Genomic DNA, 72,089 nt, shown 5'->3' with positions numbered 1-72,089 from the left:
CACATCCAGAAGGCGACCAGCCGAAGAATTTCACATGCTGAACAGATTAGGTAATTATACATTGCAAAGTACGGGAGCAGTGTGCGTGAATGCGAAATTATTCAGTCAGTGTAGAAGAAAGAATTCCAGTGTTTTATCATCAGGTTTAATGTTGCGACTGTTCTCGTCGCCCTCTTCTCATTTTGTTACATATAATGTTGACTGTGCTATTTCATTTATCTCTGTAAAAAGAGTAAGATCATGTTTAAATGCAATTTTTATAATACACAAAAATATCTGAAAGCAGACGGGTAGTGTGTTTTATTTTCTCTTTCCTTTGTGCATTTACCATTACAGTGCTGATGATGTGGGGAGATGTTTAGACAGTTCAATTGTCATTTTTAAGGTAGCCAAAAATAAGACTTGGCTGCAGCTGTGTGCACGATTTCATTCAGTATGAGCAATTATAAGTAACTGTGTGTGAAATAGCCTGCTGAAGGTAAATGAGTCAGCAGAAATAGAGACCCGGGACATAGTTCACTATTGTATATAAAATAGTGAGTGTTGTACCACATGTGAGCTCGCTGTTGTAAATAATTCAGTGAGAATTGCCCATGGTGGCACACTAAAAATGAAAATGTGGTATTTCTGAAATGTAGGCCTGAGGTCTCTCTAGTGATCACACGAACAATCTAAACAAAAATAAGGGGTTCTGGATATTGGGGCCAAAAATAAAACAAAGGAATTATGCTCACCAAACATACCACCAACCACGCATACCAACCACGCATGTCTGTGTACTGAAATAATGCCTATTCACCGTGTTATTATTATACCTAACCTAATCTGAGTACAAGTAGTGATTGTTGCTAAATTATTTTGGCGATAAGAAAATACTGCCAGGCCCCAAATCTACACAAAATACCCAACATATTTATGGTGCGTTGGCCGGGAAAGTGATCATAGAGCACCTACTGGGCGTGGCAAGCGTGTCTCACACTGCCATCTGTACATTAAAGGGAACCCATTTCATAATAGCAGTGTGCCACTAAAAACGAATTTCAGAATGTCACAAAGGGAAACCACATTCTCAGTCTTAGTGCAATATTTAGAGGCAAAGTTGTTTGCACATGGGACGTGGTCATCGAACAGTACCTCAGAATGGCATGACCGCATTCAGGGTGAGGTGCAGAAAGAAAAACTAGACAATATTTTTGCAGAAGGCAGCATAATTCAGGTCTGCCTTACAAGATTATTGAATGCAGGCGATAAAAGTGCAGAGAAAGACTGTTTAATACAGCTATGCGCCAAAATATGGTTTATTTTGAATAGGTCCCTGCGAATGCAAGAAAATGATACCCAGCTAATTAACAGGTTGAAGACTGATTTAGATGGGGCAAGTAAAAAAGAGGATATGTTAAGAACAGAATTAGAAGGATTTCAGAAAGACATGCAATTAAAATGCAGAGATTTTGATATTCAGTTGTCCAAAAGCAAGAAACAATTTGAAGACAGTGAACAAGAATTGGTACACTTAAAAGCCTTAGTGGATCACATTAGACAGGATAAAAATGAGATTGTTTCAGAAATGCAGATTTTACAAAAAGAACATTTTGAAAAAGAAAGTGATCTCCAAGGTGCAGAGCAAGACATGGTTAAAATGATTCAAGAAAGAGACAAGAGAAACAAAGAATTCAATGAATGCCAAATGCAAATGTGCGACATGCAGGAGGTAATAAATAAAATGAATGATGAAAACAACTATCTGCAAAATGAAGCACACAGGCTCCTTAAAAAGTGCAAAGACTTAGAACAGCAAATGTGCATTCCCAGGTCCCAGGAGAGGCGGCAGGGTACTACATTCAATGGAGTGGAGGTGAATTCTAGTTCTGCCCAAAGAGCTAGTGCTCCAGTGACTGGGCCGGTGACTGAACTTGGTTGCAGCGCCCTTGGGGGATACATACACCTGGAACCAGGATTGAGTCACCAAGTAGTGCAATTCCATGCATTGCAACAAGTAGCCCCATAAAAATAATGAAATCTATTAAAGCTCTGATCAAACCATTCAAAAAAGGAGGGGAATGCTCCATTGAGGATCACTTAGAAGCGGTTCATGACATTTTTAAAGCACTCCAGATACCTAAGGAACAGTACAGACAATATTTTCATTTAACTTTAGATGCTCCGATGGCCAGCATCATAAGGGGATTAAATGAACAGCAGAATATGACATGGGTGGAGTTTGAAAAAGAAATTAGGCGTCATTTTTCTCCTTTTCAGTCATTGCAGGAGGCAAAGAAAGTCGCTTACGCAATCACTGCTCGGCCTAACACATCCCCTCTCCAATTTTTACAGGCTTAAAAAGGGCATTTTCTCGCTTTGATGTATCTTTTGACCCCAATTCCAATGAGTTTAAAACTACCTACTTCTATGGGCTACAGAAAGACATCATATCACAATTGGTCCGTGAATTTGACCGTGACAAGTCCCTTGAATGGATTGTACATCAAAGCACAAAACTATATGAGGTACTCTATGGTCAGGGTAGAGAAAGTGATAACATGAAAGATACTAGACCTAAATCTAAAGAACCCTCAGCAACAGTGATGGAAATCAGGTCAGCCAAAATGTCCCTTGAGTCTGCTCAAAGTCCAGGTAAAAATAATTCGGCACCTGAACAAAGGGTTAATCAACAAAGGTCATCACACTCTGCACCAATGTTTCAATCACATGATCCAAGTAATAGGGAGATCTACATCAGTCCTAGGTATTTAGGAGATAGTCCCCGGGCAGGCTATCGGCCTGATATGTCAGGTATGAACTATAATCAGAGACAAAATCAAGATCAAAGAAATTATGGTCCCTACCAGACATTGGGGACACAGAGCAAATTTGATCCCAACACCATGATATATGGTAATCAGGATAGAACCCGATATGTGGATCGATTTGCTGATAATGGGAATCAACATAGGGGTCAGTACCCACAACATGAGAGACAGGACATGAGACAGAACATGAATTACACTCCATGTCAGTACAATGATTCCCCACCAGGGGACTACAACCAAAGGATGGGTGCACCCCGCTCCCCTCCACAAATGAATTAAGAGTTCAGGAACCATCCCAATAGAAATCACTCACCTGAGAGGTATCAGAATAGATCCAATCAGGGGGAAAACAACCAATATCGACCTAAGCCACAGAAAGAGGATTCTAGAGAGATGGAAAGGTTCCAGTGCCTCGAGGCACAAGTGAAAATGTTAGCTGAGCAAATAGGGAAGCTCTATACAGCGCAAAAACAACTATCCAAAGAGGGGGCTGATGGCCATAGCAATGACCGGGGGCGTCTGAAAAGTGACTATGTATTTATGATACCTGCGGTGCCAAAAAGACAGATTGCTCTAATGTAATTTTGCATAATGACTCTGAGATGCCTAATGATGTAAAAGTGAAAGCACCAATGAATGGACATGTAACAGAAAGTGCAAATGATTCTAAAAAAGAGGTACGGTTTAACCTAGAGCTAAATCAAACATTGAAGGTTTGTGCAAATGAAAATGAAACATCTGAAATTCCAAAAGAACAAAGGGACAGATTTAAGAAAAATGACTCATGCATGGGGAATACCAGTAAACAGGAAGTAAGTGGGGATGCTATGATTTCTTCCCTGGGCAGTCAAAACAATGACCTAACACAGGCAGAAAAAGGAAATACTCCAAAGGAGGGTACATGCCAATCACCTGAAGAATTCTTTGAGCCACATATTTTTGAAGAGGCTGAAAGGGCTGGTGCCACACCAAGGGGGTAATTCATAGAATTCAGCGCACAAGTGGCGCACGCGGCTGGCGCACAGTGTGCGCGTGCGAATCCCTGCGCCAGCCGCGTGCGCCAACCACATTTCCGCGCACAGCGTATTCATGGATTCCAGCCACCAAAACCAGCCGTGGCGCACAGTGGCGCAGCGACCTTGCAGCAGCGCCAGTTACGCCCCCAAGAACGCCTTCCGCGCAGGGAAAAGCCATCAAAATCCCCAATCCAGCGCAAAGGGCTGCGCTAACCCTGTACCAGCACGGCAAGCGGGCTACGTGTATTTCAGGGGTTCGCGTGAAGTTTCTCACGCGATCGGGCCTGGGGGAGCATGCTACGTGTATTTCAGGGGTTCGCGTGAACTCTTTCACGCGATCGGGCCTGGGGGAGCGTGCTACGTGTATTTCAGGGGTTCGCGTGAACTTTTTCACGCGATCGGGCCTGGGGGAGCGGGCTACGTGTATTTCAGGGGTTCGCGTGAAGTTTCTCACGCGATCGGGCCTGGGGGAGCGGGCTACGTGTATTTCAGGGGTTCGCGTGAAGTTTCTCACGCGATCGGGCCTGGGGGAGCGGGCTACGTGTATTTCAGGGGTTCGCGTGAAGTTACTCACGCGATCGGGCCTGGGGGAGCGGGCTACGTGTATTTCAGGGGTTCGCGTGAAGTTTCTCACACGATCGGGCCTGGGGGAGCGGGCTACGTGTATTTCAGGGGTGCGTGAGAAGTTCCACACGCGATTGGCCTGGGCGCGTGTATTTCAGGGGTGCGCGGGAAGTTCCACATGCGATTGGCCTGGGCGCGTGTATTTCAGGGGTGCGCGGGAAGTTCCACACGCGATTGGCCTGGGCGCGTGTATTCCAGGGGTGCGCGGGAAGTTCCACACGCGATTGGGCTGTGTGCGGGTATTAGGGGTGCGCGCAAAGTTTCACACGCGATTGGGCTGCGTGCGGGTATTAGGGGTGCGCGCAAAGTTTCACACGCGATTGGGCTGCGTGCGGGTATTAGCGGTGCGCGCACATTTTCACACGCGATTGGGCTGCGTGCGGGTATTAAAGGGGTGCGCGCGAAGTTTTACACGCGATTGGGCTGCGTGCGGGTATTACAGGGGTGCGCACGAAGTTTTACACGCGATTTCAGCAGGGTACGTGTATTTCAGGGGTGCCGGGGAGTCCTACATGTGATTTGCCAGTGTGGGTCCTCCCAGGTGTTCCCTGTACACCCTCCACGGCCCCTGCAGGCAGCCCACACCACAGGGGACTACCCTGCATCCCTGGTCATGTCCCGCAGGCAGCCCACCCAACATGGGCATGCCCCCCAGCAAAGGCACATGTCTCCTTGCACCAATGATCACCAACTCATGTCCCCTTGCACCCCCTTCCCCAGCATTGCGGGGCACCTGACAGCAGGCCCCCACCCATGTCTCCCAGCACCCCCACCCCCCCCAGTCACCAGGGGCAGCCTCCACCAGGCCCCCACCCATGTCTCCCAGCACCCCCACCCCCCAGTCACCAGGGGCAGCCTCCACCAGGCCCCCACCCATGTCTCCCACCACCCCCACCCCCCAGCAGTGCAGGGGCACCCACCACCAGGCCCCCACTAATGTCTCCCACCACCCCCACCCCCCCAGTCACTAGGGGCAGCCTCCACCAGGTCCCCACCCATGTCTCCCACCACCCCCACCCCCCAGCACTGTGGGGCACCTGCCAGCAGGACCCCACCCATGTCCAACTCATGTCTCCCACCACCCCCACCCCCCAGCACTGTGGGGCACCTGCCAGCAGGCCCCCACCCATTTCCAACTCATGTCTCCCACCACCCCCACCCCCCAGCACTGTGGGGCACCTGCCAGCAGGCCCCCACTCATGTCCCACTCATGTCCCCTTGCACCCCCACCCCCCAGCACTGTGGGGCACCTTCCAGCAGGCCACCACCCATTTCCAACTCATGTCTCCCACCACCCCCACCCCCCAGCACTGTGGGGCACCTGCCAGCAGGCCCCCACCCATGTCCAACTCATGTTCCCCACCACCCCCACCCCCCAGCACTGTGGGGCACCTGCCAGCAGGCCCCCACCCATGTCCAACTCATGTTCCCCACCACCCCCACCCCCCAGCACTGTGGGGCACCTGCCAGCAGGCCCCCACTCATGTCCCACTCATGTCCCCTTGCACCCCCACCCCCCAGCACTGTGGGGCACCTGCCAGCAGGCCCCCACTCATGTCCCACTCATGTCCCCTTGCACCCCCACCCCCCAGCACTGTGGGGCACCTGCCAGCAGGCCCCCACTCATGTCCCACTCATGTCCCCTTGCACCCCCACCCCCCAGCACTGTGGGGCACCTGCCAGCAGGCCCCCACCCATTTCCAACTCATGTCTCCCACCACCCCCACCCCCCAGCACTGTGGGGCACCTGCCAGCAGGCCCCCACTCATGTCCCACTCATGTCCCCTTGCACCCCCACCCCCCAGCACTGTGGGGCACCTGCCAGCAGGCCCCCACTCATGTCCCACTCATGTCCCCTTGCACCCCCACCCCCCAGCACTGTGGGGCACCTGCCAGCAGGCCCCCACTCATGTCCCACTCATGTCCCCTTGCACCCCCACCCCCCAGCACTGTGGGGCACCTGCCAGCAGGCCCCCACCCATTTCCAACTCATGTCTCCCACCACCCCCACCCCCCAGCACTGTGGGGCACCTGCCAGCAGGCCCCCACCCATGTCCAACTCATGTTCCCCACCACCCCCACCCCCCAGCACTGTGGGGCACCTGCCAGCAGGCCCCCACCCATGTCCAACTCATGTTCCCCACCACCCCCACCCCCCAGCACTGTGGGGCACCTGCCAGCAGGCCCCCACTCATGTCCCACTCATGTCCCCTTGCACCCCCACCCCCCAGCACTGTGGGGCACCTGCCAGCAGGCCCCCAACCATGTCCCCCTGCCCCCAGGTCCTGACGATACACAATCATGGCAGTAATGGGCAGCATACCCAGCACAAACACCCAGCCAAGGATTGCATCCACCCACATAGCAAATGCAATTACATGATACAACCCCAATGGCAAGGATGTAAATGAACACATGTCCGTCACACACACATACACAATGGGTGCAAGTGAATGTCAAAACCCATATCATGACATGCATGAAACCAATGAGAAAATACCACAAAAGAAAGTTATAAAAACATGTATTCTCGAAGAAAATGAAGTAAACTAATCAAACATACAACAATGGGGATAACAAAATAAATGGTCCATGTCCGATAAGTAATGTAAAAATCCAAAAAACAAAGGAATCCAAAAACTAATGTTGTCCAAAGCAAAATCATGGTGAAAAAAAATAAGGAAAAACCATTGCCTCATGGTGAACACAAATATGAATCAAAAAAATGTATTTTAAAAAATCCAACTATACACAAGAATATTCCAGGGTCCATGAGCCCAACACTATAAATGAAACCTACTACTACCTAATAAAAAAACTATATACAGAAAAGTGGCCATTGTCCGAGCGGTCCAAAAAAATCTCAAAAAATAAAGGAAACCTAACACTAACTAACTAAAGAACTATATACAATGGCAGCGGGCAAGTCCTGCGGCTCACTCTGTGATGTTGCCGGCAAGGGCATCATCGAACTCCATGTCGATGTCCTGGAGGCGGGACTCTGTCCTGGCCCCGAGGTCTCGCAGGGATAACCCCATGTTCACCTCAAACTCCCTGCGAGCTTCCTCGAGGCACTCAGCCCGCCTCAACGCCCGACGCATGGAGAACTCCGCCCTGACCATGGTGAGCCGCTCCTCTTCCGCCCGCTGCCGCTCCGCACCTATCCGCTGGACCAACTGCTCCCACACGGAAGACACTACCATCCCAGGGTTCTCCTGCCCTCCAGCCGATGCCTGCCCCTCTGATCTTGATGGCCCCGAGCCATGATGCCTCCCACGTCGAGCCTGCTGCTGCCTCCGACGCCACTGCCTCTGCCAGCACGACGGCATCCAGGATGATGGAAACCACCGACGCCGTCGTGCACGTGCCCTGCCCGATGATGCCGTCACATCCTCCATCTGCTGGGGTCCAGTTGCTGTGTTGTCCACCCCTGCTGGACCTCTGACTCCCGACTGTGGCAGGGATGGGATCCCCACCGAGCTGGCTGCATTGGTCAGGGCAGGTCCACAGGGGGCCCTGGTGGCATCTGGGCCGGAAGACGGCAAGGAGAACGACTGGCGTATAGTCTCCACAGAGGAGGAGAGGGCCGCCAGATTGGCCGACACATGCAGGAAACCCCCGAACATGGCCGATCCCAATTGGGCCACGTCGGCACGGTGCTCTTCGTGATGACGTGCGTGCTCCTCCTGGGAAGCACGCACGGCATCACGAATCACAGCCGTGCGCATCGCGACCCCAATCAGGACCTTCTCCACATGGCCAGGGGTCCCCTCGTCCGCAGGTGGAGGGGAGTCAGATGACATGGACATCCCCTCTACCTGCGGACGGGCCTGGGACGGGGCATCCCTGCTGGTGCAAGGTGGTGCACCCACAGGTTCAGGGACAGCGACATGCACAGGCCCCTCCACGGTGACCTGTGCTGCCTCCTGCCCCTGCCCCTGGACTGCACCACTTGCACCAGCAGGGAGGCCCCCACCAGGCCCCATGTGCGCCTCAGTGGCGGCCTCCTCCTCCTCTGTGGAAACCACCAACCTGGATGGCTCCTCGCCGTCTACCGCCGTAGCAGGCCCCTGTGGGCGCTGCAGCCGTGGGGGCATCCCCGCCGCCTTGCTCCACAGCGCCGTCTCCGCCCTCTCCTTCACTAGCCGCTGCGTAGAGGGAGACATAGAACACAAGCATCAGAGTACTGTACAATGGTCCCCTAGACAGGAAGCAATAGCAGATGAGTGCCACTGTCAAAGTACACTTCCATCATGTCACACCACAACACATGTGTCAGTCCAGGCAAAACACACACAGTGACAGTCATGGTGCGTGCCATGGACATTTCAATGCATGTCCAATGGACTCTCGAATCATACAATGTAATGGGACTCACATGCATCATGGGTCATGCCTATCACATGCACACACTTCACCTCAGTCACATCCATCTGGCCCCGTACACCCCAATCACAGTGCATACAAGGATGACTAGGCTGCATCAGTGAATCTGTACATTGTCACAGACATGTGTCATGCATCCATGGCATTCACAAGTCACAGACACGCAGGTCAGGCACACAGACATGGATACCACATATGTATCTGGCATCAGCACCCATCCCTCGCCCCCACCCATGTCCAGGAACAGAGACTGCCATGCTCTCATGTGTGCAATCTGCACAGGGCACCCCATGTCGCATTCAAACACATGCAACAACCGTGCGGGTCACACATTACAGGTCGCACATGCATTCCCATGATGTCCCTGCACACATACATGCGTACATGGCCTATGTCACACATGCAGGCAAGTATCAGACAACCAGCACACTGCAACATGCCCTGTCTCACACAGCAATGCTTGGCCACTTACCGCTCAACTCCAGACGGGTCTCCCTCTCAAGGACCTGGGCATGGAGCGCTGGGTGTGCACGTTCCAGGACCCTCAACTGGATGGAACTCATGCGGCCCCGGCCCCCCTCCACGAGGCGCCGGGCCTTCATGAGGGTCCTGACCCTCAAGTCCTCCCAGCGCTTCTTGACCTTCTGGATGGTGCGGGTTGCCCCCCCCTCCGCGTTGATGGCAACCACACAGTCGGCCCAGATCCTCTCCCGTCCTTCCCTGTTGGCGCGGGACGATCCGAAGAGGGCATCATACTGCCCCAGGACTTGCTCCACCAGGACACCAACTTTGGTGGCAGTGAAGCTGGTGCCCCTCTGCCCCTCTGGCCGGGGGTTGCCACTGGTGCCAGATGTTGATGTGCCCGACATGGCAACCCCAGGGGCAGGAGTGGGTGGGCAACTGGGTCCTGGGGCTGGGCTGTGGAGCGATGTTATCCGAGTCGGGAGTCTTCTGTTCCAGCAGGGGTGGACACAGCAACTGGACACCTGCAGATGGCTGATGTGCAGGCACCAAATGGCAGGGCACGGTGGCAGCAGGCAGGCAGGCAGGCAGGCAGCAGCAGATGGCACGTGGGAGGCTGCTCGGGGCACTGGGGGGCAGTAATTCGGCCTTCTGGGCAGGAGCGTGGTCTTCCGTGTGTTTTCGCGTGGCCAGCTTGATACGGAGTGATTTGGCACTTGAAAATCCTGCACGTCAGCGTGAAAATCGAGGAAAGGCCCTTAGCGCGTAAGCGCGTCAGCACGCGTACGCGATTTCATTGGACCAAAGGCCCTTACAGCGTAAGCGCGTCTGTGACGTTTTGCGCACGGGCGTTGCCCTGGTAGGGCTTGGAGATCCCACGTGCCTTTATGTTCTGTACATGCTTTTCGTGCGGTGCGTGTGTTTTCCATCCATTGGGGATCACACGCTATTACTTCACAGCGGGTGTTGGCTACGCGTTCTTCTACACGCAAGGCAGACGGTGAGTGGTACCCGCACCCCAGGCCCGATCGCGTGAGAAACTTCACGCGAACCCCTGAAATACACGTAGCCCGCGCCCCCAGGCCCGATCGCGTGAAAAAGTTCACGCGAACCCCTGAAATACACATAGCCCGCTCCCCCAGGCCCGATCGCGTGAAAAAGTTCACGCGAACCCCTGAAATACACGTAGCCCGCTCCCCCAGGCCCGATCGCGTGAGAAACTTCACGCGAACCCCTGAAATACACGTAGCCCGCTCCCCCAGGCCCGATCGCGTGAAAAAGTTCACGCGAACCCCTGAAATACACGTAGCCCGCTCCCCCAGGCCCGATCGCGTGAGTAACTTCACGCGAACCCCTGAAATACACGTAGCCCGCTCCCCCAGGCCCGATCGCGTGAGAAACTTCAGGCGAACCCCTGAAATACACGTAGCCCGCTCCCCGAGGCCCGATCGCGTGAAAAAGTTCACGCGAACCCCTGAAATACACGTAGCACGCTCCCCGAGGCCCGATCGCGTGAGAAACTTTACGCGAACCCCTGAAATACACGTAGCACGCTCCCCCAGGCCCGATCGCGTGACAAACTTCACGCGAACCCCTGAAATACACGTAGCACGCTCCCCCAGGCCCGATCGCGTGAAAAAGTTCACGCGAACCCCTGAAATACATGTAGCCCGCTCCCCCAGGCCCGATCGCGTGAGAAACTTCACGCGAACCCCTGAAATACACGTAGCCCGCTCCCCCAGGCCCGATCGCGTGAAAAAGTTCACGCGAACCCCTGAAATACACGTAGCCCGCTCCCCCAGGCCCGATCGCGTGAAAAAGTTCACGCGAACCCCTGAAATACACGTAGCCCGCTCCCCCAGGCCCGATCGCGTGAGAAACTTCACGCGAACCCCTGGAATACAAGTAGCCCGCTCCCCCAGGCCCGATCGCGTGAGTAACTTCACGCGAACCCCTGAAATACACGTAGCCCGCTCCCCCAGGCCCGATCGCGTGAGAAACTTCACGCGAACCCCTGAAATACACGTAGCACACTCCCCCAGACCCGATCGCATGAAAAAGTTCACGCGAACCCCTGAAATACACGTAGCCCGCTCCCCCAGGCCCGATCGCGTGAGAAACTTCACGCGAACCCCTGGAATACACATAGCCCGCTCCCCCAGGCCCGATCGCGTGAGTAACTTCACGCGAACCCCTGAAATACACGTAGCCCGCTCCCCCAGGCCCGATCGCGTGAAAAAGTTCACGCGAACCCCTGAAATACACGTAGCACGCTCCCCCAGGCCCGATCGCGTGAGAAACTTCACGCAAACCCCTGAAATACACGTAGCCCGCTCCCCCAGGCCCGATCGTGTGAGAAACTTCACGCGAACCCCTGAAATACACGTAGCCCGCTCCCCCAGGCCAGATCGCGTGTCTAACTTCCCGCGCAACCCCGAAATACACGTGCCCCGCTCGCACAGGCACTATTGCTGTATGTTGCCACTTTTGTAATGTGCAGGGACGCTACCGCCTGCCTTCGTGTGGCGGACGTGTTTGGGCTTGTGCGTGTCTTTCGCTGTGCGTGGCTTTGCCCTATTCGATTCCATGAATACGTGTGGTTCGGGTGCGTGTGGGCGTTCCGTCTGCTTCCCTGCAGTACATCCCCAGTTACGCCCTTGTTTTCGCGAGTTGTTCCCCATTCCACGCGTTACGCCCCGTGTTCCGCCCACTTTCTAGTGTATGCGCAGAGGTTGTGCGCTTTCACTGTGCGCGTCGCGCACGTCTTTCGGGATGTTGCAGTGACGTGTGCGCCATGCACGGGTTTGGCGCACATCCCGAGGAAGACACGCGCAGGGACTTCCATGAATCGCACGCGTGCGTGTGCGCCTCTTTTTTTCCGCTTGCGCCTGCTTGCGCCTGCTTGCGCGTAGATTTTCGGCGCACGTTTGTTCCATGAATCGGCCCCCAAATGATCACAAATGCACAGAATTAAACAATGACAGATTGCTAAATGATGTTGTTACACATGTTCAGTTGGAGGGTTGTAATGTGGCCTCTGATGATACCTGGATAGGCGAACAGTGGCCACACTCCAAAAAACCTCTGAACATGGAGAAATGAATAAAGTCTCTCACGCAGAAATGGGTAAAAAGGAGGGAAAAATGTCTTTCCATTTACCAATGTGCTTAGCCAAAAGTGAAAAAGGCCTGAGAAAGGTGAGTCCTGAAATCAGTAAGAATTCACACTTCTTATGTGTATTAGAGGAAGTGGAGGACAGGTATTATGCTCCCATCACTGTAGAAGAAAAATGCCAAACATTTGCAATTATTGATACTGGCGCACAGGCCACAATTATGTCCAAGGAGCTGGTAAAGAGTATCAATGAAGGGAGATCCCCACAGAACCAGATCACAGTGAAGGAAAATCAAGGTCCAGTGCATAACTTTAATGGGGAGGAGGTGCCCATCATAGGTGTACATAAAAATAGGAAAGCACAGAATGAAACAAGAGGTATTGATCACATCTATTTGTGAAAATCCATTTCTGATGGGGACAGATTGCCTGAAAAGATTGTCTCCTCTCATAGATGGGGTAAATGGAGTACTGTGGTCCTTAACCAAAAAACCACTGAGACCTAAGAAATTAAAATCACAAAACAGCAACATAACTGAATGTCACACCGTTGCCAAAACAAATGATGCAGTGGAGATATACCTAGTGTCACTGTTATATTGATGTGTCAAGACAAAATGCAGAGCGACGATGAAAGACTACCTGTATAAATATACTTGGACCCAAGGAAAAATTGGCAGACTGCCATAGATGAGCACACATTACGTATTTATTTAAAAGAGAAAACATGCAAACAGAATATGGCTCCTAAAACAGATTCAGAAAAACACATTACCACTCTTGCTGAAATACACATGGAAGATGTGCAACCACGGTTTCATGTTGGTATAAATGACTGTTTTAAAACAATAAAAGCACCCTTGGCGCTTGAACAGGAAAGGAGTTTCATTAATGAGAAATTATTGCAAAAAATAATGGAGAGGGAGGAAATCCCGAAATTTAGGATTAAAAACCAATATGTTTCTGGGTTGGACAGTGCAGACTTTGAAAACCGAATTGCAGGCAGATGCATGCTTAAAATTAGCATTGGGCAGAAAACAATTTACCATAATGTATGGATAGTGAGTGGAGCACAAAATGATTTTTACATGGGCAATGACATCATGCACAGAATGTGTATGGTGTTAGATTTCCTTAATCAAAAAATATGGTCACACCTAGGTGGGCCGGCACCTGAATTTGAAGACAAAAGAAGGGCTTATCATTGTGCACAACTGGTTCCTTATGCAATCGAACTACAAATGCGGAAAGATACTATTATTCCTGCATTTACAAAACAGTCTGCAATAACACTGAAATGCAAAAATGGACAGCAGATGAAAGACTCTGATGCATTTGTGTGCCTGAATGAATCCATAAAACAGCAAGGCCTGGATTATGAATACATTCCATTGGTAGATACTGGTGAAGGCCTGTAAGAATTATGGTAAATAATAAGGGTTGTCAAGATATTCACTTAGAGGAAAACTCCCCATTAGGAATGGCCATACAAAAATCACATTATACTGCAGATCTAAATAACATGGTGATTGGAAATATCCCTGAAAAGTATGTAGATGCCAAGGGTGAGTTACCAGAATACCTGGACTCTCAGCCCAAAGGAATATTTAAAATTCATTCTTTATACCCTTATGATTCAAATGAGACAGTGTGCTGCCATCAAGAGGATTGCATAACATTTCATTTAAATGAAAATGAAACAGAAAATCAGCCCATTGAAGTGGAAGCTGACATGACAAAATATTTAAAAGTGGCAGCTTTACAAAAAGACACAGCCACACAGTTAGAGGAAAGCGCAGTGATTCCCTTACCAGAAGATTTTCCAGAATTTTCCAAAATGGTAGAAGAGCAGATTTTATCAGCGGATGCATGTGACAGCGATTAGGATAGAAACAATCTGAGGGAGATATTTATGGAGTTTAAGGATGTATTTGCAAAAGATGCTTATGATTGTGGTTTAACTGATTTACATGTGGCCACACTACCAGAAGGGTGTAGCAGAAGTCCAGTATTTGTACGCCAGTATAGACTACCGCTGGCATGTTTAGAATCATTAGCAGAGATTATAAAAAATGTGGAAGCTCTGGGAATCATCAGGCCCATTCATAGCACATCCAATACACCTATTTTAGGTGTGTTAAAGCCAAATGTTCAATGGCGGCTATGTGCAGACTTGAGGGAGTTAAATAAAAGAGTACCAGTATCCAGATGGCCACTGCCATTCATTGATCAGGGCCTAGCTCAGGTACATGGTTCAAAAGTATTTACCACATTTGATCTCACCTCTGGATATTGGTGTGTGCCATTGGCAGAGGAGATACAGAATTTGTTTTCCTTTTTGTTTGATAAGACTCAATACGCCTGGCTTAAAACTCTGTTCGGGTACATCAATAGTGGGAGTGAATTTGGCATATTTTTGAGGAAGGCCATGCCTGATGCAGCGGAAAGAGGAACCATAGTTTATGTGGATGATGTCCTAATAAAAAACGAAAACCTGAAAAGCCATTTTGATGAAATAAGACATGTGCTTGGCCAATTGCAGAAAGCAGGCGCCAAAGTATCTTTACAAAAAGCACAATGGTGCAAGAAAAAAGTGAACTTTCTAGGCCATGAAGTGACTGAACATGGGCTAAATCCACAAAAGAAGAAAATAGAGGCCATACAAAAGCTAAAGGACCCTAAAAATGTGAAAGGGGTAAAAAGTTTATTAGGGATGACAGGCTATAACAGAAAGTTCATTGAAAATTATGCTGAAATCACTCAACCATTGACTAAACTGCTTAAACTGAATACACCCTGGATATGGGAAAAAGAGCAGTCTGAGGCAGTGGTTAAATTGAAGGAATGCCTTGTAGAGGCACCATGTTTAGCATATCCCATAAAGGGTAGGGATTTCTTTATAGAAATAGGTTTCTCTGAACAATGTATGTCAGCAGTGTTATCACAAAAACATAATTTGAATCACAAAACCATTGCCTATGCAAGTAAGGCATTTTCCCAAGTTGAAATGAAATTCAATGAATGTGAAAAGGCCCTATTATCCACTGTGTTGGCGCTACAACATGTCCGCCCCATTGTTCAGGGGGAAAAGGTGATTATTGAGACAAATCATCAACCTTTGCAGTTTTTAGAGAGTAAAAGAATTAGGTCAGGTAATCTAGCGCAGTCCAGAATCACTTCATGGACGCTGGCATTACAAGGTTTTCCTGTAGAATTGAGATATGAACAAAATAAAAAGAGCCCAATTGCTCAAGGGTTAGCTGACTTACATGACTGTGCAGCTGAACAAGTATCAAAAGAAATGGAAGTGGAACCTAGTTTGCAGGAATTTGAACAATAACCACACAAAGCTTTTGATGAAAAAACATGCAAGGATTTGCCAACTGTATATGTGGATGGTTGTGCTTTTCACATTGGAAATGACAGTAGTAAACGATTAGTGTCAGGAATAGGAAATGTCTGGTTGAAATGTGAAGGTGTCCCCATTATAGGGATGAGGATTGGAGCTAGGAGCAGTCAAGTGGCGGAATTGGCGGCCATTTATAAAGCAATTGCTACTGCAGTTGATAATAAATTCAGTGAAATTGTCCCGGTGACTGATTCTGACTATGCACGAAATAGCTTTGTGGAGTATTTACCTGGCTGGAAAGCGAGAGGCATGGTTACATACAACAAAAAGCCACTTAAACATGGAAAAATGATACATGCCATAGACAAATTGGTGTCAGAGAATGATTTAACAATATACTGGAGAAAAATTTGTGGGCATTTAAAAACACCCAGAGAGGATAAGGAGGTAAATGATAAGGCAGACCACCTGGCTAAAATTGGGGCTGTGATGGGAGAATTGCTACCAATTGATGATTTATTGGGTGAAATACAAATTGATGCAGTAACACGTTCTAAAGCACCAAAGGAGGTAGATCAACCAGTGGTAAAGTGGGGTCATGATACGCCAGACCAAGACTTGATTGAGGCACAAAAGAATGATCGCATTTTGGGAATCTATTATAATCATTTGATAGATCCTGAACAAAACCCTTTAACAGAAAATGATTGTATGGGAAAAGAAGAGTTGTTGAGGGTGCTAATAAAGAATAAAAAACGAATTACATTACAGGATGGACTCATGATTAGAGAGTCCATAAAAGGACAGATACAGTGGGTGGTACCCCTTTCATTCAGAGGGCTAATGCTACAACATGCACATGATGCAATAACTGCAGGCCACAGAGGTTCAAAAAAACATTAGAAATACTAAAAGATTATGCTTACTGGCCACATATGTCCCAAGATGTGGAATTATATACTAGAGGATGTCTAGTATGCGCCCAATTTAAACCTGCTTCATCAATGCATAGAGCCCCATTGATGAAAAGAGGCCTAACTCTTCCATGGTCAGATTTGCAAATAGACTATGTAGGCCCTTTAAAAAGGTCAAGCCGAGGAAACCGTTGTATTTTAAGTGTGATATGTTTGATGTCGAAGTGGATTGAATGTATTCCTGCACCAGATTGTAGTGCGCAAACAGCAGCCACATTGCTGGTGAACCATGTGTTCTCAAGGTTTGGGTTGCCACAAAGAATTGAGTCAGACAGAGGAAGTCACTCTAATGAGTAAGGTATGGCAAATACTGGGTGTGAAAAGGAAACTACATATCGCATATCGGGCAGCATCTTCAGGTGGAGTTGAACGGAGCAATAGGTCTGTTGTAGACATGTTAAAGATATTTGTGGCAGAAGCAGGTTTCAGCTGGGATTTATGTTTACCGTTGGTTTTAATGGCAATCAGATCAACTCCTGCCAAAGCAACAGGTGTTAGCCCCCATGAGGTCTTGACAGGTAGGAAAATGGTGTTACCACAACACCTGCCATACAGAACACATGAGCAGACACTTGTGAGTTCATCCACAGTTCATGAGTACATTGATGAATTGAGGAAGCATTTGCAACATGCATTTGCTTTTGTGCAGAGAAATCTGGAAAGGGCTCCTGACAGCGCCAAGACATACTACGATAAAAGAACATCAGTGAGAGAATACAGTGTAGGGGATCAGGTGTATAAGTTTCATTTTGGAAAAAGAAAACAGAAAAATTCTAAATTTCTAGCAGCCTGGCAGGGGCCATTTCGAATTATAGATAAGGTCTCTCCTGTAGTTTATAAAATTTTAAAGACTGAAGGTGAAACAGCAATAGAACAATTTGTGCATGTAAACCAAATCAAGCCATGTCATCCAAGACATGAGATAACAAATCTGGAGCATGTAGAAACAGATAAAGTCCCTTGAACACAAAAAGGTAAAATAAATGGGTACAGTCACGAGGCAGTGACAGAGAAGTTAAAAAAAGATGGTTGAAATGGTACATAAACACTGTAATATATGTAAATATATATATAATATAAAAAAGAAGCTGAAGTTCATGGAGTCGGTGTGCAGAGTGAAAATGAATTAGAAATTGAATGTTGTTTTTATGTATGCTTGTTCTCTATAACCTGTGCTTAATTTCAGAAGGCAAAAGAAAAATGGTGAAATGTTTTACAAAGCATGTTTTATTTTTGGCAAAAGGGTGAAGTTATTATTGTGCTATGTACTTAATTTGTTTCTTTTCTATTTTGATTTAGAATATTAACATCTTTAAGTCGGAGGTTCCGGGACGAGAGGCCACGGGAGACGATGGAGTCCTGGAGTCCCCTGGATGAAGATTAAATGATGCCTGCCTCCGGGGGAGGTGAAGACAAAATAACCGGAATGCCAAAAGAGATGACTCTTATGGAAAAAGGATCCAAGAATGCCAAGATGAAAGAGTACCCGAATGAACCAGCATATGGAGTTCTACGTATTTATTATTTTAATTAATTGTTTTAATCTGTTATGTTAATTATTTGTTTTTGTTAATTGTTTTATCTTATTGTTTTCAATTGACTTCAAGTATAAAATTGAAACACTGAACTATGGACACTTCCATTGGGAAGGCAAATGTAGAACATTTTAAAAGAACTGATGGACTTAGATGAATTTTGATATATGTTGAGCAGTGGTTTTCAACTTTTTCATTTATGCACGTGAATATTCGTTTTATGGGATTGCTACACTTTGAAAAGGGGGGCAAATTGTTTTTTTTCCAATTGGCTTGGATCGTAGCCAAGTTAAAAAAAAAAGGAGGGGATATGTAGGATTGTTTAGCGTGTTTTGGGAGCACAGAGCACAGCACCACTGCACAGGATCAATGTACAGCATGTTTTTTGTTTTGAAGTGCAGCACCACTGCATGGGTTTGGTGCATTGCTATAAGGTGGTACAGCAAGGCATGTGTTGCCAGTGTAACATGGACATGTAAATGAAAACAGGCTATGCAGTCAAAAACGATTTCTACATATAAAATGCAAATAATTTTTTTTCACAGTTAAAAGCATATATTTTTTTACCTGAAATTCCTCTGTTGCAGGAGACACATTTGAGGATTAATGAACTAACCTCATTAACAAAAAACTAACATGCTAACTCATTAATAAAATAATGTGTTCTCCAGTACAAAATGGATGGAAAAGACAGGCTCTGAAAGTCATTTCAAACGCGCATCCAGATTTTTTTTTTCTTTTTGCTGCTCTGTGCTGCTCTGTCCACAGTATTTGCAGGAAGCAAAGACTCGAATAGCAGGAAATCAGTTTTTTTACAGTTGCTTACTGTAAAAGATTTCTATTGTGTGCAGGAGGAGGATAGAACATGAGGGATTCTTATTGGACAAGCATCATATTAGAGGCTGTAACCAAGTTTTCCTGTAGAATTTGGGGGGAGAAGAAGGCAGAATACATTTTTACACAGCTCGGAGAAAGACCTGACTGGTGGCTGTGGAGTTCCTGATTGAAAAAGCAGATCCCAGCTGCACTGCTGCAGAGACTGGGAATCCCACACAATAATCCCTGGTTTGAGTAACGGCAGATGCCTGTTTTCACTGGGGGTGCTTGAAGAGGGAATTGCCACATCCAGAAGGCGACCAGCCGAAGAATTTCACATGCTGAACAGATTAGGTAATTATACATTGCAAAGTACGGGGGCAGTGTGCGTGAATGCGAAATTATTCAGTCAGTGTAGAAGAAAGAATTCCAATCATCAGGTTTAATGTTGCGACTGTTCTCGTTGCCCTCTTCTCATTTTGTTTCAGATAATGTTGACTGTGCTATTTCATTTATCTCTGTAAAAAGAGTAAGATCGTGTTTAAATGCAATTTTTATAATACACAAAAATATCTGAAAGCAGACGGGTAGTGTGTTTTATTTTCTCTTTCATTTGTGCATTTACCATTACAGTGCTGATGATGTGGGGAGATGTTTAGACAGTGCAATTGTCATTTTTAAGGTAGCTAAAAATAAGACTTGTCTGCAGCTGTGTGCACGATTTCATTCAGTATGAGCAATTATAAGTAACTGTGTGTGAAATAGCCTGCTGAAGGTAAATGAGTCAGCAGAAATAGAGACCCGGGACATAGTTCACTATTGTATATAAAATAGTGAGTGTTGTACCACATGTTAGCTCGCTGTTGTAAATAATTCAGTGAGAATTGCCCATGGTGGCACACTAAAAATGAAAATGTGTTATTTCTGAAATGTAGGCCTGAGATCTCTGTAGTGATCACACGAACAATCTAAAAAAAAATAAGGGGTTCTGGATATTGGGGCCACAAATAAAACAAAGGAATTATGCTCACCAAAAATACCACCAACCACGCAGACCAACCACACATGTCTGTGTACTGAAATAATGCATATTCAGCGTGTTATTATTATACCTAACCTAATCTGAGTACAAGTAGTGATTGTTGCTAAATTATTTTGGCGGTAAGAGAATACCGCCATGCCCCAAATCTACACAAAATACCCAACGCGTCCCTTTGACAAAGTTTTTTCACTGAATTTCATAGGTTTTTAGCAGCGCAACTTAACCATAACGTCCCTTTAACAAAGTTTTTTCACTGAATTTCATAGGTTTTTATTAGTGCAACTTAACCATAACGTCCCTGTAACATTTTTTTAACTAAATTTTAAAGGTTTTTATTAGTGCAACGTCACCATAACATCCTTTTCAATAGATGAAGACCACTAACATCTTATGTCCTCAAAGTGGGAACGCCGGGTGGTAAAAAAACAAAAAGATTTTCCTTACTACACCGGGACGTCCTGGTGTAGGAAAGAAAATCTTTTATCAAGATGGCCACCATTGAAAGGGAAGGCGGGTGTATAAAGAACACAACAGGGCATGAGCGGGGAGTGGGGGGGAACATGGGAGCAGGGGGTGGGGGGAGAAAGTAAGGAAACACAGGGCATGAGCGGTGGTGGGGGAAACACGAGAGAGACACGGGGCATGAGCAGCGGGTGGAGAGGAACATAATGGAGACATGGGGTATGAGTGGGGGGTGGGGAGGAACACGAGGGAGACACGGGGCATGAGCGGGGGGTACAGGGCACACACGGGACAAGAGCGGGGGTGGGGGGGAAAGGAAAGAGACAAGGGGCATGAGCGGGGGGTGGGAGGAACACGAGGGAGACACGGGGCATGAGCAGGGGGTTGGGGGGTAACACGAGGGAAACACGGGGCATGAGGGGGAGTGGGGGAACACGAGGGAGACACGGAGCATGAGCAGGGGGTGGGGGGCAACATGAGACAGACACGGGGCATGAGCGGGGGGTGGGCCAACAGGAGAGAGACACGGGGCATGAGCGGGGGGTGGGGAGAACAGGAGACAGACACGGGGCATGAGCGGGGGGGTGGGGAGAACAGGAGACAGACACAGGGCATGAGCGGGGGATGGGGGAACAGGAGACAGATACGGGGCATGAGCGGGGGTGGGGAGAACAGGTGACAGACACGGGCATGAGCGCGGGATGGGGGGCAACAGGAGACAGACACCGCATGAGCGGGGGGGTGGAGGGCAACAGGAGAGAGACATTGGGCATGAGCGTGGAGTGGGGGGTACAGGAGACAGACACAGGGCATGGGTGGGGGCAACAGGAGACAGACACGGGGCATGAGCGGGGGTGGGGGGAACAGGAGACAGACACGGGGCATGAGCGGGGGGTGGGGGGAACAGAAGACAGACACGGGGCATGAGCGGGGGTGTGGGGGGCAACAGGAGAGAGATACGGGGCATGAGCGGGTGGGGGGAACAGGAGACAGACACGGGGCATGAGCGGGGGGTGGGAGTTACAGGAGACAGACACGGGGCATGAGCGGGGGGTGGGGGGCAACAGGAGAGAGACATGGGGCATGAGCGGGGGGTGGGGTGAACAGGAGACAGACACGGGGCATGAGCGGGGGGTGGGGGGAACAACAGAGACAGACACGGGGCATGAGCGGGGGGTGGTGGGCAAAGGGAGACAGACATGGGGCATGAGCGGGGGGTGGGGGCAACAGGAGATAGACACGGGGCATGAGCCGGGGGTGGGGGGCAACAGGAGACAGAAACGGGGCATGAGCGGGGGCTGGGGGGCAACAGGAGACAGACACGGAGCATGAGCGGGGGTGGGGGGAACAGGAGACAAACACGGAGCATGAGCGGGGGGTGGGGAGAAAAGGAGACAGACACAGGGCATGAGCGTGGGGTGGGGGGCAACAGGAGACAGACACAGGGCATGAGCGGGGGTTGGGGGAACAGGAGACAGACACGGGGCATGAGCGAGGGGTGGGGGGAACAGGAGACAGACACGGGGCATGAGCGGGGGTGGGAGGAACAGGAGACAGACATGGGGCATGAGCAGGGGGTGGGGAGAACAGGAGACAGACACGGGGTATGAGCAATGGGGTGGGGGGAACAGGAGACAGACACAGGGCATGAGCGGGGGGTGGGGAGAACAGACACAGGGCATGAGCGAGGGGTGGGGGGAACAGGAGACAGACACGGGGCATGAGCGGGGGTGGGGCGAACAACAGACACAGGGCATGAGCGGGGGGTGGGGAGAACAGACACAGGGCATGAGCGGGGGGGTGGGGGCAACAAGAGATAGACACAGGGCATGAGCGGGGGTGGGAGGAACAGGTGACAGACATGAGGCATGAGCAGGGGGTGGGGAGAACAGGAGACAGACACGGGGTATGAGCAATGGGGTGGGGGGCAACAAGAGAGAGACACGGGGCATGAGCGGGTGGGGGAACAGGAGACAGACACAGGCATGAGCCGGTGGGGGGAACAGGAGACAGGCACGGGGCATGAGTGGGGGGGATGGAGGGCAACAGGAGATAGACACGGGGCATGAGTGGGGGGTGGGGGGAACAACAGACACGGGGAATGAGCAGGGGGTGGGGAGAACAGACACGGGGCCTGAGCGGGGGGGTGGGGGCAACAAGAGACAGACACGGGGCATGCGCGGGGGGTGGGAGGAACAGGAGACAGACACGGGGCATGAGCAGCGGGGTGGGGGCAACAAGAGAGAGACACGGGGCATGAGCGGGTGGGGGAACAGGAGACAGACACGGGGCATGAGCGGGTGGGGGAACAGGAGACAGACACGGGGCATGAACCGGTGGGGGAACAGGAGACAGACACGGGGCATGAGCGGGGGGTGGGGGGCAACAGGAGGTAGACACGGGGCATGAGCGGGGGGTGGGGGGAACAGGACACAGACACGGGGCATGAGCGGGTGTGGGGAGAACAGGAGACAGACACGGGGCATGAGCAGGGGGTGGGGGGGCAACAGGAGACAGACACGGCACATGAGGGGAAGAGGAGACAGATATGGGGCATGAACGGGGGGTGGGGAGGACAGAAGACAGACACAGGGCATGAGCGGGGGGAACAGAAGTCAGACACGGGGCATGAGCGGGGGGTGGGGGAAGGGGAGAGAGACACACGGGGCATGAGCAGGGGTGGGGGGAGGGAGGGAGACACACAGGTCATGCGCGGTGGGTGTGCGGGAGGATCGAGATTCACACGGGGCATGAGCGGGGGTTGGCGGGCAGGAGAGAGACACACGGGGCATGAGCGGGGGGTGGGCGGGAGGGGGAGACACACACGGGGCATGAACGGGGGATGGGCAGGAGGGAGAGAGACACACGGGGCATGAGCGGGGGTGGGGGGAGGGAGAGATACACATGGGGCATGAGCGGGGGGTGGGGGGAAGGGGAGAGAGACACACGGGACATGAGCGGGGGGTTGGGGGGAGGGAGAGAGACACACAGGGCATGAGCAGGGGGTGGGCCGGAGGGGGGAGACACACGGGGCATGAGCAGGGGGTGGGCGGGAGGGTGCGAGACACACGGGGCATGAGCAGGGGGTGGGCGGGAGGGGGAGAGACACATAGGGCTTGAGCGGGCGGTGGGCGGGAGGGGGAGAGACACACGGGGCGTGAGCGGGGGTGGGCAGGAGAGGGAGAGACACACGGGGCAGGAGCGTGGGTGGGGGGGAGCGAGAGAGACACACGGGGCATGAGCAGGGGTGGGGGGAGGGAGAGAGACACACGAGGCATGAGCGGGGGGTGGGGGGAAGGGGAGAGACACGGGGCATGAGCGGGGGTGGGGGGAAAGGAGAGAGACACACGAGGCATGAGCGGGGGTAGGGGGAAGGGGAGAGACACACAGGGCATGAGCGGGGGGTGGGCGGGAGGGGGAGAGACACATGGGGCATGAGCAGGGGGTGGGCGGGAGGGGGAGAGACACACGGGGCGTGAGCAGGGGTGGGAGGGTGTACGGGGGAAAGACACACAGGGCAAGAGCGGGTGTGGGCAGGAGGGGGAGAGACACATGGGGCATGAGCGGGGGTGGGGGGGAGGGATAGAGAGAGACACACGAGGCATGAGCGGGGGATGGGGGAAGGGGAGAGAGACACGGGGCATGAGCGGGGGTGGAGGGGAGGGAGAGAGGCACAGGGCATGAGCGGCGGTGGGGGGGAGGGAGAGAGACACGGAGCATGAGCAGGGGTGGGCGGGAGGGGGAGAGACACATGGGGCGGGGGTGGGGGGAGTAAGAGAGACACACGGGGCATGAGCGGGGGAGGGAGAGAGACACACGGGGCATGAGCGGGGGGTGGGGGGAAGGGGAGAGAGACACACAGGGCATGAGCGGGGGGTGGGCTGGAGGGGGAGAGACACACGGGGCATGAGCGGGAGGTGGGCGGGAGGGGGAGAGACACGCGGGGCATGAGAAGGGGGTGGGCGGGAGGGGGAGAGACACACAGGGCATGAGCGGGGGTGGGCGGGACGGGGAGAGACACACGGGGCAGGAGCGGGGGTGGGGGGGGAATTTGAGAGACACACAAGGCATGAGCGGGGGCTGGGGGAAGGGGAGAGACACGGGGCATGAGAAGGGTGGGGGGGAGGGAGAGAGACACACAGGGCATGAGCAGGGGTGGGGGGGGAGAGGAGAGACACACGGGGCATGAGTGGGGGGTGGGAGGGAGGGGGAGAGACACATGGGGCATGAGCGGGGGTGGGCGGGAGGGGGAGAGACACACGGGGCCTCAGCGGCGGTGGGAGGGAGGGCGAGAGACACACGAGGCATGAGCGGGGGATGGGGGGAAGGGGAGAGAGACACGGGGCATGAGCGGGGGTGGAGGGGAGGGAGAGAGACATGGGGCATGAGCAGGGGTGGGGGGAGGTATGAGAGACACGGGGCATGAGCAGGGGGTGGACGGGAGTGGGAGAGACACACGGGGCATGAGCGGGGGTGGGCGGGAGGGGGAGAGACACACAGGGTGGGGGTAGGGGGAGGGAGAGAGACACACGGGGCATGAGCGGGGGAGGGAGAGAGACACACGGGGCATGAACAGGGGTGGGCGGGAGGGGGAGAGACACACGGGGCATGAGCCGGGGGTGGGCGGGAGGGGGAGAGACACACGGCGCATGAGCAGGGGTTGGTGGGAGGGAGAGAGACACACGGGGCATGTCCGGGTTGGGGGGAGGGAGAGAGACACACGGGGCATGAGCGGGGGTGGGGGGGGGAGAGAGACACACAGGGCATGAGCAGGGGTGGGGGGAGGGAGAGAGACACACAGGGCATGAGCAGGGGGTGGGGGAAGGGGAGAGAGACACGGGGCATGAGCGGGGATGGGCGGGAGGGGGAGAGACACACGGGGCATGAGCAGGGGTGGGGAGGAGGGAGAGAGACACATGGGCATGAGTGGGGGTGGGGGGAGGGAGAGAGAAACACAGGGCATGAGCAGGGGGTGGGGGGAAAGGGAGAGAGACACGGGGCATGAGCGGGGGTGGAGGGGAGGGAGAGAGATACACAGGAGGGCATGAGCATGGGTGGGGGAGAGCTAGAGAGACACACGGGGCATGAGCGGGGGTGGGGGGGAGAGAGACACACAGGGCATGAGCAGGGGGTGGGCCGGAGGGGAGAGAGACATGGGGCATGAGCGGGGGTGGAGGGGAGGGAGAGAGACACACGGGGCATGAGCGGGGGATGGGGGAAGGGGAGAGAGACACGGGGCAACAGCGGGGGTGGAGGGGAGGGAGAGAGACACGGGGCATGAGCAGGGGTGGGCGGGAGGGGGAGAGACACACAGGGCATGAGCAGGGGGTGGGCCGGAGGGGAGAGAGACATGGGGCATGAGCGGGGGTGGAGGGGAGGGAGAGAGACACACGGGGCATGAGCGGGGGATGGGGGAAGGGGAGAGAGACACGGGGCATGAGCGGGGGTGGAGGGGAGGGAGAGAGACACGGGGCATGAGCAGGGGTGGGCGGGAGGGGGAGAGACACATGGGGCGGGGGTGGGGGGAGTAAGAGAGACACACGGGGCATGAGCGGGGGAGGGAGAGAGACACACGGGGCATGAGTGGGGGGTGGGGGGAAGGGGAGAGAGACACACAGGGCATGAGTGGGGGTGGGCTGGAGGGGGAGAGACACACGGGGCATGAGCGGGAGGTGGGCGGGAGGGGGAGAGACACGCGGGGCATGAGAAGGGGGTGGGCGGGAGGGGGAGAGACACACAGGGCATGAGCGGGGGTGGGCGGGAGGGGGAGAGACACACGGGGCATGAGTGGGGGGTGGCCGGGAGGGGGAGAGAGACACGGGGCAGGAGCGGGGGTGGGGGGAGGTCGAGAGACACACGAGGCATGAGCGGGGGCTGGGGGAAGGGGTGAGACACGGGGCATGAGAAGGGTGGGGGGGAGGGAGAGAGACACTCAGGGCATGAGCAGGGGTGGGGGGGAGAGAGACACATGGGGCATGAGCGGGGGTAGGGGGAAGAGGAGAGACACACGGGGCATGAGTGGGGGGTGGGAGGGAGGGGGAGAGACACATGGGGCATGAGTGGGGGTGGGCGGGAGGGGGAGAGACACACGGGGCCTGAGCGGGGGTGGGAGGGAGGGCGAGAGACACACGAGGCATGAGCGGGGGATGGGGGGAAGGGGAGAGAGACACGGGGCATGAGCGGGGGTGGAGGGGAGGGAGAGAGACATGGGGCATGAGCGGGGGTGGGGGGAGGTATGAGAGACACGGGGCATGAGCAGGGGGTGGACGGGAGTGGGAGAGACACACGTGGCATGAGCGGGGGTGGGCGGGAGGGGGAGAGACACACAGGGTGGGGGTAGGGGGAGGGAGAGAGACACACGGGGCATGAGCGGGGGAGGGAGAGAGACACACGGGGCATGAACAGGGGTGGGCGGGAGGGGGAGAGACACACGGGGCATGAGCGGGGGGTGGGCGGGAGGGGGAGAGACACACGGCGCATGTGCAGGGGTTGGGTGGGAGGGAGAGAGACACACGGGGCATGTGCGGGGGTGGGGGGAGGGAGAGAGACACACGGGGCATGAGCGGGGGTGGGGGGGGAGAGAGACACACAGGGCATGAGCAGGGGTGGGGGGAGGGAGAGAGACACACAGGGCATGAGCAGGGGGTGGGGGAAAGGGAGAGAGACACGGGGCATGAGCGGGGATGGGCGGGAGGGGGAGAGACACACGGGGCATGAGCAGGGGTGGGGAGGAGGGAGAGAGACACATGGGCATGAGTGGGGGTGGGGGGAGGGAGAGAGAAACACAGGGCATGAGCAGGGGGTGGGGGGAAAGGGAGAGAGACACGGGGCATGAGCGGGGGTGGAGGGGAGGGAGAGAGATACACAGGAGGGCATGAGCAGAGGTGGGGGGGAGGGAGAGAGACACACGGGGGGGTGGGGGGGAGAGAGACACACAGGGCATGAGCAGGGGGTGGGCCGGAGGGGAGAGAGACATGGGGCATGAGCGGGGGTGGAGGGGAGGGAGAGAGACACACGGGGCATGAGCGGGGGATGGGGGAAGGGGAGAGAGACACGGGGCATGAGCGGGGGTGGAGGGGAGGGAGAGAGGCACAGGGCATGAGCGGCGGTGGGGGGGAGGGAGAGAGACACGGGGCATGAGCAGGGGTGGGCGGGAGGGGGAGAGACACATGGGGCGGGGGTGGGGGGAGTAAGAGAGACACACGGGGCATGAGCGGGGGAGGGAGAGAGACACACGGGGCATGAGTGGGGGGTGGGGGGAAGGGGAGAGAGACACACAGGGCATGAGCGGGGGGTGGGCTGGAGGGGGAGAGACACACGGGGCATGAGCGGGAGGTGGGCGGGAGGGGGAGAGACACGCGGGGCATGAGAAGGGGGTGGGCGGGAGGGGGAGAGACACACAGGGCATGAGCGGGGGTGGGCGGGAGGGGGAGAGACACACGGGGCATGAGTGGGGGGTGGCCGGGAGGGGGCGAGAGACACGGGGCAGGAGTGGGGGTGGGGGGAGGTCGAGAGACACACGAGGCATGAGCGGGGGCTGGGGGAAGGGGAGAGACACGGGGCATGAGAAGGGTGGGGGGGGAGAGAGACACACAGGGCATGAGCAGGGGTGGGGGGGAGAGAGACACATGGGGCATGAGCGGGGGTAGGGGGAAGGGGAGAGACACAAGGGGCATGAGTGGGGGGTGGGAGGGAGGGGGAGAGACACATGGGGCATGAGCGGGGGTGTGCGGGAGGGGGAGAGACACACGGGGCCTGAGCGGGGGTGGGAGGGAGGGCGAGAGACACACGAGGCATGAGCGGGGGATGGGGGGAAGGGGAGAGAGACACGGGGCATGAGCGGGGGTGGAGGGGAGGGAGAGAGACATGGGGCATGAGCGGGGGTGGGGGGAGGTATGAGAGACACGGGGCATGAGCAGGAGGTGGGCGGGAGTGGGAGAGACACAGGGGGCATGAGCGGGGGTGGGCGGGAGGGGGAGAGACACACAGGGTGGGGGTAGGCGGAGGGAGAGAGACACACGGGGCATGAGCGGGGGAGGGAGAGAGACACACGGGGCATGAACGGGGGTGGGCGGGAGGGGGAGAGACACACGGGGCATGAGCGGGGGGTGGGCGGGAGGGGGAGAGACACACGGCGCATGAGCAGGGGTTGGGTGGGAGGGAGAGAGACACACGGGGCATGTGCGGGGGTGGGAGGAGGGAGAGAGACACACGGGGCATGAGCGGGGGCGGGGGGGAGGGAGAGAGACACACAGGGCATGAGCAGGGGTGGGGGGAGGGAGAGAGACACACAGGGCATGAGCAGGGGGTGGGGGAAGGGGAGAGAGACACGTGGCATGAGCGGGGATGGGTGGGAGGGGGAGAGACACACGGGGCATGAGCAGGGGTGGGGAGGAGGGAGAGAGACACATGGGCATGAGTGGGGGTGGGGGGAGGGAGAGAGAAACACAGGGCATGAGCAGGGGGTGGGGGGAAAGGGAGAGAGACACGGGGCATGAGCGTGGGTGGAGGGGAGGGAGAGAGATACACAGGGCATGAGCAGGGGTGGGGGGGAGGGAGAGAGACACACGGGGCATGAGCGGGGGTGGGGGGGAGAGAGACACACGGGGCATGAGCGGGTGGTGGGCGGAAGGGGAGAGAGACATGGGGCATGAGCGGGGGTGGAGGGGAGGGAGAGAGACACACGGGGCATGAGCGGGGGTGGGGGGAGGGAGACAGACACACGGGGCATGAGCGGGGGTGGGGGGGAGGTAGAGAGACACACGGGGCATGAGCGGGGGGTGGGGGGTGAGAGAGACATACGGCGTTCGTGTGCAGGCAGCAGATCACGCTCCTCGGCCCTTCGCTGGCCACCGTGTGCCGATGGCATGAGCGGGGTGCTGGAGGAACAGGGGAGACACGGAGCATGAGTGGGGGTGGGGGGGACAAGAAGGACACACGGGGCATGAGCGGGGGTGGGAGGAACAGGAGACAGACACAAGACTTACTGTGCAGGCGGCGAGGAACAAAGATGGCGGGCGTCTCTGAAGCCAGACGCACTGCACACTTTCACTGCATCCAATGAGAGAGCACGTCGGATGTCCGCGGACATCACGCAAGCTGCTTGCCCAATCACCGTCCTGTCCGTGTAGCGAACAGGGAAGTGTGTCCGCGAAGCGAACACAGATATCACTAATTTTTTTTACTTACATTTTTGTCATTTTTTGAAAAACTACTGGACGGATTTACACCAAATAAAGCAAAGCACGCTTTTGGGACCAAGCCGCCACTCCTGCCGCAAATTTTGTGTAAATCCGTCCAGCGGTTTGGGCTGTAGGTGTGAGCAAAGTTTTTTCCCATTATGTCTATGGGGAAAAAAAAGTTTTTAGGACCCCCCCTATAACTTTGCCCCCCCTGGACGAATCCTCACCAAACATTGCATAAAAATTCAGAGTGACCAAAACACTTTTTTTTCCAATGTTTGGTGAGGATTCGTCCAGGGAGAGCAAAGTTATAAGCCGCCCAAAAAGTGCACTTCCTATGGAAACAGCAACTTCACCATAACTACATGGCATGTAATATATATATATATATATATATAATTCCCCCATAATTAAAAAAGGTCAAAAATAAATTGGTGAAATTGAGTCAACCATAATGTCAAGTTTTAAAAAGAGGTGTATGTAATCACGTACAAACGCATCAGAAAATTCTAGATAATTCATATGGGTATTCTATGTATTTATTTGTTGTTTAAACAGAAAGAACAGTGTAGACCTGTAGAGGGTTTGGGTAGCCAGTTTCTGGGCTGGTATCTTTTATCAACACTGCACAGTACTGTGAGTTATGGTCTCTGTGTCATTCTGTGCCTCCATCGGGATTAGTACTTTTGATAAAAAACACTTTCTGAGAGCTTTGGGAAAAAGAAAAATTGTGGGAGCATTCAGAGTCAATTCCGGGACCCAGAGGGTGGGTAAGTGACCAGAGAAGGTTTATTCGTGGGGCCTCTCTTTGTGGATGAGTTTGTATTTGAGCCAGTTGGTTTCTGTTCTGCACAATGAACATGTGCTTCCAAATATGTAGAATGCTACTTGTGACAGCTTTGTAGATGACACATGCATTCTTGAACAGGATTGTGTCCTGAAGAGGGAGCCAGTGTAGTTTGCATTGAACCATGGGGATTATGTCAGATTAACATGCACCTGTAAGAGGGAAAGCTGTGGCATGGTGTTCTGCTTTTAGAGGAGGGTGTTCACCCATCGATGTGCGAGAACACAAAGGACTGGACTACGGTCCCGAAATCATGTGGCAGGATGAAGGGATTGATTTTGTGAGGATGGAGATTTGAAGCCAAGCCTTTTGGGCCTTCTTGGCTATCTGTCTCTGTAAGGACAGGGTGCTGTTGATGGTGAAGCCTATGGGCTTTTCTGAATGCAAGAGTTACAGATCAAATCCTCTAGGTGCATTTTGTTGAGCCATTGTTGGATAAGTTGTTATCTCGTGGGGGGACTGATGAGGACAAATCTAGTCTTGGAGGGGTTAAGATTGAGGTACATAGGCAACATCCTAGACTGCATGATAGCTCAGTAATTGCAGAGCTGACTGATGTCTTGTAGGTTTTTTACTCTGATGTATAACTGAGTATCAACCGTGTGTTGGTGGATGGCTATATCAGCATCTTTGAGGAGGTTGCCCAGAGGCTCCAGGAAAAGTTTTAAGAGGATCGGTGAGAGGTTAGAGCCTTGGAGGACTTTGCAGGATTCGATTAAAATGCATGTTACGTGTTCATCTGAAGGGCTCTGTATTTTCATGAGTGGAAGGAGGTTAACCAATTTAGTGGTTGATGGTGTTGAATAGAGTCAAGAGGCCAAGGAGGACGGGGAGGCCTGAGTCAACCTTATCCATGATTTGAAGAACATAAAGTACCTATAGGATGGTAGCAGTCTCAAACAATGCTATACTTTGGAAGGATACTTGACTGCTAGCTGGGTCGGAGGTGATTCTTTTTTTTCACTCTTGTAACTACGTTTTCAAGATGCTGCCGATAAATGGGAGGTTCGTTATGGACTGTTAGTTGGCCAGGGAGTCTGGGGAAAGACTTGATTTTTTCTAAAGAGTTCAAATAAAACCAAACTTCAGGGTGTCTGGGAATGACCCTTCTGTAATGGAAACATTATTGAAAGAGTGTATTGAATGCCCGGGTCATCAATTGCTTGAAGAAGGAGGCCAGGATGAAATCATCAAAGTACGAGGTAGCTCTGAGAGAGGAGAGCATTTATAGGAGGTCCGGGAATACAGAGAGGATATAATTCCGTCTGGATGAGCAGTGTGCATACTGGGTTGCAGGTACCTCATGCTTGGGGAGGTTGATTCAATGACCATTCAGGTATTGTCTACTTTTTAAATGAAACACGTGTTGATTCCATTGCATATTTTCTGCATTGTTGTTACCTCAGGGTCGGATTAGAGAATTGGTAAACAGCTTTATTACTTGAAAGAGGGCTTTCCTCCTGTTAGTATATAACTATGGTATAGGAGCTGTAAACAGCTTTGGCCTCGGTCGTCAGGATCCAAATGTTGCTGCATAGAGATTTGAGGTTGGTGAGCTCTTCAGGTTTGCCTTTTATTCACCATCATTTCTCTAGGGCCCTGACTGAGCATTTGCTGAAGGGGCCCAGGTTGTGACCAGTTTCATGGTGGATTTGTTGAATAATTCTGTGGTGCGGAAGTCTGCGAAGATTGCTTTCAGCTTATTTTCCGAGAAGGTTTTCAATGAGTGACCCTGAGTGAGGGGGCGGTTAGGCTGACTTTTGCGTCCAGTGGTTGAGTGGGTGATAGACAGTGGGATGGCAGAGTGGGCACACCCTTAAAGTGGGAAAGGGTCTGTGTAAGTGATGAGGGCACACAATGTAAAAGCTATGGTCGCTGGATCCAGTTAGTGCAAAAAGAGTTCTTCAGTGTAGTATTTAACATGGGGGGGGGCATTAAAATCTCTGAAAAAGACATCATTGGTGTGCGCTAATTTAGCAGGGGAGAGTAAGGGGTGGATGCCATCAATGAAAGAGTCACTAGTGTGTGGTGGGTTGGAGATAAGGTGGCCGGTGATGGTTTCCTTATGATAGAAAGGGAACCGGCAGGCGAGTGATACAAATGAGCTAGTTCTGGTAGAGAGGATGGTGAGGAAAAGACAATTACTCCTATGGATGATTGCTTCTCCATCTCCTGCCACTTCTGGCCAGACATTGGTCCTCATTACACGGTAGGCGCTAAGGGATTACCAGCACCGGTAAGGTCATCGATGCTGGTAATCCCTTAGCGCCCTACTACGAGGTCCCTCAGCGGGTCCCATCCTTAAAACCTGGTCTGACCAGGCGTTAAGGACGGGACCCGCTGAGGGACTTCAGAGCTAATAACCATTATTAGCTCCTTCCCCATTCCCATTGAGCACTATAGGGGCTCACATGGGAATGGGGAATGGTATTTGTAATGGGGATTTACCGGGTTCTCCAGGGTCGGAATGACCCGGTAAGTCCCCATACCGCCTACCCGGACCCGGTATGCAGTAAGGGAGTAGCCATGCCGCTAATAGTGGCATGGTTACCTCCTACTGTGTAATGAGGCCATTATGTTGGATACAGTACCCATTGGTTAGGAGGATGTTAAAAACATCGGGAGAGGATGAGATAAACCATTTCTTTCGATGAAGAAGAGGCCATCAATGTTGTTGTATGTGATGAGGTTGTGATCTCAGTAGCATGAGTGACTAGTGAGTGCACATTCATCAGCATGAGGGGGCATGTGTGTGTTGTCAGTGGTTGTTGGATGAGGCAAGGGTGATATTGATGAAGTTTGCTAGGGGATCTTGCAGGCACTGCCAAGGGTGCATGTGCATTTACATACTAGTGTGGGTGGGTATGGGCTGTGGAGGGAGGAGACGCAAGGTGATGTCTTTTGGTAAGTAGGTGTGTAAGAGCTATTTTGTCAGTTTAAGGTGGACAGGTTGTCTGGCCCCTGGCCCTATTAGGCTTGAACAGACACAACAGGTGAATTTCTTGTCTTTGTCCTTTGCTGAGCATGACTGCAATGAGGATGCTTAAGGAGGACTGTTGAAATAGGTGGTTGGTGGATCAGTTGAGTGGCTGGACCTGGTCACATGACTAGCAGCTTCCTCAATGCTGTCTGCCTTCATTCTCTTTTTTAAAATGTTCTTTATCCAGTAAGACAGAGTTGTTACTGTCAGTACTGAATAATTATAATAATTTAGCATTTATATAGTTCTACGGACTCTCAGGCATCTGAGCGCTGTTTATTATTACCCATGGTGTTTGGTGCTCATTTATCAACCTTAGAAAGATGAAAGACTGAGTCTGGCCCTGCCGGGATCTGCACCGATGTCAAAGTGAGGGCTCTACTCGTTGTGCTATCGGACCGGCTATCTGTATGCAGTGGAAGTGATCGTTAGAAATTAAAATTGTACATTATTAGAATTGTAAAAAAGTGCCAGTCTTTTGAACTCTTAGATCAATCACTTAAGCTATTTTATCGAGGTACTGCGTTTGTGTCCGTTTTTGGGATGTCTGCAACATTGACAGTGGATTACCCTGAGGAGGACTTGAATTAAGAAAATATGTTCAGTAAGTGGTTTAATTATCTATTCCCTTTGAATAAATATCACCTATGTATTTATAGAATGTTGTTATGTATTACCTGTCTTGAATACCTGGGTTCATGATTGAAATCATGGATACTTTGTAACCTAGGTTATTATATTTAATGTGAATATTGCCCAAAGCTATCGTTCGGGTCAATTTGCAGATCTGTGTATTTTCACCACTGAAAACAACATCGTTGGGCAAACAATATTTGTTTTCACCCTCTAAACACCCTTCCCAACATATTTTCCGACTAGTGCAGTTATAAAAATAAATTACAGTCCTAGAATACATGAGAAAAGTGTTGGATAGTGGCAGAAACAAATATATATTGTTTACCCAACAATGTTTGTTTTCAGCACTCAAAACACTGCATACTCAATTTACAACATCAACTGATCAAAAGTAACTGTGTCAGTCATTAACTGAATGTGAAGACTGACAGGGTGTTAATATTGATCTCTGAGACCATGGTCATGAGGAATGATGCCTTCTGATTAGGTTCCCCATTATTAATATGAAGATGGGGTTGAAACATGTATGCAGATGCAGGCTTTTGTACGTTGGGCAGACTAGCAGAGAGATCCGGCTAAGAATAGCTGAGCACCGGTCTTGAATTACATGTAAGAAGCAAGGTGCTCCTTTATTACAACATTTTATGATGCATAATCACACTGCATAATCACACATTTGATGATTTATTTTGTTGGGTAATTGTGATAACAATGGTTTCTTCTAATGTGAAAAATGCACTTCTTCACAAAGAAGTGCAATGGATTCATCATTTACAAACTCATATCCATGACCTTAACAAGTCGTTCCAGCCTATATAATCTATGTGAGAATTTTTGCTCGCATTTGCCAAATAATCATCATTTTTCATCTTTATTAGCGCTTCTGCCTGGATATTGTTGGGAGGCAGATGAATACACCATCCATAGCTTCTGCCCTTCCCCCGCATCAATACTGCAAATGTGAGAGATGTTACTCACTGAGACAGCCCTTCCGCCCTTATCCCCCGCAGGTACAGCAGGGCTTGGGAACAATGTGAGCTGGCAAAAGCATTCAAACTAACATTGAAACAGTAGAAAAGCATGCACTAGACACAGAGCAAATATTCATTCCACATGAAGAACAGGAGCAATAGGTAATCTATGCATTTAGGCATGAAGGAAATTAATACAGCATCCACAGACATGTAGCACACTAACATTTTCAAAGTATAAGGTGAATGCAACATGAACGGCACACAAACATAGCTCGCTAACAGAGAAACAAGAGGTCAACTGGGCAGCAATCTTCTTAAAAATGTGAGCCGCAGCAATCTCTAGATGAGCACAGTCTTCGAAGTCTTGGGAAAACCTGAAAGGCTAAAACCACAAAGTTACTTATCCATGCAATGCTCAGGCAGTTGCTGGCATCTAGTGCCAATTTTTGAGTACAATTAGGGAGGAACAGAACGAGGGAGCGAAGGCACGAGATAGCAATCCCAAAAACGTGAGCTGTATACCCCTAGATTAATTAACGTTTTAAAGGAGCACAACCAGTCTTGGTTAGCCAGGTGCAGTAAAACAGTAAGCCAAAATACATTATGAAGAATAACCCAAGGGTGTCACCAGTGGCCATAGAAAACCCAGCACATGAGCAGAGGAAAGACAGAGAAACCAATCTTACTAGGCCAGGTGACATTGAGATTGCGCAAGTGCAGGGGAGGGGAAACGTGCAAGGGGAAAGGGGGAGGGGAAGTGCAGTCCATAGGATAATCAGTAAATACATAAAAACAACAAATAAGAACAATAAATAAGTAGTGCTGCCAGCTGGTGGCAGGTGCAAGGGTTAGTGCAAACATCAGGTGTAAAGTGCTGATGCATTAATATTAGCTGAAATCTCAATAAATCAGAGGTGCATCTATTCAAAACATGATACAATCGCATGAGACCATAATTGGAGAACACTGGCCGTTCATTAGAAGCAAGCACTCCCCAAACACACACATAGACATGAGGAGCCATACATTGATCGGTCTCATGGTGTGAGAATGTGGACAGTAACTTTTAATTGAAGGAAGAATGTTATGAACTGGTGGACTCTAGACCTTTAAGATGAGATAGCAATACCCTTGAGATGGATGGGGATGCAGAATTAACTCAAACATCAATAATCGAAACAACTCAGGTAGTTGGTAAAAAGGTAACTCTTTTAATATCAATTATCTAACACAGGGATATCTCAGCATAAGCTCCCTCAATGCATCTTAAAAAAATCATTCTTTTATAGCAAAACATCATCATTGATGATGTTAATCTATGTATTACTAACGTATTACTAACGTCATCCTACGCGCAAACTACAAATACCTAGAGGCAATTGTGATAGGTTCTTAAGGGACCTCTAAGTATACGATCCATACTCATTCTAGAGAGTGAAGAAAAGTGATAGGTTTCTTAACATCAGGTGGGGCAACTAAACCCTCCCTTTAAACAGGTCACTATGAACGTCACTTAATACACGTCCCATTGGTTACACAAACTATAGGACCCTTAATCATGCGGCCCCCTACAATTGGTTGCTACTCTAATCTCCGTCAATACTATTCCACCTACATTAGCAGCACACAGGCTTGTCATCCCGGTGCTAGTGAGCTAGTCTTAACCATAGCTTCCCACCAATTAGCATATTCATCTACCATCACCTCAGTGGTCAGCTGTCAATTAAGGCTTTGAACTTGTCCTTGGGAGTGTTCTTTTGCTATGGAGAATTCAGGGGAGTGAAGGCACGCTCTGCTCTCATTCATAGGTGTGACCATTGTGTTTGTCCAACTTCATCCTTCCACGTGACTGAAGACCACAAAATCAAGCTCCAGAGCATTACAAATAGTATTTTCTAATAGACCTCTGATGTCTTCCTTGTTTTTGACCATGTCTTCTGAACAAGAGTTTTGTTCTTTCACACGATTAGTATCCAATGTCTGTTCACCACAACATAATAAGACTTTGGCTTCTTGGGGCTTGTCCAGCCTTGCCTTTTTAAGATCTGCTTCTGTAATGCAATTGGTTTTTTAACTGTGACACACTGGAAAAGAGGCCTTCCTTCTCTGGTCCAGCTCTGCTATAATACATAGTGGAAACATCCATTCTTTATTCACTTCAATAGATATTTATATGTTGGCGCATGCGACAATCTATTCACTATAAAGCTAGCCTCAAAGAATACTTTGCTTGTGTTTCTTTGCAAATGTACACGTGTAAAATAACTTGATATCTTCATCATTTCTGCAGCATACATTTCTTCATCTTGATACCAAGATGTCACTTACCTTTGATACTTTCTTGATGCCTTATTGAATATCTGCATTCTCTTGTGTCTGCATGTCTTCCATGTACGTCAGCTTAGTTTCTTGTGACGTCACCATTCTTCCCTTCCATTCATTGGTCCTTCTTCTTCTGGGATTTCATTCAAATGCCCATCATACTGTCTTGTATGCAGGTATGGCTTTCTCAATGGGAACCTTGCTTCCAGGATTCTCTTCGGTGTCAGTATTTTCACTGGTACCGCATATGTCTCACACTCTGGTTCCCAACATATAGGCAATATAGACAAAATGGATGAGTTGGGGGTACTTGGCTCGTTCTCTACAGTTCCATTGGCCTCCCTCACCCGCCCTATGTCTTGCTCATATCCTGATACCCTACCAACTGTCCAAGGCTGGTAAGCAATGTGCCAACCTATCAAAATCCTTAGACACATGCCGCCCATCAAGTATTATGCCAACCAACCCCTTGTCATGAAGATGTAGTTTAACTTTTGGCAATAAAGGGGTGGTTCCAGGTGGAGCCATCAGATATGTGTAACCCATTGAAAATGTTTAACATTTATGGACTCAATATGTAGTCAAACCCGGAACCTATCCGAATTCCCTGTAGGTTTTGTAAACTGATATTAAGTTACGATGACAGTGATGACACATTTGTAGCATTAAAGCAACTGTATGTTTAGAGTGACAAGATGTCAATGCTTGTATGCTGCCCCGTCTTTGTTTCGATGTGAATTAAGTTGGGCTTTGCCATGCACTGTGTTTACCCTATTCATTGAGTCTGGTTTGGATCGACTCTGTTTGCTCTGGGCCTGTCTGGGACTTCTGGGCCACTTTAACAATAGACTTGCTGTATCCCTCTGCTGAGCGTCCCCCTGCCGAAGCTGTTTGAATGGATATTTGAATTGATTATTGGATGGTTTATTATTTATTGTAACTATGAACAAGACATGTATTTATTGCATGCTCTAATAAGGAGTCTGACTTTTCTCTCAAGGGTAAATGCTATGCTAGTATTTTGAATTTTTAACTAACATCTATCTCACATTGTGACTATCGGCGGTTGTTAGCCAGTCTAGAATGATTCTATAACTGTGATTAAAGTTGTGTTGACTATTATGCAAATCCCGTTCAATGAGATGACAATCTTAATATTTATATTTTTGAAAATCTGTTTTTTAAAGATGAGTTCCATCGTATATGGTATGATGTTGTTAAAGTTACCTTACTTATTAAAATGTGTCAATGTTCATTTGTATCTGCATACCATTCCAACATGGCCGCCTACATGTAGAGTAGTCTTTTTCACAGGGCATCCTTTCAGTACGATGGTCGAGTTGGTTTCAATGTGTTCCCATGACCACAGTGCAGCAGTATATTGCATATGCAGATTCAGCACTTCTTTGTCTGGTCAGTTAATTCAGTTAATTCGGCACACTCCTCATCGGCTTTAGAATGTGAGAGGTAAGAAACTTGTGTTGCTCTGGCAATGTTGCTCCACATGGTTTTGTATCCCTTTATGGCTGTACATGCAATGGGCATATATGTGTTCCAAGTACACTGGTTTTTGCCTGTGCTCAGGTTTAGCAGCGTCTTTGCTCTTGCAAGGTAAATTGACTCCGCATTTATTTGATTGCAACCATATTTTTTAATTATCATTTTATAGTACTACCCTGCTTTGAGGAGCCACATTATTCGGTATCTCTGTTTTGATTTTTGGTAACCAGCTCCTAGCGGTTTTGTGTGGAGTTCCACACGTTAACCATGATATATGCTAGAAGGAGACTGGAGGATTTCAAGTGGTATGGTCTTCGATTAATTTGGTGAGTGTTCTTTGAGGCTTTTATGGTGTTAACAGTTACCCTCATTAATGTTGTTCTGTTGAGGCATTAATAGCCTACTGCAAATTGTTTTCTATTAGGAGAATAATTGGCAAGTTAAACTCAACTTTGAGTCCAGGAGATAAACTGGTGGCAAGTTGATGGCTCTGCAGAAGACATGTTGAAAAACAGTCTTACTAGGGAATATGACAGCATCATTGAAATGATTTGTCCTGAGGAAGGTGTGTTACATTATGCAATGCCAAAACGTTTAATCTAACGTCGACCAATAATCATCCAGTATATGACTGATGCATTCCCTGCTTTTTCCAACTAATTTGGCAATTGTTTTAAATCGAAATTATATAATGTGTTGTTAATTGTGTTTTATTGTTTGGGTATTTCGTTTTCTTTATTTTTTTTATTTTGTGAATTGTGTTTCTAATTGGTTTGTATGGTCTTCTAGACTGTTTCCGTCACTGTACCTCTGCTCTTTATTAGGTTCTTGCACCGGTAAATGAACTTCATATTTATAATTCCTGTGATTCTTCTTGCCCTCCTCATGCATGTCATTTATGAATATGTCATGTTTTGGTGTTAGAATTTTGTAATGGTTACCTTTATCAGGACTGCCCTTGTTATATGCTCTTTTTTACTTCCAGTTCATGTGGCTTTGGGTTTCAGTTGTAATATTCGAAGCAGATACAGCAGCACCACCCTCCCCTTCTGTAAGTTGCTGTGCAGTGCGGAATACATGAGGCGGTAATGGTTAAGGATTTGCCTCCTATGGGGTCTCCCCACACACGAGAGAGGCAGTTGTATATGGAAGAACTTGTAAAGATTAGTGGATTGCAGTGGTCTGCGGGAGAGCCCTAGGAGAGCCCAATAAATGGGGTGACAGCCCACTACGGGAGACCCCAAGAATTTTATGAGGCAAATGCATTCTGTGATAGAGATGAAGAACTTTTTGCAAGTGGTGCTTCAGATTGTGAACATTTTGGGGTGCCACATAAGAAATCACCGTTGTTAACCAAACAAATGTATCAGCTATTGGGAGATGTTATTCCAAAATTGTGCTCAATGAATTGACTGTACATTTCTGTAAATACCAATTGACCCAAGTCTGTGACTTTAAGACTTCTCTTGTGGTTAGAGGAACTAGCCCATGCTGGAGTAGAACATCCTTCTGACTGCTTACTTTGGAGGTCCAATTTAATGATTCACCAGCAAATGAATCTTGTTCTCTTTGCTAGGAGGACCATTTTCTATACTGGTTCTTTACTAGGTTGTCCTCCCTTTTCATCATTGAAGTGTCTAGTAAATAGCCATCAAGCATTTTTGCAGCTGATGGTCTGCTGCCTGTTACAGTGGATGACTTGTTTGTATTCAACCTGCCCAAGTCACTGAGCGTCTCCCACAACAGTCCTCCCAGTAGATGCACACACTCACGGCTCAAAAAACTTTAAATATATATCACTGATTTACTGCTGAGTAAATGTATTAGTCTTGACATTTCCAGTGCAGTTAGCAACATTTTAGCTGTTTAATGTTCTTCCTACATGTGCGTTATTTCTCCAAACATAGCACGCACTGCAGCAAAACATGGTTACACTTTTACATAGTGCCTCTTTCTTGTGATATTTTTCTGTAAGTCCTCCTCCCCCAACACATGAAGATGGAAGACAGACACGTATCCTTGATAGTAGGGTCCATAGCGGAACCCAGTGGTTACTCAATGTTACCTCTAAATGCCAATACCTCTGGATCACCACACATGGAGGAATCCCTTGACAAGACAGAGGCTTCAAACTGCTGGACAGGTTAATCTCAGGCAGGTATGAAAGAGGATGAACCTCACTGAGGGATGCGCTGTGATGCCTAACCAAGTTTGCAGACTCATGGGAATTTCATAGTGCACAACTGTAGGTATTCGGCAGCTCCTCCTGACACAATGCTAGAAATGTCCATTCTAGAGCTCTCCTGTGAATGCTGCATATATATGTGATGGCAGCAACTAGTGGCACAGGCACTAGTGGCACTAGTGTGTAGATGGCACAGTGCATTGTCAGCATTGAAAGCCCAGCTGCCACATCATTTCTATTGCAGGCTGACAATTGGTAAGGAATGTGGCCATGAGATGAAAGTCCAGCAGAAGATGTGCATTGCCTTGTCAACTCATAAGGCACTATATAGGAGCTGCTATATGCATCTGCAGGAGATCGCGACCCCCTATTTCCCCTATATTGGAGACATGAGACTGTGCTGTGTTTGACACCTGCCATCGTGCCAATACTGCAGCGAGTGCTTGGTTTGAAGAAGGTGCCCATTTAGAGAACCTTATCGAATGTACCCCCGAAGTGACAACAACTTGCAGGAGGAACTCCCTGAAGGAATATGAGAAAGAGCAAAGAAGAGGAGCTAGTTATGTCATAAGAAAGTGTGCACAACGTCTCGAGATACTGGCTGAAGATGATGTACGGAGTCTAGAGAGACTCTGGCGAAGTAAGGGATCGAGTGACCTCTCAAGTTTAAAAGAAGATTACATGTGCACTAAGTGCTGCAGAAAACAACCATTCCATAAATGGTGAAGCCGGCATCGTATAGAAACTGGACATTGGGATCATGAATTAAGTAAGCCAGAAACCATGAAGCGTGAATGGAAAACCATGTCACAGTAAGAATAATAGGCTCATGGAGCTGTGTGGTGAGGCTGCCTCGCTGAAGTCAAGAGTCTAGAAATTGAGGCCAGCTATCTACTCTGAAGAAGAATGAGTATACAGAGGATGAACCTTCTCACGTTTAGGTGCAAGAAATAACTCAAAGGATGCCAAGCTTTATTTTATTTAGAGCATTTAAAAGCAGCAAAATGGACCAAATCCTGGTCTCCTGTCACGTGAGCCAAGGATGGAAATAGAGTTTGAACTTGGAGTTCCCAACATGATAGTGAGTGCCCTCACTCCCGTGCATTCTCAAAGACGAGGATTATCTGCAAGGCCAAGTACATAGACAATTTCATGACAGAAGGCATGGGGAATGAGAGATGCTGGGTTAATTGGGTATTGAGGTAGTTTCATGTCCTATCTCGTTGCACCTGGGTCCGGGCTTATATGCTGCTAAATGAACTGAATGTTCCAGACATGGCACAAGCGTGCCAACCAATTATATTAGGCCATATAATGAAGGACCTTATAGCTTGAAAACCAATGAGAAACTGTGTATCTAATATTTCTGAAATTACATGTTTTTACAGGTAGGCATAAATTGTCCACCTGACAATGGGCAGCCAATAACTAACCTAGCTCTTACAGAAATGTATACTTAGATGTTTCCCTTAATCAATCCCGAACCTTGATAGGTTTATCACTATTGCCAAATAGTATGACGTCACCCTGACGCATTTTGTTTATAAAAAACATATTTTGTGTGGAGATAATTGAGAGACTAAGCGTACATCCTTTGATGTTTGTTGTAACGTCCCTGTTTTAGATCATTTTTAATGAAACAGTACTTTGCCATATTCCTGAGTTGGTTCCGTTATTTGGACACCAGAATTATTCTGGTGTAATCCCATCCATTCCATATGCACGTTCCTATGCTCAGTAGAATGGATATTTGATCCATTGTTTGTTTCAACAAAATCCAATCATAAATAAGCTATACCTTAGCCACTATGTCTCAACCTCCTCCACCTTCTCCTGAATATCAACACCCCTGAGGCTTTGCCCTGAAACCTTTGCATCCTGGTGTGAGTTTAGGGACAGAGAATTCCAGAGAGGGAGATCAGCTTGGTTGACTGTAGGAGATCCATGGAGATGGCTCTTGATTGTGAGTGTCAACAATATAAGTCTTAGGAAAATAAGGAACTTGCCAGTGTTGATCCACTATTGCCAAAAAATGCTGTAATGTAGAAAAGTCCACAAAAGAATAGGACAAGAGGTCTATTGACAACATTAAATAAAAAAAGGTTAGCATTGAACATGGACAGTCTATTAAGTCACTTGGGAATTTTTTGGCCAGGCAGAAATGCTTTCACAACTGTAGCCTCAGACAATGGAGGAAAAGGATAAGCATTTGTGGAAAATGGGGGGCAGTGCTTGGTATCCCACCACATGGCAATGGAACAGCTCTGGTATTGCCAGGGGAATGTGTGCATACTGGACATGGTATGCTGCCTGTTTCAAGGTGTTGAGGAGGGATTCAGTTCACATCTTTTCATATATGCCCATGTCTGTGCATGGTGACATTAGCATAAAGCCGCATAGGTCTTTGCCTACCTTTGGTACACCATTGAACAGCAAGGTGTGCCAGTGGACTGTTGCTGTTGTCTATTCTGTGTGGGATAGTCCCACACTTTTGCCTTTCATTCAAAAACACACACCATTGGTTCATCTGGACACAATGATGCTGTTGGTGGTGGCGAGGTTCTGGATGGCATGTAATGTTATGATGGACTTTCTGGTTGAAAACAGAAAGGCTAGTTCTGAAAGGGATAGAACCCAAGTGGAGAGAAGCTTATATTACTATCACAGCCTCTGGACCAGTGGTGTCATTCTACTTCTCCTCATAATCACAAATCACAAAGCTTCACAGCAGCGATGGACATTCCTGGCTTTGCCTTGATCATTCTTTATGTCATTGTCATTATTGTCTGAACTGTCAGTGGCTGGCACAGCATAGATAGAGACCTGGAATTTTCAGCCTCCCCTCTTTTCCAATTTTGCCCCTGAGATAGTGAAAGTATTTGAAAGTGCACCCTGCACTGTTGATCTCAGTGTATGTGGTGCATGTACTCCAGAACAACCTGCAAGAAGACTGTGGAACATAAGTTGGATAATGTTGTCAATTGATCACATGCAATTCTAGTGTCCCCAGTGTGCATAAGTGTTGCTGCAGATGTGGAACAAGTTGAGCAACACCTCTCCCTCTGCATCATGTGGGTGCTGACATGGTGTCCCAATGTACTATTCACTCAGTGAGAGTTGCATCTGCCACTTCCATGTATCACTCATACTTCCTCACTCAAAAATCACATACTCATGAGTTTCGCACCAGCAGTCCTTGTGGATTCTTTGCTCTTTCTACCAAGTGTCACCTGATGACATATGTGTCATCCACTCAAATCAAGTGAAGGAGATTGTCTGGTGTATGACCCGCCTACTGCAATCTCTTCAATTTCCTTCCACAAAAATGCCTACAGCGGCATTTTCCACAGCCTGCCTTTAGCAATTAGCTGCTACTCCTCCGAGATGTTAGTTGAAGGCATGTTTCTCACCAATTCAATTTAAAAGATGGACACTGACTGGTGTTTCACCCACCCACATCCCTGGATCGCTGCTACATTCTGTAGAGGGGACCGAGGTGGCACCATGCCTTGCCGAGACCTCGAATCAGTTGCTGAACTGAGGTGAATATCAGGGAAAGAAATTCAAGAACTAGCTAAAGGTGGTCAAGACAATGGGCCTCATTACAAGTAAGCTACTGGCACCGTTGTTACCGGACCGGCAAACTACAAGTTCTGTGAGCGAGCGGACCAGCACCCGCAGCGAGCAGTCCAATGGGACCCAAATGAGAATGGGGAATAATAATTACCGGCACCCGGCAATGGGGATTTACCGGGTCCCCGTTAAGGCCCCATTGTCGGGTGCCGGTAAATGCATGACTCTGGCAGCAGCCATGCTGGTATTTACCGGCACGGCTACCACCAGGGTCATAATAACCCCCAATGTTTTAAGTTAATGCATGAATGGTAATTGGTTTAGATAAAGGCAGTAAACAGTTAAACCTGAAAGGACAGCTTCCACTTTCTTTCTGACAGCCATACCTAATTGTGCAACCTCTCAATTAGGTAAGTTCTTCAACACAAAATCCTCTTCTTTATTATTCTTTCACTTTTCACAAATTATCCAAGACCTTGCTCCTTTCGATTAGTTCTTAGACTTATCTCTAACCAAAAGTGTGTTCTGTTTTCCCATGTTATGATGGGGACCCTAGGTAGGCTTACCAATTAATGACAAAGCTTGAGCATTATCTGGAAGTGTAAAAGATGAGCAGATAGAACGTGAGTCCGATGATTCAGAGGCGACAACACTTTCATTCAGTCATGAGCCAATATAAAAGCTACAACAGAAAGTCCCATTCACCATTCACCATGCCACAAAACCCAAGGCAGACTTTTAGTACCTATAGACGAAACTGGTTGAGTGGCCCCTTTGAAGAGGGTAATCATGGGTTGAGGGACAGTTTAGCATGCACTGAGTGGGGGCAATATTAGCAGTGCAGAACATCAGGGGGTAGGGCGGTGCTCAGCTCTTGGCAATGTGGACTGGAGCGAGCTAAGAATGATACTGGAGTGTCTGGTTGGAGTGGAGAAGGATGTGAATTGAAAAGGCCACAGGAAAAAGGGCGTGCATAAAGCAATGATACTATTACTAATTAGTTTAAATGAAAGTGATATGATATGGCATTTGTAACGCGCCAAAAGTGTTCCAAAAAGGCTGAAAGGACAAACAGGTGAAGAAAAAGATAACAGGAGATGCGAATATTGTCTAATGGAAATATATCAGGAGAAGCTGGAAGAAAGATTGGATATCAATTAAGAGAAAACGCCTTAGGAGAAGGTATAGTTTGTCTGCAATCTGCCCCATGCACTTGCCTTCGGGCTACCTGGCCTGTTCTGCCTCACAGTCCTGCACTTATTGTAGGGAATGGTGACCCCTCTTCCATCTTGTGGTACTGCCTGGCACCTACCTGTTGCCCTCGCAACCAGCGCTTGCATTTAGCTGTTGCCTTGCAGCGGCCTCCATGGCACTTCACCCCTCTGTGGATCCTCTAGCACTTACCCCCTCCCTTGTGCCTTCTCTCTCTTGGCACTTGCACGATTCTAATGTTCACAAGGCCCAGTAGGACCGCTTTTGTATTTTGCATTTCAATTGTCTTGCTGTCTCCCTTTTTCCCTGCTCTTTGCCCTGTCCGCGCTTTGAAATACAATCCATTTGATGTATAATTGCCTTACAAATGCCCAATAAAATAAATACATAAATGCATACAGAGTGACCCAGCATCTCTATGGAGAATATCTAAGTGAAGTCTTCCACTATGTGCAAAGCAGTCTAAAGCGTCTACTTACTGGATGCTCCCAAATCACCGGCATCTTTTCTAAAAAGACAATAGAGCACAGAATAAGAATCAATTCAGAAGGAATGAAAGAATTAAACGCACCCTGGAGCATGGACAATCTGGCAAATATCTGAGGAAAAGTTGGATCAGAACTTTGAGCGAAATGGAAACTAAATCATGGACTAGAGATACAGGACACAGGAAGTCAAGCAGAGGGAGAACCAAAGTACAGGACGGACAGGAAATAAGACTAGACAGAAAGGCTATAGCTAACACCAGCCTAACAAGAGCCATGATATCAAAGTAGATGCTGACAGCACAACTATCCTAGACTTCTAAGAGTCATTGCAACATGGACCTGTTGACATACCTGCATGCTGGAGCATGGATGTCTATGATATCCAGAGGAAAACTGCGCTAATACCTACCAACTAGACAAAACAAAGTGATGCAAAGCAAGTCACGAGGGCAGGTAAGCATGTCCACAACAGAGAGTTTCCAAGGAAAGCATTCAGTTTGCAAATGGATGATTATGTGAACAGAGTGTCACTTTCATCAACAGTGGAGAGCCTGCAAGTAGGCTTCTGGCTAAAACGAGAGTGCATTAACAAGTGCACGTAGGAGTGCACTAGCCCTTTTAAAGAGAAAGACATTGACTAAAAGCAGTCCAATAGTTAAACAAATGGAAACAGTTATGCTGCCAAGTGGCAAGACAGAATGTAAGGTCTGAGGTCAAATTGTTTTTAAAGGCTCGCCCACTGATGCACGGGTCAAGTCCAAAAAAGTTGAGGAACTCATTAACACACATGATGGAATATGACATCACCCGAAATTAGCATATCAAGGTGAAATGTGCAATTTCCATTCAATTAACTTTGCATACCCGTACAAATTACACAGGACAAATTAGCATTTGCCTTTGATAATCAACGTACACACAAACAAAAGAGAGGATATTTTCTTCTAATAGTGTTTGAAAATGTTAAAAAGTGTGCACCTTTTAAACCCCAAGAATCCAGGCCAATGTTTTCCCTGGAGGGTGCACTCCCAAAATGTGACTTTCCACCTTTAGTTGTTTGTTGCTTTTTCATCAGGTTTTATGTCGCAGTGGTGAAGTTCACAAACTGTGAACCTAGCAGCCGCGGTCCAAATTCCCAGGTTGCACTTACTATCAAGTGTTACACACGGCCTCTAAAATACCCTGGGGGATGGCGTCCGGCCTCTGAAAAAAGTGGGGGACACCATCCACCCACGGGTACCCTCGAATTGAGCCCAGCACTTATGTAAACCCCCGGTAGTCCAAGGGCCTCATTCCGAGGTTTGCGGTAAGTATGGGTTTTTACCGGCATGGCGGAAAGACCGAGTCCGGTCTGGTACAACGCCGCAATTTACAGGCCATTCCGACTTCGCGGGCACGAGCTTTCCGCCATGCCGGTAAATCCCCTAGCGGCATACCGCTAAAGGGCCCGTAAAACCCCTTAGCGGCATGAAGCGAGACGGTTGTTACAACACCGCCACCGAAGCTCTGCTATCCGTTATTAGCGGTGACCGTAATTTACGGACACCGTAAATTACGGTCACCGCTAATTAACAGATACGGAAATTACATCATCGCACAGGAACGGGAAGGAGCGCGGCGGCCATCTTTAAAAACACAATCCATTGCCATCCCCTTGATACAGAACCCGGAGGAAGATTCTGAACCTGAGACTTCCCAGCATTCACCTATATCATGCCGAAAGCACTCAAAAAAGGAGCCGCACGCCTCCGCAAGGAGCGCTTTACACAGGATGAGCTACAGGTCCTGGTAGACACCCTGCATGCCAATGCAGAAGTGGTGTTCAGCACTGATATGCGCAAGGCCACCATAGCAAGAAAAAAACAAATATGGGACCTGGTTGCCCAGAGGGTGAGCGCTGTCGGCAACACCCCCCGCACAACAAGGGACTGCCGCAAAAGGTGGGACGACCTCCGTCTCAGGGTGCGGGCCATCCTATCGGCCAACAGGACCCAGGCCCTGGAGACAGGCGGAGGCCCAGCATCTCCAATCAAGATGATGCCCTGGGAGCAGACTTGTGCCGACATGATGGGCCCTGAATCCATCGAGGGGGTCGGCGAGATGGAGTGCGGTGCCTCGTCATCCGCAGATGGAGGTGAGTGTCATGAGTGAAGACAGTAAATGCATTCCCAATTCAAGCCACCGCCAAGGGATGGGCAAGCAGTCATGTCACATATGCCCCCCCCCCAATCATGCCGTAACAAGTGAGACCCAGGCTGATGCCACTTGCAAGGCTACAACCCATACTGCCCATAGCACACAAAGAGGCAGTCACTGTGAGTCAGCACAGTACTCTGCCAGCTTGATTGACCCAGACACCTGCATGCATTTACCATCCTAGCCCAGATCAATGTCCCACTCACCACCCAAATGTCACCCAAACGCTGCAACACCATTCTCATACCATAGCCTTGAAGCGATGCTGACTCCCAAATCATAGCTAATGCCATCTCTCTCTTCCACCCCACAGGCAGCGGACATGAAACTGAGGGCCATGAAACCACCCAGCCCTCCACCTCCAGGGGCACAGGCAGGGGACAGCGGAAGCCTGTAGGAAGGAGGAGGCCACAGGCAACACCATCTGCACCAGCAACCCCCATGGAGGCTGCACAAACCCCACCCACACCCCTACCCATGCCTGCACTGGGAACGGACACATACCCCACAGTCCACTCGGAGGAATCCAGTGTGGCAGGGGAGCACGCTGCCATGTGCCTAATCGACGAGCCGGAGAGCCCTACATCGGTTCACCTATCTGACGTGGGGGAGACATGTGACACAGCGTACAGGCCGGAAACACCATCTCACACACAAGTCGCACTCAGCGACTCTGGGGAGAGTGACACCCCAATCCTTACAGGCCAAGGAGCACCACCTGCCTGTCCTGTATCCTCCTCCCCTGCCGAAAGCCCACAGAGCCCTGCACGGTCAACACCACGGCTGGCTACCACATCTGCCACACCATCCACGGATGGAGTGCACGGGCAGCGCATCACAGCCCTGCTGGAGGACTTCCTACGGGACAACCGTCAATCACATTCACAATGCCACAATGACCTGCAGGCCCTGGGTGAGGTAATCACTTCAAACACCAACCGCCTCTGTGAGGTGCTGGGCCGGATTGCTGATGCCCTGGAGGCAGCACACCCAAGACCACAGCCCCAGTGGGAGTACCCACCATCACAAAGTTCATCCACACAGACCAGCCCTGTCCGCCGGTCAATGCGGACACTCCGCCGCCAGAACATGAATCCCCCTGGCTCCGGAAGTGGCCAATGAACATCCTGGCACACACATTTGGGAGGGGGAGGGGGGTGAGGGTGTGTCATTGGGAGTTGGGGGGAGGGGGAGGCGGGTGAAGGTGGTGGTTTTGTTGTACACGTTCAAACTTAAACTTTTTAATACACTGGTTGTTCATTCACTAAAACAGAGTGGACATTGATCATTTTGCTTGTGTATTTTAATGTCGCACAGTACATGGTGTACATGTATCCCCACACCCCGTGCCCAATGTCCTCTCATCCTGAAACCCTCAGCTGACTTGTGAGTCAGAAATATTGTCCAATCAATGCTTGACGCACAGAACGTCCTTCCTGTGCATCGGGACCCGGCTGCTGTCCTGCCATTCCTACCTCATCCCCCTCATCGTCATCTGGTGGTGGCATTTCCACGTCAGGGGGCAGTGGCACGTTCCGACGGATGCACATGTTGTGTAGCATTACACATGCCATGGTGATCTTGGACACCTTCTCGTGGCTGTAGATGAGTGCCCCACCTGAACGGCTGAGGCTACGAAATCGTGCCTTCAAGAGCCCGAAGGTCTGCTCTATCACCACGCGTGTACGGGTATGGGATCTGTTGTAGTCCTCCTCGTGCCTGTTCTGTGGGTTGCGGATGGGGGTCATGAGCCACAGCTTCAGAGGGTAGCCAGCATCACCTGCATGGAAGTGGAAATGAGGTAATCGTGTGTGCCCTCATGGTGGAAAATTGTACTGGTCATGCATGGCCACAGATGATTACTGGGATGAGCATGCATCCCCCCCTTCCCGGCCAGGTAGAGTATGAACCCCCCCCCCTTCCCAGGCAGGTGGAGTATGAACCCCCCCCCTTCCCAGGCCGGTGGAGTATGAACCCCCCCCCCCTTCCCAGAACTACTCACAGCCCCAAAGCAACGCCATGGCCCATTCAGATGACTCACCAAGCAGCCAGGCACGACGTCCGGCATGTCGCTCCATGTAGCGTGGTAGTGTTGAGTTCCGCAGAACCAAGGAGTCATGAGTTGATCCGGGGTATCGGGCATTGCAATGTGTGATGGATTTACTGGCATTACACACCATCTGGACATTGATGGAGTGGTATTGCTTGCGGTTGCGATACGGCACCTCCATGGCATGCGGGACCACCAATTCAACGTGGGTGCAGTCGAGGGCACCTATGCAATTTGGCATGCCTGCCAGTGCATGGAAGGCAGCTTTGGTGTCGTAGATCTCCTGGGGAGTCTGGGGTAGGGATATGTATTCCCTTGTGTGAGTGAGGAGGGCATCCAACACTTCTTTGAGTATCCGTGAAAATATGTGCTGAGAAATGCCATGCATTTGCCCCACTGTATGCTGGTAGGTGCCTGTGGCAAAGAAGTGGAGAACAGACACTACCTTCAGTAGAGGGGGGATGGCAGTGCGTATTTCTATGCGGCTCACGATATCATCATGTATCATGTCCACTATGCTGGTAATGGTGTCCCAGTCAAGCCGATACAGGGTGTGAATCTGCTCTGGTGTGAGGTTGAAGGGGGTGGCTCTGATGCGGGGGATTGGGGGCTGCCGGCGTGGTAATGGTGGCTGCACCGGTAGGGCATGCTGGCCCTGTCTCACCCTCCTTCTCCTCCTGTGTATCCTCTGTGGTGGTGGCTGTGGTTGTTGTTGTTGCTGTTGTAGTTGTTCTTGCCTTGCAAGCAGGGCCGCCAGCTCCAGGAATGCTGCTACAATCGGTATCATTTTGGTGTGGGAGGGGGTGTGGTGTGTGGGTGTGCTCCTTTTGTGCTGTGCCAGACTCCATTGCCTCCACCTGTGCTGATTGAGTGGACCTGTTCCTCTTGGAAACACTGCTCAGGGTCCTTTACACCTTCTCAGCGATGCCGGTATTTACTCCATGGCGGTAAGGTACTTTGCGGTCTTGTGGAGGCCGTTTTTTCCATGTCCGCTTTACTTGGGATCAGCTCCGGTTTACGCCATGCCGCTAATTACGGCATGGCGTGTCGTGCGCGTGCCACTAAACCGCTATTTACGTCATCGTACTTTACGACGCCGTAAATAACGGTGTGGTGGGTCAGAATGGGCCGTAAAGGGAAACGATGCCGGTATTCCTTTACCGGCATCATTTTTCCCTTACCACCCAACTCGGAATGAGGCCCCAAGTCTGTAGAGGGAATCGAAATAAATGTGTCATGCCATAAACATGTAACACAGTGGTATGGTCACATTTTGTATAGTCACCAACTAGAAAGTATTTAAAGTTGCAATACTGACACGGGCTGCATGAAAAAGGTTTTATAGGCCCATTATTGTACATATTGAGACATAAGCATTATGCCCATGTGCTTACGAGAACCATTGTTGACATATATTGTGGGAACCATCGTGGCAGTATCTCTTCTTTAACCCTGCTATTTATGAATGGCAGTGGTTTATAATGCTACTCTGAGTACTCTGATGTAGAGTGTCAACCCCTTCCTCTGTGTGTGCAATACAAATTAACCCCATGTGCCAAATCTTTTCTAATTTGCTACTTCAATTATGAGTAATCTTGATAATCTTGATTAATCTTGGTAAGCACTGGCTCCCAATGTGTGGGGGATACTTCATGTAAAACGTAAACTCGTTCACAATGCCAACTAATTGATGAACAATGGTGGACTCATAATAAGTGCGCTGACCTATGATTGCCAGTGGATTGGTGTCGGAAGCGGCTGGCTGACACTGTGTTTTCACACAGTGCGGCTTGTCGCTTGACGAGCAGAATGTTGATCCGTTTCCGGGTCCCTTCCTCTAGCTGCTACTGATGCTGAGCTGATGCTAAGCTCGCACTGTTAGAGCCGGTGCTACCCGGTCTTCAACTGCCATTTCAGTTATTGGAGCAGCCGTGCAGTAGTGCGTGGCAGCAGCAAGTTTCTACTGTGCTTATGGTGATCCAGTGGTGTGCCTCGGATAATCCTGAAACTAGCGCAAATGTGCATGGTATGGGCAGCTGCACGGAAGACCCTAGTATTGGTAATTGGTAAATGGAATGGCACTGTGGTGGCCGTTGCGGCACAACATTTTAAAATGAATGCTGTGGTGGGAGACATGCCCTGCCGCATTGGCCGCTGAGCCTTGGAGCTGTGTAGTTCAGTGAGCGCAAGTTGCACCCTGCTGAGGGATATGGGTTCAGAGGTCACCAACTAGGGTTCTGGGGAGGGTGGTGGCTGGTTGGCAGGGGAGGACTAACGGGACACTTTGTTTGCTGTTAGAGGGTAATGTGGTGTTCCAGCTGGACCCTTATGTGATAGTTTGACTGAGCATGCTGGCTATTCCAAAGAAATATCAGATATATAGCACTCTATGGAAGGTCTGTGAGCAAGCTTTAGTTGCTCAAAGAACACTTAAGTAAATTAGAAAACAGAAAATGCAAAACAAAGCAGCTGCTGTGGGTATTATTCACATTGTCTTAGAAAAACGTGGTAATGAGGATTCTGTGCAGAGGACAATTACTGCTTTCTTTAAACCGACTTCTCAATTAACTCCAGGCCATAAATCTGACCAGCCTGCATTAGATTCTTTTGCTTCAGACTCTCAGGTGCAGGTTGAGTCATTGGAACTGGATTGTATTGATAACAATTTGCTGTACATTTTTGCCTGAGTTTGCAGAATAAGGCGTGTAACATGCCTCTTACGACCAATGCTCAAATTACTGCTGACTGCATGACTGATGATAATATTATCATGCCGATGACCTCCACTAATTTATCTGGTTCTCCGGACATGGCGCAGATTGCTGCGAGTGTCTACGCCTCTTCCAAGGCTCATAATACTCCATTTTCATCTGAGTCCACTGAGGATGACCCACCTATAATCCAAAATCCTTATAGTTTTAAAAGCTCTTTTTTTCCTTGTTCAATGATATGTCTAAGGAGCAACAGAGAGTGGACTTGTGAGGCTTGTTGATGTTGTTCTTTCTTTACCAGCTGTGGGTGAACAAGAAATGGATTGTGTAATCTTGAGAGTTAATGATTTGGCAGCACAGGTGATTCCTTTGATGATTATTATTGCAGATTCTGCTAGATTGACAAAAGAGTTGGATCCTCGTAAGGTCCCTAGGGTGGCTAACTCTAGTATTTCTAATCATTGCCAAGTTCCTACTACCAAAGGAAATAGGCAGCACCTTCTCCTAATAATCCTGAATTGCAAGAAACTCAAGATGGCTATAAACTTGTTGCTATCCGTTCAAGGGCCAGGCATAAGTGTACGGTGGACAAACTGCAACCTGATCCTTTAGATACATGGGTAAATAGGGAAGCCATAGTGTGTCCTTGTGCAGCCTCAGGTCCCAGTGTTGAGTACTGATCATGGTGTGGCGAAGGTTACTTGGAAGCAATGTCCTGGAGTTAGCCCGGCTCAGAATCGTTATGTGTTGGCTGAGGAGTTGAGTGGTATTAACTCACCTAAAAGAAAAGTATGATTCTTGACCTAAAAGCCACATCCTTTAGTCCTTTTCTTAATCATTTGAATGTTTTAGAACATATTCATCAACCACTACAGTTGCAAGTAATCACTAAGCAGTATATTGGCGTGGGACACAATTCATATGTTGTCTATCATTTGGCAGGAACTGTCCCCTATGCTGATTTCCATTTTCAATTAATCTATCCACAAACCGTGCCTGTCTTGATGGTCATATATCATTGTATTGGGGTCAAACCTGCTCTGCGCCCCCAGTGTCTGGTATGGGCCATTGTTCCTTTGATATTGCCTTAGTTGCCAATTGGGTGTATGTTTATTGTGGTTCACCTATTATTGTTAATTTAATTTTTTATCTTATTCCCAGTTCTTTCTGGACGTACTTACCTTGGAGGAATAAGCAGCATATGAGTTCAAATACGGGTAATGTGTCTAGTTTCTCTCCTTGATATAATTGCTAGGAAGATCACATTGGCGATTAATACAAATACTGATATCAACTTTTATGATAAAGAAGGTGAACTTGATGAACTATCATGATTTATTCCTGGTACAGTGGGACATTTTGTGGGTAGTTCATGGAATTCTAGAGGTTTTAGGCATTTCACTCAAAATCATTTTGTTTTTTCTATTTTATTAATGGCTGGTATTTCTTTCCATGAAGGAAACATGGCTAGTTTATGAATTTTCTCTTGATGGCTACCGGGTTATCCAGAGGTTTGCTAGACAAAATGTGATGGGTAGATCTTTTGGAGGCTTACTGATTGGAGCTAAAAACCATTTAACCCTTACTGAGTTGAGCTCTGTAAGCCAAAGTCATTATATTTTGGCCGCAGTCTTAACCTATGATTCACAATTTGGAGAGCAACACATATTAATTATTGATATTTGCAATCTTCCTAGCAATGTCCATAACATGTATATCCTGGACATTGTTGACAGTATACTTAATTATTGGAACTTTAGAAAGCCTGGTTGCCTTTATATAATTATGGGGGACATTAATCATCAACAATATCCTAGCTTGATGGGCCATGCAATTGTTAAGGATGGTCTCCATTTTATCAAAAATCAAACTGGTGTTTTGTGATTGACCGTGAATGTGAAGAAATTCATTGAGGATCATGATTTGTGGTCTGATTTCATCTCGACTCACTGTTTATTGTGACTGTACGTTCTAGGTAACCTCTAGCATTCATTGTGTAACACATGGTTATAAGGTACAGCATTCTCATGATTAGATTATGTTTTGATCTCTTATAAAATGTGTGAGTGTATTGAAGACATCAGTTGTTAAATGTTGATATAAGTGATCAAGCTGTGTTGAGGTTTGTTGTGCATTCGTAGGACAAAGTGAATGTTTCCTTTCTTAGGGTTAATTACTCTTTTTGTCAAGGAATTAACAGAATTAAATGGTTAGACCAACATGCCATTGTTTTTAATGTGGTTGCTATTAATGAATTACTGGAGGTAGTCTCTTCTAATATGGTAGAAGCTAACGATTTTGTTAGAGTAATTGTGGCCTCCATGGAATATATTCGTACTAGTCAGAAAAAAGTATGTTTAAAGCCAGTGGGGAATAGCAACTTTTTTGATAGTCGTATTGCTATCGAGAAAAAGCAATTGAGAAGGGATATCAAAGCAGTAAGGATTAATGTAGATGACAGTTTACAAAAAAGGCTGACATAATTAACCTTAAAACTAGGTATAAAAACACTAATAGTCCATAAGGGATTCACGGCTACCCTGCAATGGCAGCTTGTGTTCAATTCCCATTGAGATTCAGAGTCCAGTACATTTTAGAGTTTGTATGAAGCATTTAATTTTACTGGAGATCAAAAGAAAGGAATACAGCTGAGATCTTGCAGAACGAGAAGATCCTTAATGTTGTCAGTTGCTCAGCCCTATTTGGGTCTACTCTTAGAGGGCAACCTTCCCTGTGAACTACCACCCTTATCCATATAAAGGTGCAAGGACAGGATGGAGGTTTACTTGGAAGGGAAAAAATACCACCGGGTATTCACCAGGCTGCAGAAAATGAAGGATGGTTTTAGGATTGGAACTTAATTTGAAACTGTAGCGAATTAGATAATATGCTCTAACACTAACCTGAATAGAATGATAAATGAACTTTAAATGGAAAATGTTGAATGGTGGCTTTGATGTTTTCTGATGGAACTCCTGGATTGGAGTGGTAGAACAGGAAAATGGTGTCTGGGAGCAGCAAAGTGAAAGGGGAGAGGAGTTAATATGATTAGTATGGACCTGCAGACCCGGACGGAACTAGGGCGCTCTAAGGTAAAACAGATGAGCAGTGATTAACTGCAAGGCATCCACAGTTTAGTGGTATCTGTTTGGAAGGGTGGAGAAATGTAAATGAATCCGTATCCATGGTGTTCTTTAGTGAACTTATAAAGCGTAATGTTTGGAAGAGTTTCAAACCAGCAGAAAACAGGCTAACAATATTCTGCGATGAGCTGTGAAGACAAAGCAGGTCGGTAACATTGAACAGTTTAAATTGTGATCCAGAGGCAAGTCAAGGTTCCAGGCAGAGGTAGGTAAAAAGACAGTTGAAATTGTTATCCAGAGGCAAGTCAAGGATTCAGGCAAAAGGTTGGTAACAAGGGCAAGGATCAAAAGATAACAACTATAGAAATAATGTGCAGAACTTACTTCAATCAGAAGCACTCGCTGATGGATTCCCAGCTCCTTTATGCTTCAGTGTCAGATGCCTGGGGTGATGACGTAGGCGCGTGTGCCCAGTGTTAGCAGAGCTAGGAGACTACGGATTAATGGACCGGCTAATCTGTGGCCCAGGAATGGGGACTGTGACAGTTAGGATAATTGAATTAGGCATATTTTTAGTAGTTACCATAGGTATCTGACTGTGGAGGCAATATGTAATTACGAGACTATTGATAACAAGGAATCCTTATTATTTATGGTGGCGGATATTGAGTGGCCGATAGTCAAATTACAACCATCTAGGGCCCCTGGCCCTGATGGGGTAGAAAATATTATTTTACATCTTTTCTTTGATTAATGACACTGGGGAAATTCCTGACAGTTGGAAACAGTCTGTTTTTGATTATATTTACAAAATGGGTCTTTGTGAGGTTGCCTCAAATTATTGTTTACTCGCCATGATGGATTCTTGTTCAAATACTTTTGCTCAGCTGTTGTTGGAAAAACTGAATGCCTGGATAAAAGAACTAAATCTCTTTCAGAACCAACAAATGGGTTTCAAAAAGGGAATGGGAACCCTTTCTAACTTGTGGTCACTTATCTCTAATTTGGTCGACTTTAAAAACTAGGGATGTGGCATTATATGTCTGTTACATTGATTACAAGGTTGCTATTGATACTTTGGATCAATCAATGTTATGGAAGATGGAACAGCTTGGACTGGATCCAGTTATATTTTATTTTTATTAAATCCCTGTACACCAGCACATCATTTAAATTAATAATTAATCAATGATGGTGACTTAGTACGAAAATTAAGTCTAACTATGGTCTAAAATAAGGTTGTTCCCTAGCACCTACTCTTCATAATCTATATCGGGAAGATTTGGATGAAGCTTAAGAACTGTAATGAAGTCCCTCCTAGAATAGGACAACAGCACATTGCGTGGTTAGTCTACGTGGGTGGCACTATCATATTTGATCGTACCCCTATAGACCTGCAGTGCAGTCTCACTGTGCTACACAACACAAATAGTCTGTAGAGAATCACCTGGTTATTAACTTTAAGAAAACCAAAATTATGTTTGTATGAGCTAATAGTAATATATTGCGTTTACCTGGAAACTTAATAATGTACCTATCAAAATTGGGAACTCATATACTAATATGGGAGTAATTATTGTTGATTCTTTGAATATTTCTAATTTGGTTAAGATAGTAAGAAGCAGAATTCAGAAAACGTTTAATGCCATTAGATCCTTGGTAAATCATAAAGGAGGATATTTGGTGAAAGGGCTTTTGCAGATCTATGAAGCTTGTCTTGTCGCTAGTGCACTTTATGGTTTGGACGTTTTTACTAGTCATGAAACCGCTGGTTTGAATATTGGAGGGTATGATTTGGCATACGTCATTGGTCTTGCCCAACGTTATGCCTGTAAAAGCTATTAATATTGAATTTGGATTTACCTATCTGCTTATGCACAAAATGAAAATGACAAGCTCCATATTTTATTCAAGATGATTAATGAGCAGATAATACTGACTCTATGTACTTTAATTTTAGTGAGTTATCGAAAATCAATCACCCATGGGAGATTGCAGTGCCTGACTTGTTGAGATAGTGGACATTCTATTAATCCTTCAGACAGTTTAGAATCTGCCAAGTGTGTGATAAAAGAAAAAGCAAAAATATTGGACTCTGTGTACACCAAATTTACAAAAGCACACTTTCGGAACCAAGCCGCCACTCGGGCCGCAAATTTGGAGAATTTCCGTCCAGCTGTTTGGGCCGCAGGAATGAGCAACTTTTTTTTAACATTGTGTCTATGGAAAAAAAAACATTTTGGGACAACCCTATGACTTCGCCCCCTCTCCAAGAAACCTCACCAAACTTCACAGAATCAATTTGTGACATGGCAATATACTTTCCTTGCAAGGTTTTGTGATGATTCGTCCAGGGGGGGGCAAAGTTATAAGCCTCCCAAAATGTTCTCTTCCTATGGGTTGAGTAACTTAACCAGCAGTCCGTGTAATACATATACACATATATAAATCCTTGCTTGCATGGTAGATCACTCATGGGCCCTGTTTCAAAAAAAATCCTGCATAGGCATGAAGAATAGTCCCTACAAAGCCGTGCTCTCTAAGAGGCAACAACGACTTGCCTGTTCATTGTCAAACTAAGGAGGCTGCAAGATAAGAATAACAAGTCTTTTTCTCTTCCTCCCCACTACAATCAAGGCATAGAAGGACTCATGCAGAACAGCATCCATGCCAAACTGCTAAGCCTCCCATGGCCTCTCACGGCTAACATTGCATAATCGTCCTGTGTGTGCCTTTCATAACCGAAACCAAGAAGGCAGACTCATCCTTTTTTCAGCCCTCACTCAGCCAGAAATGCCCCAAACTGTTCTGAATGAGCCTAAGGTCGAATGGCCATGAGTATACTCCAGCAGCAACTGAACGCATGGGACTCCCAGAGAGGACACCACATCAAAATGCATGTGATGATAGAAATGTACCATAGCATCAACACAAGTGAGACCTCATGCAGTCTCGAGATGCATTCATCAGGGCAGCCATTAGCCACATTAACACCTTAGCCACATGGAGAGCCAACACCCCCTGTGGCCACATGCAACCCATGAACCTTCAGCACCATGAAATCAACATTGAAAGCACCTTTCCAATCTCTAACCAGATACATCTAAGAATCACATGAGCTGTGCATCTGTCATTGATCTGCATCTGACAAACTGGCCTGCCACCTGCTCCAAAGGCAATCAAGACTCTCCATCCGCATCAAGAAAAGAGCTCACATACACACATGGGTTTCTGGTGCATACAACAACACGGCTGAACCATCAAGGATAAATTGGCTACCTCTCCCCCACATTAACTGATATATGCAATCACTCTTTTGACAATGGATCTCTCCTCTCCTCCATTAAGCACTCCCTTGTGTGTCCACTCCTGAAAAAACCTTCAACAGAACCTACCTGCCCTGCCAACTACCACACTATTTCCATCACTCCCTTCCTGGGGAAGCTGATGGAGATGTTGGCATTGCCCCAACTCAGCTCACACACTGAACTTGTTGATTGTCTCCAAAACCATCAATCTGGATTCCAAGCATCCAGAGGCATGGAAACTGCTCTTCTGAACACCCGGGAAGAACTGCTGGCATCTCTGGGCTCCAACTTCCCTGCTGTCCTCATCCTTCTAGGTCTTGCCTCGGTCTTTGACACAGTGAAACATAGCATCCTCATTCAAAGGCTCCACAATACCCTTGGTATCCCAGAATGGGCACTGGACTGGCTGACATCCTTCCTTACTGACCGCTCCTCCTAAGTCATCTTGGGCACCACTGCTTTTGTGGCACCAATAAAATACACAATGTGAATTAGCAGAATCAGAAAAACAATGATAAACGTAGAGCAGGCATATATTATGCACCAGTACATAAGGTTCCACCATCGGTGCCGCTCCACTCGTCGTTGACTCTGCTCACTTTCTGAACCTGCAATTTGCTCCATGGACCACATGTATGCCTGTGATTACTTTTCAGGAAGGAAAACATGTTTTATTCAGGCAAAGTCATCAGATGCTCCGGTAGTTGACAAATCTGTTCTATGATTTCCACAACTAACTGGCTGATTGCTGGACAGTTTATAGGATCTCGTAATAACCCAAAAATGTTGGTGTCTCGCCAAACAAGGTAGCGATGAACTTGAAGCAAATAATGAAAGATCATAGCAAGTAGTTTGTGAGCATTGTCGTTAGACAGGACCATCTGTACCTCCAGTAAGATGCTCAGGTAATAGTCTGATCTGCATCATTATCGCTGCCAATAAGTGTCTAATAGTCAATCCATTATTAGGATCCTGGACAAAAGCATGTATGTCAGTGCTCCACCCAACAAGAGCAGGGTAAGCTCTGTGCATAAATATGAAGACAGCAAGAAGTAGTGTGTGTATATCATCATCGGATAGCCCCATGGGCACCTCCAAAAAGAAATTCAGTGAGAAATGGGTCAAGGAACTGTTCCCTTTCCCCATCGTCGAACACAAAGTCCAAATCTGGCATGTTTTGCTTCCTTCTGCACTTCACAGTTCAATATCAGCAAAGCTCCTGTGGCTCAAGAACAATAGCTTTTTCACTCCTTGCTTAGCAGCTACAAAGAGTGTCTGAGGGGAGCCACAGTCCAAATATACCCTTGTATCTATCTACTAGACAGTCTCTGCATCCTTCTTCCTCGTCATCGATCGAGTCTGCATGTGGTGAACTTCTTCTCCTTGACTTGCTTCCGAATGGGATGGGAGTGCTGCAGCCTCTCCAGCGTACACTTTCACCTCACCTTTGTGTATCCATGCTCGTCTTCCTAGGACTTTGACTGCTGATGGAGTGATGTCCTCGACCACGAAGGGGCTACCAAATCTGGGCTCGTACCACTTTTGTGTAAAGTTTCTAATAAAATGTGACCTCCAGCAAATAACTTTGGTAAACATAATCCCAAACCATTTATCAAATACATCAATCCAAAGAAAAGCAAGAACAGATCACACAAACGAAGATCAACGAAAATAAAACTTCCAGCATACATTGGCAAGCTGTATTTATGAGCATGGCACTGTATGTTATCCTGCACCAGAGCAAAAAGCTAATTTCGCTATCGGCCTCAGGGAGGCTGAGGACTCTTCTGAATTGATTACTCCATGATCTTCACAGTTATCTTTATAATAATTCTGGAGGAATGTATGGACATCTACAGTGACAAAACAGACCCTCTGTGGTCAAACATTGCACGTTCAGTCCCATCAGCTGCATCCCATGCCTTCCAAAACCTCCACAGCCCTCTAGGAATGCACCCATGTCCAGGAGGCCAATATCAAAAATATTCTCCCTTTTACTAAAATCAAAATGTTGCGCCACTTTAAATGTGTTGATGAATACATAATGTTCTGTCCATGTTTGTATGTAGGTATATTTGAAACAAGCTTGCACATCAATACCATTTTGCATTCTGCCCAATTATCAAAATATTGTTTGCTAACTCAGTGCTGGTACAGTGTCTAGTTTGAGTACCATAGAAAGAATAACTTCTGTTATTTCAGCGCTCTGAGACCTATGGGTGTGTAGCATTATATAAGAAATAAATGATTATTATTATTATTTGTATTATTAAATGAGAAACTAAATGCATAAAATGCCCCACATTTTCAGTGGATCATCATAGCATGTCAGTGATCGTTTACATTGTGCTCACGTAGAACGTGATTTCCAGTTTCTGTAAAACTCTATGGGCCTCATTACACGGACGGGGTTAACCATGGCGCTATTAGCGCCATGGTTGCCGCCGGTATTTTATCGATTCCGCCTTGGTGAATGGGAGAATTACCGCCCCATTCCAAGGTTGGCGGGGCGGTAATTCCCCATTCACCAAGGCCCTTCCCCATTCCCATTTGAGCCCCCAGAGGACTCAATGGGAATGGGGAAGGAGCAAATAACGGTACCGGTATTAGCGGTACCGTTATTTGCCCTGAATTCCCTCAGCGGGTCCCTTCCTTAACATGTAGTCTGGCCACACATTAAGGACGGGACCCGCTGAGGGACCTCGTTGTATGGCGTTAAGGGATTACAGGCACCGGTGCCCTTACCGGTGCCGGTAATCCTTTAGCGCCATCCGTGTAATGAGGCCCTATGTCATGGCCCCCCCTGTGTCCATTAGGAAACCCATCGTTTCCTGGCCTTGAATTGCCATCGCCCAGAAGGTTGTACATGTTTGGACAGGTACAGGAAAGAATGGAGCCATGGTGCTCTGTGTTTTGATGGGTAGCGAGACGGCAACCAACAGTAAGGACTCTGTTCCTAAAGCATTGTCTGGTTAGCTTGTGAGATGTCTAGGGTTGGCTGAAAGACCAATTGCAGCCCACCCACATCAGCCTGCAAGCAAATAGGTTTGAGAGAAGCCCTTTGTAACACTCATCCATTAATTGTCATATCGCTGAAGCAATTAGCCATTTTGCATTAGTTTCAGTGCTGGATTATGTACAGAATGTGTGCTTTTTATGGTACCAGTGAAATGACAAAATATAGTTAGGTTTCTTACAAGCAAAATGTCAGGATTTGCACCCTCAAAACACTAACACATTTACTGAATGTGTACTTGCAACTACACAGTACATAGTTTGCAGTGTAGTAGAAAAAGTGGTGATAATTCCGTTGCTGCCACTTTTTTGTCTAATAACTAAATTACTGCCATTGTTACAGCATCACCGAATTTCGAGTTTGGCATTGAAGTGGAGGGTTTACCCCCAGCATCTGGTAACTCCCCCACTTTATTAGAGCAGCGGAATTATCACTTAACGCAATTCCGCTAAAAACCCAGTAGAGGGTTCCAAAAAGTCGAACTAACACCATTTTACCACCATTCGTAATCCTGTGGTGAACCCAAGAACCAAGTGGCAGTAACTGCTTTTGGAAGTAAAACAGTGGAATTACCACCAAATCACTGCCAAACTCAGAATGAGCCCCAATATGCCATTGAGTCTGCACTGCTAATTGTATCCTCTGTAAAATATGGCTAGTCTTAGCTCTGTTCAATTACATTTGCACCAGCATTGCTATTGTAAATAACACCAATAACACCAATACAAGTGTGACCATTGCACCAGCCCTAACATTCATGCAAATCCTGTCATTGTACCAGTGCTAAAACTAGACTAAATATAATTGCTATGCTGGCTCTACAACCAGCAATACGAAACTGCCATAAAAGTAGTCCCAGGTGCAACTTCTGACAACCTCAGTGCATTTACAGTTTGAACAGGTCCAATATGTTTCCTGTTTGGGCATGATATTTCCTGAATGCATGCCAATTCCAATAAGCTCCCAGTTTGACATTCCCACGTTCCCTGTAATCTTACACGTTGATATTCCAGTAAATTTGACAGTCCAAATATGCACCACGTATGATATTCCAAGGAAGCCATCGGTTATAGTATACTCGATGGAAAAATAGCCTAATCAGCCCCAAATAGCATGAAGAGGAGGGTGCCATTGCAGATACCCTTCTTAAACAAATTGATGACATTGTCACACTGCATTTCCTGTCTCCCCGAAGAACACAATGATACGCAGTGTGATGAGGCTCAGACCTATCACACTACAAAAAGGCAAGCTTTCTAAAAGCTTCACTCGTAATCTAGAGGTGTGATAGGCCACCCTGCACTTAGACCTTTTTGCCATAGATCATCAATACCTTGGTCCTATCGGGCAAAGTTACAGAAGCTCTGAAGCATAATATGATCTCCTCACTTCTAAAAAGTCAAACTCCGGATCAGACTATCATGAGTCATTAACCCCTTTGGCCTACCAAACACTGCACATTTACTTGAACTGGTGCTAGTCCCAGAATCATCTTTACACCAAAGCCATGCAAAACGCCTTCCTATACAGTCAAGATGAAGTATGGAGCCCACAATACAGACTGTAAGAGAAGAGATACTCCCTACTCTGGAACAAGGCAGAGAGTACACACTATCCCTACTGGGTCACTGAGCAGCATTTGACAGAAAGGATTACAAAATACTACTTGACCCCATTCCAACCTCGCTAGGGTTGGTGTATTGACTTTTACCTGGCTCACGTGTGCTCTAACAAACTCCACTCACCAAGCACAGCCGGGATTCTCTCATTTTCAAACATGCCAAAATCACATCTTTAACAGTTTGATTCATAATGGCCCTTGCCATCACAGAACAGAGAATTGGCTAATACGCATATGTCGAGGCATTAACACTGCAATAACTGCGAATCCGCGTTATAAAGGTCCATTATTGGATGCAGACAAACAATGGGAACACCTCTGAGCTCCTGGACATATGCCTGCTGGATCGTTCACCATTGTAATGTGTCTGGCCTAACTCAGTGGCTCTGACCTCAATGGCTGATGAGAAAGCAGGCAACCTGGCCATGCTGTCTGATATGGACCTCACACTACAAATAATTCAGACCATTATGAATGGAGGCTGGAATCTACACTGCTTAAAAGGGTCTTATTGCAACTTCCTCGCACGTCATGCAAGTCCATGTGTCTTTGTAATGATAGCATCCCACATTGGTTTATTGGAACAGCATTTACAAAGGGCTCAATTAAAGACACTTTAGAAACTCAAGATAATCAAATGGTATGCCATCTGTATCACGTTCATCCAGAAACCATAGCAACACTGGAAAGCACATGTCTGGCACCAAGGCCAAAAGCCACAATAGCTATTAGGGTAATTTTCAGCAATCAAGACTTCTTAAGTGGGCGAAGCTGAACCTCACTGAATCCCGCAAACCTCCACCCCCAAGTCTGCAATAATGGAGATGATTTGGCATTCCAAACCCAAGAAGACCCACTGCGGTACATGGATGACAAGATGCCAAGTGCCCAAGATGAAGAATAACCTCATGTAGAATGGCAAGAACGGTAAAGAAGTGGGTGTTTCTTGAAAGTCTTGGCTTTCTAAACACAGATTGAAACTTTGTGGTCTGCTCGGGGATCTGAAGCTCACCATCTCGCCCCAGCCACTGCCCCCACTACTCCATCCTGTACTCAGCCTCCCTGGCCCTGACATATTTAAGACAAACTGCAATATAACAACTGTGGCTACCATGGCCCCTACACGAGTGATTAAGATCCTACAACGTGACTGGCCCACCGTATTGACATGTAATATGGTCTAGAGGGATATTAAACAGATTTATTTGAGTGGTATGTGTAACCTCAATAAATAGTGTTTCCATTATATTGTAACTACTGGAATGCAACCAAGGTCTGCTGTGGAATGAACCATCACATCTGCCTCCTGCCTCTTTCTTATCTTATCTCACTGTTTCCACTCTTAATGTTCCTCCCAAGGCTTTGAAAAAGTTTGCCCTGAATGTAGCATGTTACAACACTTCTACAAATAAATAAATAAATACATAAATAAATACATACATAAATAAATAAATAAATAAATAAATAAATAAATAAATAAAACGCACAATTCCCACTCAACCAGATGCACAAGAAAGAACAGATCCCATTTCTCTGGAGAGGCTTCCCATGTTCCATTCAATCCAAACTGAGGTTATAAAATTCAGGGAGAATTCAGGGCTGAAGACTGTGCTCATCTGCTTGGTGTAGCTGCCCATAACACACATCGAGACTCACAGACTGTATAATGCTGTCACTTCACTGACGTGTTATGTTATATTGATTTATACCAGGCACCGCTGCCATTTGCATGGTCCAAGGTGCTCACGTAGCTTTGTAAGAAAAGTGGGGAGGGTTGGTTAGTGAGGGAGAGAGGGATAGGATAGAATTTCTGCTCATCTGGGGAGGGTTGGTTAGTGAGGGAGAGAGGGATAGGATAGAATTTCTGCTCATATGTTGATGCGTGCAGAATTAGGAGGAACTGGCATCTGTGTGTGTGAGCTTTCTGGGTGTGCTTTGGAATGTGCACTGGACTTTCTGTCTCCATAAGGGTGGCATTGAATGTCTGATCTTGTTGTTTTCAGGTATTGGTCTGTAGTATGATTAGAGAGGGGTTTGCATTTTGCAGGTTTGTTGGTGGGTTGTTTCACTAGCCCTTTGGGCATGTATAATATGTGAGAGGTGCGAGGGTATGGAAACGAGAAGGGGGTTGGTTAGTTGGTTTCAGGTAATCTCTGGGTGTTGAGTAGTTTTATTTTTAGTTTGTCCTTCTATATTGCCCCGTGTTTGCTTTGGTCCTGGTGCATGGTTGCAGAGTGACTAATCAAAACTAAAACAAAGCAAATAAATCAGTACAATTAAAAGTGTGGCTAGATTCAAAAGCAGATGACGCCACATCAGTACAGTTCTATTGTGGCTAAATTCAAAAGCAGCGGATTGCAATTCTACGGTGGCTGAATTCAAAAGAAGCATGTTGCAATTCTAGTTTGGCTAATTTCAAAAGCAGCATTAATGAACTCAGTAGATTTCTAGTGTGGCTACATTCAAAAGAAGTATGTTGCATTTCAAGTGCAGATGAATTCAGAAGCAGTGTTAACTAACAGTATAATTTCAGTGTGGTAAAATTCAAAAGCAGCAAGTTACAATACTAGTGTGGCTAAATTCAAAAGCAGTGGGTTACAATTCTAGTGTGGCTAAATTGAAAAGGAGGGGGTTAGAGTTCCATTGTGGCTAAATTCAAAAGCAGCGGGTTGCAAATATAGTGTGGCTATATTAAGAAGCAGCGCAGAGTTGTAGACAGGGTAGGGCCTGAAGCGGCAAGGCCCACCCAAAATCTGTAAAGGCCCACTCAGCAGCAGTGTGTGGGCATTTGCAGATGTCATTGTCACTGCTGTGGGCCCTACTATAATAGCCTGAGGCCCCACTTGTTTCACAATCTTGGCTATGCCACTGAAGCAGCATAGTACAATTCTAGTGTTTCTAAATTCAAAAGCAGTGTTAATCAATTTATGCAGTGACAAAACTCAAATGTGGTGCAATCCACGCAGCTGCATGATTCAAAATTGGGTGCAATACTTTTGGAGCACCCTGGTGGGCGAAATGCAAAAAGTGATGAGATTTAATGTAACAAGCCTCCTGTTGAAACATCTTGGGAAGCACTATGCAGGTGTGGACCAATACAGTTGTGGTAAGATTCAATGAAGACGCCCCTTACCTGGAAGTAGCTGTAGATGGACCAGGGTCATGGTTCCAGGCGAACAGGCAGACAGGGATGGTAGGTGCCCTGGGGAAGGCACCCTTAGCCTGTACCCTTTGCAGGGCTGCTTTAGGAGGAGCATCAAGTGGTCAGAGGCCTAGGACAGGACTCACCATCTACCTCAGTATTCCAAGTGGATAATAGGATTGAGTATGTGGAAAACTATTCCTCTTTGAACGCCAGCTAGCATGGACAGTTCATCTGCCTACCATATAGATCAGTTCCATTGCAGAGCATAATAATTTCAGAAGAACAGCAGTGAAAACCCGACCTTAAGAACTTAAATGTTGTACCTTAATATACATTCTTTTTTATTTGACAATCTGTTTGCCTAGCACAAAATCAACTTTCTGTGTCTCAATTTACTACATGAACTATTGATTTAGTTTTACTTTGCAGATTTGTGTTGATCAACTGCAGCAAGTTGAATTCATCAATCACAGTCAATACCATACTAAATTCTAATAGTTTTCCCATTTCACATTAGGCCCTGATGAAGTTCTGTGTAGAAGTGAAACGTGTTGGTCAAGGCCAGACGCATTTCTGTTTAGACTATCTGGAGATGGTAATTGACTCAGCACCAAAACTTGATTCATAATGAAAACATGTAATTCTCAGATTTTGTATTCATAAGGTGAAGCACGGAGAAGTTAAGGGCAGAGACTGTTTCACGGCTGTGGCGCTGGTGCAGCAGTGAGACTTGTGCTGGCTATGCTCCCTAGTGTGTGTCTCTTTAAACCTTGGGGCTTGAGAAGTGGTCGAAGGAGCTACGGCTAAGTGGAAGGGATATCGTTCCCTCAAATAACATTGGCAAGGTTTGGCCACACCTCCTGCATCACGCTACTTAACCAGTAACAGCTGGCCCTTGCGGCATTAAGCCCGGAGGAGACTGTTTCACGGTTGTAGCGCAGTGGTGCGTGTGAGTGCCAAGGGCTCTAGTGATCGACGATAGCTAGCTGAAGCCACATTCCCCAGGAACAAGGTGAGGTTGAGACAACATAACTGTGGAACTCGGCACGGCGCGAGCTAAGATCTACGCCGTCCTTTAATTATAGGGGAAGTGGGAGTTGAACTTCTGAACTCACAGTGGCCGTCCATGGAAAATTGTGATAAGTGACTGCTGTAAGTAAGACTTTTTATGGTCCATACCATTTACTTAATTCTGAGCACAGCAGTCAATCTTCATCCCGCTAAATAACTGAAGCGGTACATTGATTGTGATTAGCAGGAGACTTTGGGCTTAACTGTCTTTGATCTTGCTTTAAAGGTGAAATGTATTCTATCCTAACAGCAGCCACTGTGCCAGTGACTACAGATTTGGCGGAAAGTTGGTCCATTGAGATATAAAGTAGCACCCAACTTGTTCCTTGCATTTACAGCTGGTAGAGAAATACTGCCTGAGAAAAGGTCCAATCAGACCAAATATCATTTGCGAAAAATGAAGAAGCAATCCATTATGGAGAACTTTGTGACTGAAGAGCCTATGGGGGTGAAAACTAAGTCAAAAATGAAAGCAAATAACTTGATTCCTTCTGATCAAGGTGTGATTACTGGGTTTTTCCCCCTGAATCCTCTTCCAGAAATTAACTCGACATTCATTGAGGAAACCATAGTTCCAGGCTCTAGTGGTAGTGGCTTAATGAGCTCAACTAACTTTCATGACATTGATAATAATTCACTACTGGAATTGTATGTGAACATACAGAGGGGGATGACACCACACATACCCACGACGGTGGGAAGTAGTGGTGCAATCCAGGGTGAAAGTCCCACGGAAATTCCCTATGGATTATCTAATCTTGCCGGGGGCTCTGGCAGATTATCAGCCTCCCCAAATTTAGCAATGGCCTCAATGGGGGATGTTCCTGATACGGAGGCAGAGAACTTAGATTGTCCCTATCCTGGGGCAATTGAAATAGCTGAGATACAATCATCATTGGCGTCCCTACAATTTGCTCTTAAAATTCTATTGCAAATGTCTGGGTGCATTTTGGCCAATACTAACACACGTGCAATGGTCCAGGAGCATGCAGGAAAAGAGTGTGAGAAGGCAGAAGCTAACTTGTCTGAAGCTATTCACATTGCTGAATAAATTGAAGACCAGCAAGATAAAGAGATTAATTTGAATTTAGAACAAAGCCTTAAAGTTTTCTTCTCACGGAAGCAGCGTAGAATGGTGAGGAAGGCGCAAAACAGCAAGAAAAAGTACTTTGGCCTCCCCAGTGGGAGAATAGGTGTCATCTGGTTTACGCTCTAAGTAAGCAAAGAAAAGAGCAGCTAGATCTAAGAAAAAGAATGCCATAGGTGATGGCCACCTAACTAGCTGGCTTCTACCGGAGAAGAAGGATAGTATTGAGTCCAGATAAAACCCCAAGTCCACCGCCTGGGCGGAATAAGCCAGCTATAACACCAACTAGGCTGGGTGAAGATCGGAAAGACTTGTCAGGCAATCGTATTTGCCTGATTAAGAATTTATATCAAAGCAGTGAACATAGATGGCTATCACGATCTGAATTTTTGATTAGACTATACTCAATTTCACAATTGCGAGTACTGAAATCAGATGACTTCCAATTTGTGGAACCGCTGAAAGGACATAATCCTAATGTTTCTGCCTTACACTGTAAATTTCTATCAGCACAGATGATTGGAAAATACAAAGAAGAATTGATGTCGACAGCAATATTGATCTGGATGAAGTGGATCCCAGCTGCTTATAAGAGGAGACAGTAACACCATTAAAGGAACTAGAATGTCCTAGTATAACCAAAGGATAGAAGGTGGAAGTCTCGGATGTACAGCAAGTCCTAAAATGGTTTGCAGAGTCATTGCCTCAGGGGATGGCAAAACATTGAGATCTTACTATCCTATCTTGGAACTGTAGAGGCTTTGCCCATCTATTGACATCGGAGGGTTCAGTTGACCTGATAGCAAAATATGGCTGTATCTGCCTCCAAGAGACATGGGCTATGGACCCTTTGATACTAGATGCCTATGTTATTTACCAGTCCTATGCTAAGAGGGGAGAAAGAGGTCGAACCTTTGGGGGTCTACTTATGGGGGTGGTAAATACGTTGGTCTCCAGGCAGATTAATTGCAACCAAGAGAATAATTTGATTGATGTTGAGATGGAGTATGGGCGTGAGGGAAGCTTTGAAAGATTTCTCCCTGTAAGTCTCTAAATTCCCCCTGGTGCTGTGTTAAGGGAGCAAATACAAGATGCCTTGCACATTCTATTGGCATCCTGGCTGACAAAACTAGGAAAAACAGCTGTATTAGTGGTTGGTGATTTCAACTGCCACATAACAGGGGAGGGGGGGGCATCCAAGAACCCTAAATTAAAAGAGAAATGTGTAAAGGTCCATGCTAAGAATGATTGGAGGGGTTGGGATGGGTCCAACTGTTTGATCATTGGGATCTAGAAATGATCAATGGCTAAACATTTTGCGATTACCCAGGCAAGCCCACGTGGACTAATGGAGTATCTTGTAGTACTTTAGACTACATATTTGTGTGCCCCTAAATGCAGCTCCACGTTGAAGACATGGAAGTTACTCCTAATAAATGGAGTGACCATGCTGTCCTTCTGTATACCCTCAAGGTCCCTAGTGGTGGTTCTGTGGAGACGAGCATTGGTAAGGTAAATGTTGATAACACGGGTATAAGAACCAGCTGGTCCGATAAGAACATGAAGCAGGCAATATAAGCTTTTGCCATTGAGAGATTTCCTTATTTACTCGACTTTAATTCTATGACTATTAACTCAATAGAAGATTGGATCGTTGCATTCGCTGGTAGGCATGCAGCAGCCCCTATGGGGTTAATGGTAAGAATGGAAGGCAACAAACTCCCCTATAACAAGGAGATCAGAGACGCCAAGAGGGTTCTTAGAACAGACCTCTGAATCATGAAGAAAATGAATATTCCAGTGGGACTATATTGTGATTATGTGAGGAAAATCAAGAATAGATATAGAGCTACCATCAAGGGTTTAAGAAATGTTGAGAGAAACCAAGCATATCAAAGAGTAGTGGAGACTATTTACTCAAAAAATACATGAAGCATCTGGACACTCTTAAGTGAGGCGAGGGGGACTGTGAAAGGACAATTAGTGAACCCAATTGGTGGAGTAGAATGGGTAAAGTTTCTCGAAAATTGTAACTCATCTTTAGATGTAGAGGATACAACACCATTGAGTGGAGCTCCATTAGGACCACCCATCGATGCAACTTATTGTGAAATATTGAGCAAGATCAAAGAGTTAGAGTCTTCTAGAGCTCCTGGTCCAAATGGGTTGGCCAATATAGTCATCAAGAGTCAGCCAGAGTTTTGGGCCAGTTTGTTAGCTATCTTGTTCGAGAAGATTTTGACTCAAGGTAAAATACCTTGCTCTTGGCAAACAGCAGTCTTGATACCCATTTTTAAAAAGGGGAATCATTT

This window comes from Ambystoma mexicanum, chromosome 2p (genome assembly GCF_040938575.1).
Source record: "Ambystoma mexicanum isolate Mex_15411 chromosome 2p, UKY_AmexF1_1, whole genome shotgun sequence".
NCBI lineage: Eukaryota > Metazoa > Chordata > Amphibia > Caudata > Ambystomatidae > Ambystoma > Ambystoma mexicanum.
Note: the sequence above shows the minus strand (reverse complement) of the source record.